Genomic DNA, 54,577 nt, shown 5'->3' with positions numbered 1-54,577 from the left:
ATAAAAATATATTGATGAATTGAGTTCTATTCAACTATAAAAAAAAATTATTTAACTTTTTAAATAAGTTGCTTTCGATATAAAAGAAAATTATTTATTTTCGAAAAAGTTGTAGTCATCGTGCAATCCAAACATAAATAAAATCTTTATTTCTAACGAAATTGCTATTTTTTTTCTTACTTATCCCATATTAAATAAATTTTTATTTTTAGCTTTAAAATATGTTAGAGAAATAAAATAATATATATCCGTCTTAATTTGCATTTTATTATAAAATTAGATAAAATTATCTTTTTCTTTCAATAACTCGAGATCTTACTAGCAAAATTTTTCTTTTTAATTTTATTTTTAAAAATATTTTATCTTAATATTTTTGTAAGATATTTATAAAGCATAATTATAAATTAGATCATGAACTTTACACTTTCTAATATTTTATCTAATTATTTAAAATTTTAAAATAAATATTTATTTTTTTAATTTATTTTTAAAAATATTTTTCAATGACAATTTTTAAAGCTTTACAGTAAAAAATAATATAAAAAGGTAATACTAAAAGAATAATAATTATGAATAGCAAAAATAATTTATTCTAAATGACCATTAATTGACTTGCCACGTCAATTTTCTTATTGTAATATTTCAAAAATTATTACTAAAATATATTTTTAAAAATAAATTGAAAATATAGATATTTATTCTAAAATTTTAAAACAATTGAATAGAATTATTAAAAATATAAAATTAAAATTTAATTAGTAATTAGACTTATTTATTATTGATTCATAAATAAAAATTTAAATATTATTCTATTTACACTCACAAAACTGACAATTTTTTTTTAAATTAAAGGATTAAAATCATTTTTTTTGTTTTGCAGAAGAGTTAAACAAGATGTTATTCCCTTTTACATTTCAACGTGAATTTTATTGAAGAAGGATAGTTCTTTTGTAAATGTTCTTTTATAAATCTTTTATCATAGTTATCTTTTTTATTTTCATAAGACTTTTTAAAAATGAAAAAAATAATTCTAATTTGTAAATTTCATAGCTTTTGTGAAAGTATATTAGTGTTTTAATTTTTTTATAAGATAATAATATTCTTTTAAGATCTTATTTTTGAAAAATATATATTTTTTCTCAAATTGAAGTGATAGTCTGATTTTTCTATTTGACGTATTGTTTTAGTTTTAAATTTTTATAGTCACTTTAACATCTATATTAATAAGGAAAAATACAATTTTACTCAAGATGTCAATTTAATTAATGAATATATAACCGATATAATTATTAGCGACTTATATAGAACTAATATAACTAGTGACTTTTTATTTTTTTATTTTTTTATTTTTATAAAATCATATATTTTATGTATATATATATAAAGAAATTTCATTTCATATCAATAAAAATAGCATAAATATTTTTGTAATTATAACTTGGAAATCTTTTAAAGTTAACTTAAATGTTAGTTACACATTAATGCTTAAAAAAGATTGGCTCAATTCAAATGGAAATAGAAGCGACCAATTTTTGAGAGATTTTGACCAACAAAAATTCCATCAATATAAAAGGAAAATTCCTTTTCCAATATATATTGTGATAGGTTGATACAATATATATATATATATATATATATATATATATATATATGCAAAAATATGTGTTTATTACTTCATTTTAGCTTTATTGTTCAATTTCATTAATTAATAGCCAAAAAGGTAAAATATGAGCTAAATATTCATTAATGAACTTAAATTGAGTTGTTGCTACCATAATTCAAAACTAAAAATGCGTGGACTGCTAATTTTACAAGTTTGTTGATTATATGAAGGTCCCATGAAAATTAATTAAGTCTTTTGTATAATTATGAATAATTATTATTTATTTACTTAAATTATAGTAGTTAATAACTGTAGGAGATAACTCTTAGAAGTTTTATACTTTGAAGGTGACACTATAAAAAAAATATCTATAAGTAGTAGAGATTAATTACACAACAAGACATTCAGTCTACATCTGTCAATTATTTATCTCTATGTAACTCTCTACATTATTATCTTTTTAAGATCCAATAAGTTTTTTAATAAGTAGAACTTTTATTTTTTATATTATTTTTATATATTTCTATGTAATTACAATGATCATTTGATTAAATATGCCAGTCTAGTATTTTTGCTATGAACCTTTGTATTTATTTTAGTCTTTTTGCTATGAACCTTTGTATTTATTTATTTGATAAATGATTTATTTACATGCATATCTTTATTAGTTTTAATTATTGTTGTTAGTTGACTATCATATCCATTTAAGTAATAATATTTGTTATAAAAATTTTAGATTGAATATATTATAGACACATATTTGTTTCAATCTATGTGGATATAAAATACTGTAGCTGCATCATTAATTTGAGTAGTTAAAGAAAAGAAACACATCATCATCTTATTATTAGATTTACACTTAAAAATTACTTAGTAAATAACTAAATTAAATAATACTTTATCATATAATTTTTATTTTATTTTATTTCTCTAAAATATTGAATTTGAGTATTTAATTTTATTTTAATATTTTGTATGATTTTTAGTCTTTATAATACATATATCTTACAGTTGCCTGTGAGATCAATTTCGTAGTGAATTCACATTTCCTATAATTTAGTTCGTATACTTGCAAATACTAAATTTGATACATCTTATTAGAATAATAAATAACGTATCCTTTTGTTTTTTATAATTGTGTAAAGTGATTTACAATTAACATTATTTATTTATTTATTTAAAGCCTATCGATTTGAAAAGTATATATAGATAGTTTATACATATAACAAAATTAAATTTAAAATTTCTCTAAATTTTATAGGTGAAAGATACCAATTAAACTACTCTTTATATCACCTTTAAAATTTTCAACTACTAAGCACATTCATCTCAACCTTCTAATAGAAAAATAATAAAATAAAAGAGGGAAAAAATTACAATTAATTTTTATAACAAACAATTGAAGAAGAGGACCAATTCAGCATAAAGAAACAATGAATTGAATAAGTAGAAATGGAAATTAATTAAGCGTTATAGACAAATAGGCAGCAACGGTCTCTTGCTTTCTTCTAAAGCGCCACGTCCTCTAAATATTTAGATTCTACAGCTGCCTATAAAATTAACTGATCTGAATCCGATGGCTATACTTTTCCTAAAACAAAGATGAATAAATAATATAAAAGGAAAATTAAAAAAAAAAATAATATCTTTAGTTATTATCAGACTGACGATCTCATAGAAAGACGTCACAATCTCTCAGGGAAAAGATAATTATTTGCTAAAACAGATATAAACTCACTTTATGATTACATAATAAAAGTAGAATAGAAATATTGATGCTAGTTGGTTTTTCTATATCTTAATTTGACTGAATTTTATAATTTAATATGCTTTTTAATAAAAAAGAATTCCTATTAGATGTGAAATATAATATAAAATTATTAACGTATAAATTGATAGAGTTAATTAGGATATAAATATATATATATATATATATATATATATATATTAATTTTTAAAATTTAATTTTTAAAATTTAATTTTTTTTTACTTATATATTTTATTTCCCGACACATAAGATTTTTATTTTGATATATTTATTTTTGACATATGAGATTCAAACTTTTGTATTAATTTATTAATTTATAAGTTACATTTCTAATTAAACACTGATTCTAAAAAGTAATATGTTAATTATATTTTAATATTATATTTACCTAATAAACTAATTTTTTATAAAAATAACATTAAATTATATTTTTAATTTTTATATTTGATAACAAATTAAGTTTTTAATCGTAAAAAACAGTCAATTATATTGATATGTCTATTTATATAATATTTAAATTAATTAATAAAATATTTTTATATTATCATATTAATAGAATTTTGATATTTTACAAAAATTAAAGATATAAAATAATTAATTTACTATTATTTTTTAAATTAGTATTAAATATTAATTTTTTTATTATATTATATCTGTCAATTTAATTATATAATTAAAATAAAAATAACCACATGAATAGTTTAATATTTCATGTTATGTTTAGTGTAGTTTTGGGATAAAAAGCATTTAATAGCATAACATCTTTTTATAATATTTTTCTTTGCATCCGTACACGAAGAGAGTTAGATCCTCTTCGAGATTATGGTAGGCCCACTGTATTTCAATATCTTAAGAAATTATTTTTGGAAATAAATATATGAACGAGTGTTTTTCAAATTATATATTGATAAAAATATTGTATAAGAGATTAATATATTGAATTAAATAAATCAAACATATTTCTCTTTTTTAATGTTAAACATCAATTCTGAGCTTTTATAAACTAGTTGTTTACCTAAATTTGAATCATTTATTTTTTCACTGAAACAATTATATTTCAAACGATAATGGCATATATATTAATATCTTTTATAAGTAATCATACTTAAAGAGAGGTAATACTGTAAATATACTTGCAAATTAGTGAAATAATAGTTATATTTTATATCATTCTAAATCTTAATAGGATTAGAAGTTCTAGAAAGATTAATTATCGTCAAGGAACAATAATATATATTATATATATATAATAGAGAAGAACAAGATTAGACTCCAAATAGCACAAGAATACTCCAATACTCTATATAAGAACTAAGACCCAAATTCTTTTAATTTCTCTTTTACAAAAATATCTGGAGCTCGAGTTGACCAGGACGATCTTTAATGGTAATTAATTTTATTATCATTCTCAAAAATAATTAAATATCTTTCATATCCCATAGGCAGCTTTACTTTTTTTATAAAAGAAACTCTGCTTTACTAATAACAACTATTAGATGATGGAAATGCTGAAAAGAAAGTTAGACAGATGCATAATTAGGCCTCTAAATTTTCTTCTTTCTTTTTTCTTTTATATTTGGATCTTAATTTATTTTACTTTAATTGGATCTTCAATTTCTGTATTTTACTGTACTGGTGCTCTCAACTGACAGAAGTAATAAAAGACCTATAATTTGACAAAATGGTGTGGAAGAAGGAATAAGAATATTTGACAATTAGGTTATTCGCGAGGAAAACAGTTAAATAAAAAGATCTCAAAAGGAAAAAGAACAAGAACAAGAACAAGACAAATAATAATCTTTTTCGAGTAGGATTTGTCCGGGTAGCGTAGAGTCCAACGAAGTCCAGAATAAAAAAAGGACAGAAACCAAATTAAAAAACAGATCGGACGGTGTAAGTTTCATAGGCATGTAATGACGTCGACTGCCTTGCAACAGAGTCCCAGGTGCGGACTTCTATTATAACTGTTTCATTAGTTTCGCGGTCTTTGTTTTTTCTTTGAAAGGATTAGGATATTGGCAGCTAAACACTCTTCGTGTGCTGTTGCGATTCCTCTCTCGAAACTAAACAAATTTTCTTATTTTGAGTATATCTCTTTGAAGTTCTATCTCTTTGCGTTTCTTATACTCCGTTTGTTTGTTTTTCTTTTATTTATCTCTTCCTCTGAAATATTAAGACACGCTTCATCGGAAATTCAAGGTGAAAAAAAAGAAAACCTTAACCCTCCGTCTCTGTCTCTTTTCTTCTTTTCTTTACTTAGTCCTTAAGTTTTCTCTTTATCTTCTTTGCTTTTATTTTAATTTCTTTTATTTTCCAAATAAAAAAAAAAAGTAAACTTTTCCTCCATGCTTACTGCTACGGAAAGGTAAACGAGGAAAAGCTAAGAAAACCGAATTTCAGAAGTTTTTATTTTTGTCTTTCTTTTTTTGAAAAGTTTTTGTTGAGAATAACCGTTGTCTGATTTATAGTCAGTTTAGGCTGCCACTTCGTTGAAAAGTTGAATACCCAATTGATTTATGGGTGATGTAGAACTTTTAGATGATAAATGCCTGTATTTCTCTTCAATGTAAATATCAAAGTTTAAATCTTTTTAAATTTTGGATTATTGGCTGTGACTGCAATTCTGTTTTTGTTTCAAACAGTTAGTTTTATTAGCGAATTCTGAAGATGGGGTTAAGTTTGGTATCAGTTATGAAATTGGGGCTGAGATCAGGACCTGATGAAGCTCATATAGATTCTATTACTTTATTTGTGGCTCTTCTTTGTGCTTGCATTTTGATTGGCCATCTTTTTGAGAAGAATCGATGGATGAACGAATCAATTACTGCCCTTGTCATTGTAAGTTTCTTCCTTAACTCTCTTTCACACAGTTCAATGCTTTTACACGCTACTCAATTTCAACTGATTTGCTATCCTTGAAGTTATAATAAGTCGAAACTATGATGCGGTTTTTTTTTTTTTCTTTCTCTTACAGGGTCTGTGTACTGGGGTTATAATCCTGCTAGCTACTGAAGGAAAAAGCTCACACCTTTTTCAATTTAGTGAAGAGCTTTTTTTTATATATGTTCTTCCACCTATCATTTTCAATGCTGGGTGAGTTGATCATACTTATTGCCTGTATCTCTCTTCATATGTTTATATGTTTATAAAATGATTTTGATGTCTTTATTCTTGTTTGTTACAGGTTCCAGGTAAAAAAGAAGCAGTTTTTTCGAAACTTTATCACAATCATGTTATTTGGTGTTGTTGGGACTCTGATATCCTTCATCATCATATCACTGGGTATGTTTCAAATTTCTGGGCACATTATATTTTAGAAACTCTTGATGGAACTTGTTAATTATATCTGTATCTGTTACTTCAAGAGTAATCTTTGAAGTGATGTGGCTGACTAAAACTTTGCTTAGCTTCTTTCAAATGTGCTTAAGCCTCCTGATTCTTTATTTATCAGTTGGATAGACCAGAAAAACTTTTTACGCCCTAGCTTTTGAAAATTTGTCTAGTCACTAATGTTTTTTTCTTAATGACTTGAAGAGTAATGAAAGGAAAAGTTTAAATAAATTTGGATATTGGATCGCAATAATCGAACCATGTGTAAGGCACATAGTTGATACTTAGTAGACTCTTGTTTTTGCCTCATGAGGAGCCCTATTGTTCCGGAGGCCACAGAAAGAAAGAGAAGCTTTCTCCCATTCTATAAATCTCAGATTCCAATTACTGTGAAATTTAAAATATTGGGATCTTTTAGTGGGATATTCACACGCTACTAGCTATTGGAGCATTCCCCTGGGAATTTCAAGATAATGCTGAATATTTTAACCAGAAAGTTTGATTTTCATTCAATTGGTTTTGATGGAAGAATGAGTCTTATGAAAAGCAGAAGAATATTTTTTATATTTATCATGACTCTATCCTCTCAACTGTCTTCAGGTGCAGTGCAGTTATTCAAGACATTAGGTATTGATTTCTTGGATACAATGGATTATCTAGGTACTCTCTCTCTCAATCTTATTCATTTATTTCTGTAAACTTATATATTTTCACTAGAATTAAAACTGGGAATCAGGCCTAGATACCAAACTGTCATGCACTCAATTTCACTTCTTTTACTTCCTTTAATCACTTTTTATGAGTGTGTATCAAGGTCATATATTGCTGCTTGGGTTTTGGACCTGTTATTATTAGAAGCAAAGTAATATCTTAATGAAGCATGGAAGATCTTTCAAATTTTGCTTAATTTAAATCTTCCTTTCATATACAATTATTAATTTTACTTCTCCTTTGCATTTTTGTAGCACTGGGAGCAATATTTTCTGCCACAGATTCTGTTTGCACCTTGCAGGTATGAATACCTCCAGGGCTCTCTGTCTAAAGATGAAAATTCAATAAAGAGAAACATAACATATTTTTCTGTTTTATATTTGGTATTGCAGGTGCTCAATCAGGAAGAAACACCTTTGCTGTACAGTCTAGTTTTTGGGGAGGGTGTGGTAAATGATGCCACATCTGTTGTACTTTTCAATGCAATCCAGGGATTTGACCTCTCTCACATCACCTCAAGCATTGCTTTGGAGCTGTTTGGTCAATTCATATATTTGTTTGCTACTAGTACATTCCTTGGGGTGGCGGTGAGTCCTCTCTTGCACTGACATCCTGTGATCTTATCTTTGGTGCTTGCAGTGTTATTTCATCTGCTTTTTCTTAATCTTGAGAAAAATCTGCCTTTTCTCAATGTTGTAATAGTAGTGTGTTTCTAGGACCTCTATCTCACCTCAAACTACTCGGGGTTATAAATAACAGCGACATCCATATTATCATATTTATCGTTATTCTGCATTAAGCTCTGGAATACATGCCAGATGCAATTAAGAACTGTTATATCTTATAACCCTTTCTTTCATATTTTCAGGTTGGATTAATATGTGCATTTATCATAAAGAAGTTGTACTTTGGCAGGTACTCTTAAGACAGTTCTTTTTGCCCTTGTTTTCTTGTTGGATATTGATATGAACACAATTTCTAGTTTAGATGAATGTTCAATGATCTAATTTCTGGGGCTTGGCTGCCTAGGTTTTTCTGCCCTATTTTTTTTTTTAATCTTAACTGTTTGCTGCAATGTTTGATTTGAAATTTACGCAATTTTAAATATTTCTGAAATAATGAAATATTATAAGCTATTGGCAATTTGAGCATATGAGCTGAGAATTGCATATCCTTACTGTATAATTTATGTTGGTTATTATTGGTCATGTTGTGAAATGTTTCTTTGATATGGTCATGAATACCTGAAATAGTTCTTCTTTTTGTTTTCTTTTCCTTTTAATTTTTATTTGGAAACAAAGAGCGCTAAACTTGCACTTTTTCAGGCACTCTACTGATCGTGAAGTTGCCCTGATGGTTCTCATGGCTTATCTTTCCTATATCATGGCTGAAGTAAGGTTTCTACCAACTGGCTAATAACCTCCATGTTCCCAATCAGCTTTTTTTTTTTTTTTTTTTTCTCTTTTAGTAATCATGTTCTCAAATCATATACTTTCTGTTCTAATGATGGTATTCTGCTACTTATTTGTTATTCAGCTGTTCAATTTAAGTGCCATTCTTACTGTGTTCTTCTGTGGGATTGCCATGTCGCACTACACCTGGCATAATGTGACTGAAAGTTCAAGAGTAACGACCAAGTAATTTAAATCCTTGAAACAGTTTCTCAGGACATTGAAGTTGATTTTGCTTTATGTTGTTTTTCTTCCTCGCTGTGGGTTATTGATGCAATGCTACTGAAATTCCTCTGCTCTTTTCTCCTTTCTTTATTGCAGGCATGCTTTTGCTACAATGTCATTTATTGCAGAAATCTTCATCTTCCTATATGTTGGCATGGATGCCTTGGACATGGAGAAATGGAAATTTGTGAGCAAGAGGTAATCCTAGAAGTCTGCATATTGGTAGTTCCTTCAAGTCCAAGTCTCTTTCTTATTCTGATATGTTGCCGAATTTTGTACCTCTCTTGGTTTTTTAACAGCTCTAATTTGATAAAGAGTTGTAATTTGCTCGATCCAAGTAGCATATATTGACTCTTTGCTTTATTTTCAGTCCTGGCACATCAGTAGGTGTGAGTTCAATACTTCTTGGGTTAATTCTGGTCGGAAGAGCTGCTTTTATATTTCCTTTGTCTTTTATATCCAATTTGAAAAGGAATTCTCAAAGTGACAGAATTGGACTAAAGCAGCAGGTTACGTATTTACTGTCTCATAATCTCAAGTTGTCATCCAAATAAATACCCAATGAGTCATTAGTTTCCTTTGAAACAGGTTGTGATATGGTGGGCAGGGCTCATGCGAGGAGCTGTATCAATGGCACTTGCTTATAATAAGGTAAAATTTGGGCAATGCTTCAGACATCTGGGGTGCCTAAAATTGCAGACAATGATAGGATGACCTGAGCAAAAGTTGACCAGGCCCATTTCTGTGCTTATTTAGTGAAAGGGGAATGCTGTAGTTTGATTATCTTACTAAAATTTGATTGTCAATTCTCTACCAGAATAATACCAGGAGTTGATCAAGTTATATAAAGTCTCTTTGCCTTTTTATCTTGGGGTTCTGCTTATAGATGTCACAATACTTTTCTCTGCCATATGTGAGAGTATTATTCTTATTTATTTTATCATATCTTAAAATATATTTAATTTTGTAATATGTTGTCCACGCAGTTTACCAAGTTGGGGCATACTCAACTGCCAGGAAATGCGATCCTGATAACCAGCACCATTACAGTTGTTCTTTTTAGCACTGTGGTAAGGATTTATGCCTGGTTAAAAAGTTTGGCTATCCCAACTTTCTTTTTCGTTGCAATGATGCTTTCTGCTTATTATTATGGACTGTAATTTACTCACTCTGCTAGCTAGTGTACAAGCATGTAGCCGTTTGGCTTGTTGCACATTGTTAGTTGGCTGGATTTATACTGGCGAATTTAGCTCAATTTTAGAATCAGACTTTTAATATGTGCATGTAGCCTACACGAAAGTGGATATCAAATTCTTAGCTTGTGCTGTGATGGTTTTGTGAGGAGAAGGAAAATCTCGATAGTCTTAAATTAACTGTTTACGTGCCTTGTGTTATCTCACGTTGCTTATTTGTCCTTCCAGGTATTCGGATTAGTGACCAAGCCTCTGATAAGGCTGTTGTTGCCAAGGAAATATTTGAGCAGCTTATTACCCTCTGATCTGGCAACTTCAACCGACTTCAAATCTCTTGCTTCACCTCTTCTATCCAATGGCAATGGAAAAGATCAAGAGTTTGATATTCCCCGGCCGACGAGTCTACGAATGCTCTTGACAACTCCGACGAATGCCGTCCATTACTATTGGCGAAAATTTGATGACACCATAATGCGTCCTGTGTTTGGTGGCAGAGGATTTATGCCATACGTCCCTGGCTCACCAACAGGGAATACTCTTCTTTGATATTTACAAATATACTGCATACAGCAAAGCATAGTTTCCAAGTAGGATTTTAAGGATCATGTGTAAATAGTTGAGAAGAGAAATATATATCTAATACTTAAAAATCGTTTTCATCCGCTCTGAAGGCTTTTTGTTTAATAATATTTTTTTGTTTATATATATATATATATATATATCGTCAATAGGTCATGAGTTATATAATAAAAATTAGTCGCCCAGGTCATAGGCTCTATTTAGATATTTTTGCAACTTGATTGGTGATAATTTTGTTGCATATTCTCCTATCTACTACTTAATGGAATTTCTTTTTTGAAAAGAAAATGGCTAAATATAACCAAAAAAAGGGTAAAATTAAATTGTCTGTGTTGTACTTGCATGCACTCACCTGTCAAAAGTGCAACTAATGTACATAACATGATAGGCATATTATCTGGGAAAAAACAATAATAATAACAATCAAATCTATAATAATTATGCTTTCGCGATTTAATTAGTTAATTACAGTGTTGTTGAAGTTGACCGTGTGTTATATATGGGCTGGATATCCAAACACATAATATTTATTCGGGCAACTAATTGATGTGGCTACTATATTTACATAAAAACTGAATTTAATTAAAATGGAATGTTCATGTGTATGATTGACCAACAATTCGACCGTTGCTCTACGTGATTCTCCTTCTGGCCCCACACTCACGCTCCACACGATTCGCCTTCTCATCATCTTATAACTACACCTACGCATCACGCACCATTGGCTTCAGTGCCGGATACACAATCCAACGATCGAGATTGGGGCAGCGTCAGTTCCACGACCGCTATTTACACGTGGCTATTTCTTATTGGTGGTAAACTCTTTTTTATTTTTTTTGGGTTTGGGGAAGGGAAGTTTACGAACTAGTCTCTCTCTCCCTATATTATATAATATATATATATATATATAAAAGAGAAGTAGAAAGAGACGAGGAAATCGGAACTCCAAAAATTCAATTTTAAATAAACAAACAAAAAAACTCTTCTAGTTTCTGTGCTTAAATGTACTGAATTGTTAAGCAAATTGAAGCAGAGATTTAGGGAGACTCCATTGTAGTCTCTCACAGCAAGAAACGAAGTCTTTTCAGGTGCCTTCTCGTCACTGTTTTCAGCTTCTTCTTTTTTTTTTTTTTCTCTTGATATAATGTCTTTACTTTTCCGTTGTTTTTTTTTTTGCGTTTCTTTCTTTTTTATCCCTAATTTGATGCGCATTTAGCGTTTCTTTACTTTCTTTATTTGTTTTGAATTCTGGGAAAGAATTTTTTTTTTTTTTGAACTTCAAGCAGGTGATTTAGCGTTTTGAAAATTTGAAGTTTCTGTTTCCCACTACGATTTCAGTGGCTAGAATGACTAAACTGACCTTGGTTGGTTCTCACTAGAAACTACTAAGATGTCTTTTTATTGAGTTCTTGTACTTGTCAATAAGACAATAACCTCAATCGGTAACGTTCGTTAGTTTCTGCGGATTTTTGGCTACTTTAATCGAATTGAGACAAACTTTTATTGTTTGGTGACGCTAATAAGAGTTGGCGAAGAAGAGAGGAGTGGAGAGGAGAAAGAGAGAAACCGGAAGATGGTGGAGATGACAAAGAAGGAAATGGAAACTTCACACTGGTGGTGGTTTGATTCTCACCATAGCTCACTGCGCTCTCCATGGCTACAATCCACTCTTGCCGGTGCATACCCTTTTTAACTCTTGTCTTTATTTGTTGTTTATTTGTATTATATTTGCACTTCTTGTGGGTTCTTTTCTCTTCATAGTTGATCCTGAATCTTGATCCTCGGATATATGTTTCTTGAAGTTTGAATTTTTTCTTTTCCATATTCTAGTTTTTACCCTTTCTCGTATCATCATTACAGTGAGGAATCAACTTACGAATTACAAGTGATTAGCTAGTGAAGAATAGTTATAACGTTGTTCTTGATTTTTAAGATTACTTCTATGGATTTATTTTCAAGAACTACCAAATATCAGATTTCAAGAAACGAAAATGACTTGGCTAAAAAGAAAACTTTAGAATTTTTCTGGGCCTTAGTAGACTGTTTTTGAGACTATTGATAAATGTTATTAACTTATTATCCTAGTGAGGGATAAATTCTAAGATGTCTTGTCTATTCTGCTCTTCGATACACATGTAAGGTTGGAGGAAGGTTCCACCAGGGAAGATCCATCCTGTAACACTACCTTGGCTGATTATTTTTCCCCCTCTTTTTGTTCTTTCCCTTGGTTCTTCTTGTTGGGAAACAATAGAAACACTGTTGCTTCATGTTTAGGCCTCACGATATCAAACTCATGAAAGAGGTATATGCTTAGAAGTTTACCTCCAGACTTACCACTTCACTAGTTGGCTGATAATCGGTGATGTTAAGACCATTGAACAGGCTGTTGAACAAAAAATAGCAGATATTTGTTGGGCCCACAGATATTGTGGACTTGTTCCATTGAGCTGTTGCTTTATGTTTAGTCCTCATGACATCAAGTTCATAAATGCGGAATATACTAGAAGTTTACCTTCAGATATTACCACTTCACTATTTGAGTGACAATCGGTGATTTAAGGCCATTGAACAAGTTGTTGTTGAACAAAAGATGCTAAAAAAAAAAAAAGGTTGTTGAACACCAAAGAGCAGATATTGCTGGGTCCACAGATTTTGTGGACTTGTTTAATTGAATGAGAAAAGATAGAATTGACAATTGTGAACACAGTTGTATTAGAGTGGAGAAACTCAAGGTACTTTGATATGGCTCACATCTTATCTCCATGGAACTAGTTTTGATAGACTACCATTGGTTTTTGATATGATAATCGTAGAGGACCTTGATTTTGTGAGTAGTACTTTGTGGTCCTTAATGTAGGGGAGCAGGAAATCACCAACTACTATCATTTATATTTTTTAGTTTACTTTTAAGATGTCCTCCGCTAATTTATTCATCATTTTAAAGCTTTTCCAGAAGCAATCTTTTTTTTTTTAATTTTCAAGCCCCTCATTATAGCCTAATAATATCACGGACCCATTAATATTTAGTTAAATCAAGTAAAGCAATCTTTTTCGGGCATAGAATGTAGACAATTTAAGTACTCTGGAAATTGGTAGGGACATGGACCCTTTGGACTTCCTTATTTCTTTTCCTTTCTTTTCTTTTCTTAACACTTTTGCTGGGTCAACCTGGGATGTTGACAGTTTCATAAATCTTGATAAGAATTTTGGCTTAGTATGATTCCTGAAGTAGTCATGAGTTATAAACAACGACACATTGGGATCAGTGATTGTTCAAAGAAGTTGAACAGTCCTGAACGTGCATAATTTTATAATGTAATTTTAATGTTACGTATTGGTTGCTCATGTGTTACACAATACAAACAGTTAATGCGATTAGAAGTGGACTTGTAGTTTTTGGTTATGCATTTTTCTATTGTCAAATTATCGATTTTTTGCAGCCCAACGTTTTCTGAACCTTATTAATTTTCTCAATCGTATTCAACTCTGTTTCTGATACATTTTCTGGTGTCAGAACTAGACAATAAGACAAAGGCAATGCTGAAAGTGATAGAGGAAGATGCAGATTCCTTTGCTCAACGTGCAGAGATGTACTATAAGAAACGACCAGAGTTGATTAGCATGGTTGAAGATTTTTACAGAACCCATCGTTCACTAGCAGAGCGATATGATCAACTTAAGTCTGACTCTGGAAATCGCCTCCTAACAACATTGGGTTCTCCCTTTTCAGCCAAATATCAATCCCAGAAGTTCATGGGTGGGATGGATCGAGCCGATGACAGCCATTCTGAAACTTATGAACTGCAGAAGTCCATTGGTGGGATGAATCGAGCCTATGACAGCCATTCTGAAACTTATGAACATCAGAAATTTGTCTGTGGGATGAATCAAACCTATGATAGCCATTCTGACATTTATGACCTAGAGGATTCTGCCGAATCTGAAGTTGATGATCCTGAACAAGCAGATGAAACTCAATCTGAAATAGAAATGGGAGAAGTTGAGGAACCTGAACAGAGATTAGAAACTAGAGAAGTTCAAGCTGAAGATTTAGGTACAGTATGCAATGATGAAGTGGCGAAGTTGCATGAAGAAATAGAAAGGCTCAAGGAAGAGAACAGGATTCAAAAGGATCAACTTTTGCAGAAAGATGAAGAGAAAAGAGAGGTAATAAGACAGCTCAGTTTAGCTGTGGAAGTAATTAAACTAGAGAATTTGAAGCTGAGGAAGTGTGTAGCCAGAGATTCCCCCAAGAAAGGGAGCTTTTTTGAGTTCAACAAGTTGAAGGAAGTATTTTCAGGGAAGCTTTTCAATGGATCTGCAAATTCTCGTCTGAGTGTAGTAGCTCTCTAGATATACAGCCATACAAGTAGTTTGTAGACGCAGTATACATGTAGATCAGGGTGTAAATCACAAGTTTCTATGTTCAGCTTTAGGAGGTCAATATATTGTCTTTGAAGTCTAGTTAGGAAATTAGTGTAGTTTTAAATCTTTTCTAGTTGTTACTGATAATACTATTTCAATATTTCTAAATTCTTGTTTATGCAATCTAATTATAAGTAACATCTCACTGTGTATCAGAAAAATATAATTTAATTTCTTTAAAGAAGACAGAAATTCAATTATTTTCTCTGGTGAAGCATACAGAGTCATCATTTTCCAGAAGACAGAACCAGTAGCCTATTTTGATTGGTGGCTCTAATATTTTGTAGAGTAAGAATAGTAGATATAAGAACTCATTATGAAGTGGTTGCTCAAACAGAAAAGTTTAAAGCATTAGCAGCTGGATTTTTGTTCTGTAAGCTTTAAAAGCGTCAGCTTATTATTTGTCTCCTCAGGGACATAGAAATGCAATAATTGCGATTACAAACAATGTCATACTTTCATTCTTGCCTAAAATCCAAAATATAGCACAATATACTACAGAAAAGCAACATGAATAAACAAAAAAATTAAATGAAGAAAGAAAAGAAAAGTAGAACCACTAGCAACAATAAGCAGCTGCCACCAACAGTACCTCATCAAGCAGAAAGCTGCTCTAAGCAAAACACCATCAGACCAAGAAAATGCAAAGCTAAACATAGAATTGCTGATGAAGTTAAAGAAGTTGCAGATGAAGCTGGCAAAGACCCAGATGGTGAAATTCCAAACACAGGACCAGGCGCTTCTGGATCAATAATATCTGGATTTGGAGGGCTAGGACTAGAAGGAATGGTGGGCAGCGAAGACTCGGCTGGAGAAGGAACAGCAGCTCCTGTAGTAGGGAAAACCGGTTCAATATCTGGTGATAAGCTTGAAGTTGGAGGAGGAGAAGTAGAGGAGAAGGGGGGTTCAGGCAAGAGAGCAGGTGCTGCTGATATAGTAGAGTACTGTACATGTAGTACTTCAGATGTTAAAGCTAGTGATGAAAAATATGCCATGAAAATCACGAACTTTGCCAAGAATGACGAAAAGGAAGCCATTAAATGATGATGAAATCTTTTCACTTATTATGAAACTTCAATAAATGTGCATAAAAAGATGGAGAGAGAGAGAGAGAGAGAGAGAGAGGGGGGGGGTGGTGGTGTTTTGTTAACTATTAAGGGAGTATTTGAGGAGAGTTGATGATTAAGGGTTAAAGGGGGTATAGTGGTGTGGTGGGGACTAAGTAGTGTCTGGCAAAAGGTTATTGGGAAATGATATGTGAATACAGCTCTGCAAATTGGGTAGAGGACAAGAGTTGTATGCAAATTATAAACAGGATCACATGATAGTTTTTTAATATCTGGTTTATCCTTTTCTGGTCCGTGAAATTCCATTGTTGAGATGAAAATGCTAAGCACATGTAGAATGGCTGCATATTATTATAATAGTTTGTTGCTTTTTCGCCTTCTGTTTTGTCGCACCATGCTAATCCGTGATTTCCTGTAACATTTATATGGGTTCTGTTCAATGTTGCTTGTTGACTTTGTGGCCATAAAAAATTAAGGGAATCTAACAAATTTATAGTGATAGAACTGTGTATTCTTTTTGGGTGCAGGATAGATTTTGATTTTTAAATAAAATACAGACATAAATTTTTACTAAAGTTGCTGAAGTGGGTGTCTATTGTACTGTTAAATGCTGATAGTTTATTGCTTGGCTAGTAAAAAAAAATATTAAAAGGGTAGTAATGGAGAATAAATGGAGCAGAATATCTAAAGTGAAAGCATTAGTTTTGCTCATGATTGAAGGACTAAGGATCCCACCGTCCAGCTGGCTATCCAATCATTGGTTTGATGATTGTCAAATGACAAAAAAAAAAAAAACCCGGTGGCAATTGGGTCAGGTGGGACGGGTTTGGAATTTGATCGAATCAGTTTGGGTGGTGCTCCTTTTTCTAGTTAGGTACGGTTTTTGAGTAAAAAATGTCTGTTTTCAGAATTTGAGTCAAAGTTTAGGCCGCTCAAATTAGGGTATTCATTTACTCAGTTTCTATACATAGATATACATTCAGGATTTCATTAACTTTTTCGAATCAGGTCAAAGATTAATTTATATTCTTTCAATATCCAATCTAATTCAATTATTCTAATATTCGATGGGTTATTTAAATCGAATCATTTCAAATATATTCAAATGATGAATGCGTTTGAAATTATGATTAAATTTGTGAATTGAGCTAGAAGTTGATCCCTCTATTAGCACTAAGTTGAATTTGCTCATGTTGCAGAACACAACAAAAAGAAAAGGAACATCGGTTAGAGAATTAGAGAAGGTGACATGATATTTTTGGAGGAGGCAACAAACTTATTATTTGTAGTTGAGGTGACGAATTTGATTGGTGGCTAAAGGAGAAGAATGGTGGATGAGAAGGTCACTGCAATGCAATTGAATCACTTATTATGTGAATCTGAAGGCCTCATCCGACTCTTGGTGGAACCCAATGCAATTGAACTGTTAGATGTCAGGGCTTCTCTCCATCTTATTGGGCCTGATAATTAAGCCTATTGGTAGAGACCCATGGCCCATCTCATTCTAATATATCTTCATCTTCCTAAAATTACATGACACCTTTCAATGTTCATTGCCCATTGCACATTCTAAAACACCAACAGGAAAAATTGGACACCACCTTATCATCAAACTAAAGAAGAAAAGTTCATGAAATTAAATTTTTGACTTAGATAGGAGACAGGATTTCAGCATCAGGCTGTTGGTTAAGACAGATAATTAAGATACTATGTTTGCCCATTTTTTCTTAAAGAGTGTTATTTATGATATTACCTCTTTGCAAATGTCAAGTTGGTTTGTCACTTTCATTTGCCAGGAGTAAATATAAATAAATAATCCAAGTGAGTATTAAAATTATATATTTAGAATCGATAATAATCATACAGTCGTATCCTAAATGAATGGTGAACTTTAGAGGCAGAAAGTCAAAAAGTGGGGCAGACGTGGATGAGTTTGAGGCATAGGAAGTAGGGTAAGGGTAATAATCAAATCCCATCATGAATTACATCAGAGACAAAATCTGAGGAAAACATCAAGGCAATGTCCCTTCACTTTTTGTTCCTCAAAATAACACAAAATTGGGGGTAAAAAGGTTGTCTAGTAAATTAATGATATCCAATTACTCAGATTTTAGTTTAATTTAGGTGCACCTTTTAGGATTCTCTAGAATGGTTATCCATTTATATATATATATATAGGATCTTGAAATATCTTGTATTGATTTCTCTAAGCAATTTTAAGAAGAAAAAAAAAATCACCATCTGAATCATGTTGATAAATTTTAAGATTTAGTCATTAAATATCTATTTAAAATCATCTAAAATATAAAAAATTATAATATAAAATAATAAAAAAATTTCTGATGCATATATCAAAGTGAGAATATCAAAGTTAATAATAATAATTTAAATATATATAAGAATCTAAAATTCAAATAAAGAATTTATAGTTTATTAGTAATAATTTAAAAAGGTACTAAAAAGTCATTCTATTAAAAAAAATGAAAAACTTACATTAAGTTAATTTTTGTTTTATTATTTTGAGTGATTTTTTTAATATAATTAAGACTTTTAAATTGAATAGATTTTATGTTATTAAACTATTTTAAAAATAATAAATATAAAAAAATTTAATGTTAAATGATAACTTAAATTATAATTATAAATTTATTATATTTTTCTATTTATAATAAAATTTCTCTATAATCATATTCTATTTAGAAATAATTACTAACATAATTATTATAAGTTGTAATCCTAATTTGACTCGGTTATAAATAAAATAAATTTTATATTTAATAATTATAAATATTATAAGTTCTTTTCTAATAAATTATTTTTTAAATAATAATATTTTTATATATTTTTAAAACTATATATTATTATTATATTTTTATCATATTAATTTTATTTATATAATATAAAAATTGTAAATATATTTTATTTTCTATTACAATTTTTTTACTATTAAAATAAAATTAAGTAAAAAAAATTATTTTTTAAATTTCTATTAAATTATAATTTTTTTATAGTTATAAGTTTTATTTAATTATAAATATATAATTATAAAAGAGATTTACACTATTATGTTGCGCATGTCCGGATGAAGTTGAGCCTAGCTTTCTCAAACAAATCTTGGCCATTCATCTTTCCTGAAATTATCGTGCGCGTGTACTTCCGAGCAACAACCAAACTTTTGTAAATCAAAGTACAAGTACACCAGAAAGCATTTAGTTTAATTTTTTTAAATATTAACTTGTATTTTAATTCATAACTTTCCCCTATAATTATCTGCCAAAATGTAATAATCTAATCAATTTTAATTGGGTAGAATAGACCCTTTACATGATTACAATAGTGTCTACTCTTGAATATAATATATTACATATATAAACTCAGCGAGGAACATATGAATCAATAATAATATCTTAAACATGTTTATGTTGCATGTGTATTAATTGTATGACAAGCAAGCAAGCAATTTTAGAAGGGTTAATTATATGTGTGTATTATAGAAAAAAAATGGATGTTTCTTTTAATAGTATATGACCATCAATTTCTTTTATTGTTATTGTTATTATTTTGATATCATCCCTAAAAAAATGGACATTTACGGATATTTCTTTGAAAAAAAATTTAAAGAGAGATTTTAACGAAATTTTTATATAGAATACAAGAAGCATGCAAGTGAAATTGGGTGTTGGTGTTAGAAGCCACGTGTTGACCCTGTTAGATTATATTAGTCAATAATCTACTCTAAGATTTTAATGATTTGTTTATATTCTTGACCCACAATTAGAGGAGCTGATTTTAGGTGATTGATTTAGTGATTATTTGTTTCTATTTCTAGCTCTTGTTTTCTGTATATATACAGACCTGTACTAAGGTATGTATTACATAAGTTAATACAATCTCATATTCTTCTCTTCGTATTATTCTTTATCATTTTACATGGTATCAGAGCATGGCTCTATATTTTAAAATTCTTTAATATCTTTTTGTTTGTTTGTATTTTTACTTTGGTTTTTTTCTTTTGGCTTCTCATGTGATATTATATACTTCTATCACTCAATCCATTTGAAATCATACTTTCCAGAAACCAAGATTATAATCATTAGAGACATTATTGGAAATTTCACTTTCTTTAAACAAAATAAATCCATTTGTTGTTGTTACTTCAACAATTTATATTTCCAGGTTTGTGATATTTTGACTCATTTATTTCATGGAGAAATCTGACGTCTCACATCCAATTACTATTATCCTTAATGGAAAAAATTATGTTCTTTGGTCCCAAGAAATGTTAAGCTTTCTTCGAGGAAGAAAGCTATGCAGCTATGTTAATGACGCTGCAATAAAACCAATCAAGGGTAAAGATGAGGAGCAATTCAAATATGTTCAGCAGTTTGAAGAATGGGACAGTAAGAATCATCAAATTCTTACTTGGTTTCGAAACACTTGTATCCTATCCATCAAGCTCCAGTTTGGATGCTTTGATACTGCAAAAAAGATGTGGAAATTATTGTCAAAGCACTATTCAACAACAAACGCCATTCACAGATTTCACCTTTATGATACTCTTACTCGAATGCATAAAAAATCAGGTCAGTCCATCAATGATTTTTTATTTGAAATGACTACTGCATGGGACCAATTATCATTGTCTGAATCAATTTGGCATGATTCTCATGATGTTGAACTCTATGCTAAACAAAGAAATGAATTTAGAGTTTATCAGTTCACTTTGGCTTTAAATGATGACTTTGAGTCAGTAAGGTCCTCTTTGTTACATAGGGATCCTTTTCCAGATCTTGACACTATAGTTACAGAGTTATTGAACGAAGAAGCTCGTTTAATAAATTTGAAACCTCATCAGTCAGTCCTCTCTATTGATACAGTCCTGGCTACTACTGCATATTCGCAAAATAAAGGGAAAAATTGTATGTACTGTCATAAAGACGGGCATCTTATTTCTGAATGTTTCAAGTTATAAGACAAGCCAGGAAAGTACACACAATCCCGATCCAAGTTTGTTAAGGCATTTACTCATACTTCTGCAGCTGCTACCATTGAGGAGGATTCTTCACCTGGTAATTCCTCACTTTGAATGAGCTACTAAGCCAGATAGACATTGACACACTGAAACAAGCTCTAGCTCAATCCTTTACGGGTAGCTCCACTTCCTCTGCCTTTTCTGCCACCAAAGGTACAACTTCCTATTGGTTCTTTGATTCTGGTTGTTGTAACCATATGACTGCAGATCCTCATTTATTCCAAACTAAAAATGTCATATCTTATGCTCCTGTTATACATACGACTGATAATTCTTGTTTATCTGTCAGCCATATGGGCCACATTGCTACTTCTAATTTGTCCTTACCATGCACTTTTCTTGTACCTAAGCTTTCATTAAACCTTATTTATGTTGGACAACTTTGTGAGAAAGGTTTTGACTTACATTTTTCTCGTCATGGTTGTTATGTGCAGGATCCACAAATGGGGCAGATCCTTGGTTACATTTTACATGTCCTTTCTTCTATATCTCAATGCGCTTACATCTCCTCGTCAACTTGGAACTCTCGCCTTGGTCATGTTTCTTCTTCTAGACTTAAATCTTTATGTTCTAGCGGTGCTTTAGGAAATATTAAATATCAAAATTTTGATTATGTTTCTTGTGAACTTGGAAAACAACATGCTTTACCTTTTAATAAAAGCATTTCCTTTTCTTCTGCTATTTTCGATCTTATGCATACTGACATTTGGGGACCATTCCCTATAGCCACAATGGGCGGTGCAATTTATTTTGTAATCTGTGTGGATGATTACTGTCGATTTACCTGGATATACTTTCTTAAAAATCATTCTCAATTATATGAAATCTATGCTAACTTTGCTTCTTTTGTCAAAACTCAATTTTCTTGTAGCATAAAAACTCTTCGAACTGATAATGCCATAGAATATAAAGACTCTAAACTTTTACAACTTTTGTCACAATATGGTACTGCCATCCAACGATCATGTCCACAAACATCTCAATAAAATGGTCGTGCAGAGCAAAAACACAGACATATCTTGGATACTATTTGCATTCTTTTGACTTCCGCCGCTTGTCCTGAGCGTTTTTAGGGTGAAGCTGCTCTCACAGCTATTTATACCATTAATCGTGTCCCCTATCTAATTATTGGTAATCAAACTCCTTATGAACGATTATATGGTACCCCTCCTGATTATACTCTACTTCGTATTTTTTGATATGCTTGCTTTTTTTTTCTTACAGCCACATGAACGCATAAAATATAAGTTGTTTGAACTCCTACTCCTAGACCGGAGAATAGCTTTCTTGTTCTTCAACCTGCGGCTGATAGTTAGAATCTCGTGCGCGTCTATGCTGCTTTTTGGGTTATGGAATCGAACATAAAGGTTATAGATGTTGGAACCCTATCTCTAAACGTCTGCGTATTTCTCGGCATGTTACCTTTTGGGAATATAAAATATTTTCTACAGTCTCTGAGTTTCAAATGTCTATAAATAGTCCACCTTACTTTTGTGATCCTTCCGCTAACTTATTTCCTAAAATACAAACTGTCCATAATGAAAATGAGGATTCTCCTCTTTCTCCTAACATTGTTATTGCAGGACAAATAAATGACCAACCTATTGCCTATCCTGCAGGATCTAACACGTCTCAGGATTCTACATTATTAGAAACTCACTCAAATGATCTTCCTCATAGAGTACGCTAACCACCATCTTATCTCTGTGATTATCATTATTATTCTACAATTATTACTTTACATGAACCTTCCTCTTATAAGGGAGCCAACATTAATCCTCTTTGGCAGCAAGCTATGAAAGAAGAATTGCAAGCTTTAACAAAGACACAAACTTGGGATTTGGTGGATCTTCCGGTTGATAAAGTTGTCGTGGGATGCAAATGGGTTTATAAGATCAAAACTCGTGCTGATGGATCAATAGAACGGTATAAAGCTCGTCTGATGGCCAAGGGCTTTACACAAGAATATGATATTGACTATGAAGAAACCTTTGCACCTGTAGCTCGTCTTACTTCTGTTCAAAGCCTTATTGATGTAGCTGTTGTACAAAAATGGCCATTGTTCCAAATGGACGTCAAAAATACTTTCCTTAATGGGGATCTCTCCGAAGAAGTCTACATGAAACTCCCGCCAGGTTATGATCATCCACCTGGTAAAGTTTGTTATTTTCGTAAAGCCTTATATGGTCTTAAATAGGCTCCTCGTGCATGGTTTTCCAAATTCAGTTCTACAATTCAAAAATTTAGGTTTACTTCTAGTTCGTATGATAACGCTTTGTTTCTTCGCAAAGCGGACAAGGGATACACCCTTTTACTATTATATGTGAATGACATGATTGTTACAGAAGATGATTTGCCGGGAATTACAGAGTTGAAATGATTTCTCAACAAGCAATTTGAGATGAAAGATCTTGGTCATTTAAGTTACTTTCTTGGGATTGAAGTTTCATCTTATAGTTCAGGTTATTCCTATGCAACTGATCTCTTAACTCATGCCAACCTGACAGATAATAAGACTTGCAATACTCTCCTTGAAGCTAATGTCAAGCTTTTACCGATAGATGGCACACTTTTGGATGATCCTACTCTTTATAGGCAATTGGTTGGAAGCCTTATTTATCTCACTGCCACTCGTCCAGACATAGCTCATGCAGTTCACATGGTTAGCCAGTTCATGGCTACCCCCTCGCAGTTCTCATTTCAGTGCAGTTCTTCGAATTCTTCGTTATATCAAGAGTACTTTGTTTCATGGCCTTCACTATTCTTCACAATCCTCACTAATATTGCATGCATTCTCATATGCTGATTGGGCAGGCGATCCTACTAATATAAGATCTACGACTGGCCACTGTTTCTTTTTGGGAGATTCTCTCATCTCTTGGCAGAGTAGAAAGCAAACAGTAGTTTCCCGCTTGAGTACGGAGGTGGAATATAGGGCTCTTGCTGACACAATTTCTGAGCTTTGTTGGTTGCGATGGTTGTTACAGGACATGGGAGCTTCATAATCTAATGCCATAAATATTTACTATGACAATCACAGTGCCATACAAATTGCTTGTAATGATGTTTTCCATAAGCACACCAAACATATTGAGATTGATTGTTACTTCATTCGGCACCATCTCATAAATGGCACTCTTCAACTCTCTCCTGTCTCTTCTATTGATCAGACAACTGATATTTTTACTAAAGCTCACCCACCTGGTTGCTTTCATGACTTATCTTGCAAACTCAATTTAGCAAATTTTTTGCCACCTTGAGTTTGAGGGGGGATGTTAGATCTACTCCAAGATTTCAGTAATTTGTTTATATTCTTGACCCACAATTAAAGGGGCTAATTTTAGGTGATTGATTTAGTGATTATTTGTTTCTATTTCTAACTCTTATTTTTTGTATACATACAGACTTGTACCAAGATATGTATTACACAAATTAATACAATCTCATATTTTTCTCTTCATATTATTCTTTATCATTGTACAGACATGATGCACCTTTCATTTCTTTCTTTCTTTCTCCTTTTTCTACACGAAAACGATGAAGTAAAGAATTTGGCAGAAAAAACCAAGAGAAAAAAGAGAGAGGGAAAGACCGGGTCTCCTTCTTTGTTTAGGAATTAAGAAATTCATGCGGGCCCCATTTCCGCTATATTATTATTTTCAGCATGATACAAGGTGTCATATATGATGCATTTGAATTTTTAGCTAAAATTAAGTGAAAAAAATAAAAAAATACAAAGGTTCAAGATTATTGTATATTTTCTTTTCTTATTCTTTGACCACCATCATATAATTATTCATGATCTTAAGAATTTATTAAAATCCACATATTTTGGATCATTAAATTTAAAGAGAAAATATTTTGGAACATTTTTAATATATATTGTCCTATTTAAGCATTTTTAAAACCTTGATTATTGTAAAAGAAAATTCTTTATATGTCAAGTTTTTTATTTTGAAAAGTAATTTTATAAAATAATGGGTGCAATAGTCTCATTATTTATTAGCAAAAACTAAAAAAATAAAAATAAAAATAAAAACTACTAGAATAACTATGGAGAAAGAAGAAAAACATAGAAAAGACCATTTGGATATTTGAATAGAATTTCTAATTTTTATAATATCCAAATATTAATTGAGCTGTTGATTATAATATAGTTAAAAATGCTTTGTAAGAGTTGCAACAACCGTTCTAGTAAAAAACCAAAGGCAACGAGTAGAGAGCCCTTTTTAAGTAGTATTTTAATCAAAGTTGGTATCTGCTATGTATATATATCATTCCACATTAAATCACAATCGTAATTTGTTATTATATTCATAGTTAATTATGCATACGTTGAACTTTTATTAACCGTCAGATCATAATTATGTGGCAAAAGTATAAATCTTTCTTTTCCTTGTGCAAAAACAGTAGTTCGAACATCCCAGAAAAAAACGTCAAAGAATATATAAATTATAAATATTGAATAGTTCAAAGAAATAAACAGGTTAGTTAGTTCTCCCAACCTCTAATAGAGGGTCAACTCTTCTATTTATATATATATATATAATAATAGCAAAAACTAGAATTTATAATGATAAGAAAATAAATGAAGGAATCTTATAGTTATTATTATTGGCTTCTTTTTTCTTTTCTTTTTTTCTTTTCTTCAATTAAGAAAGGAAAGAATCTTACTTTTTATTTTTAATATTTTCTTTTCTTTGTCCTGTTGTTTGAAAACATGGTGCTAATTAGACTAATCTTTACCTGGCTGTAACCATACCCCTCATAATTTGAATTTATGATATGCCACTTGGAGGACATATAATTATTTAAATTTTTTAACTAATTTAAAAATATCTGAATTATTTAATATTAAAATATAAAATATATATATATATATATATATATATATATATATATATATATATATATATATTATTAATGAATATGCAAAGTATATATAAGAATTAGCATATTAAAGTCAATCTATGGTTCTAATTTGACTTTTGTCTTGTATATAACACCCTTAACAACTTCATGTTAAGGTACCAGAAAACTAGGTATAGCCCTATAATCTCACATGTTTTTTTACACCAACACTTTTAAATAATAGCTTTATCTTTAAGAGAAAACATCTTATAAATCCAGATCTCCTCCTCTCTTCCACACCCATAACCTTTTGTCTGTTCTCTTATATTTCCAAAAGTTGAAGTGAACAAAAAAAAAAAAAAGAAAAAAAAAAAAGGAAACCCAAAATGCAAGAGCAAATTGCAATTATAGTAGGAGCTGGCCCTTCTGGTCTGGCAACTTCTGCATGCCTAAACCTGTATTCAATCCCTCATATCATTCTTGAAAGAGAAGATTGCTGTGCTTCTCTTTGGAAGAAATATTCATACGATCGTCTCCATCTCCACCTAAAGAAACAATTCAGCGAGTTACCTCACATGTCTTTCCCTTCTTCTTGCCCTACTTATATCTCAAAAGATCAGTTTATTCAATACTTGGATGGCTACGTTTCTCATTTCAAGATTTCTCCTTTGTACCAAAGATGTGTTGAGTTAGCAACATACGATCAAGAAACCAAGAAATGGATTCTTAAGGTCAGGAATGTGAATTCTGGTGATGTTGAAGATTACTCTGCTAGGTTTTTGATCGTGGCTAGCGGAGAAACTTGCGATCCTTTTATACCAGATGTTGAAGGACTGAATAGTTTCAGTGGCGATGCTCTTCACTCTACCCAGTTCAAAAACGGCAAGGCTTATAGAAACAAGAATGTTCTGGTTGTTGGTTCTGGTAATTCTGGTATGGAGATCGCATTAGACCTTGTAAATCATGGTTCCAAAACTTCCATCGTCGTTCGTAGCCCGGTAAAAATTTTACAATATTTGATTTTTTACTGAAACTATACAGCAGATTAACCGACATGAGCCTTAATCCTCTCACATATAAGTTAATGAATTCATCGTACACCATCTATCTAATTAACGGCCGTTTTTTTTGTTTTTGTTTTTCTGGTATCGGTGGATTTGTTGCAGGTTCACATTCTTTCTAGGGAGATGGTGTACTTGGCTTTGGCTATGTTGAAGTATTTTCCATTAGGTTTGGTGGACTCATTGCTGGTGTTGCTTAGCAAGGTTGTATTCGGAGACTTGACCAAGTATGGAATGAGTAGGGCAACAGAGGGACCCTTTTTTATGAAAGTGGCTTACGGCAAGTATCCTATTATCGACGTGGGTACTTTCAATAAGATCAAGTCCGGGGAAATTCAGGTAATTTACAAGTTCAGTGTAAAAGACACAAAAATGTAGTTAAGCTAGACCTTTCCGCTTTCTAAATGCTTTTATTTTATTTTTCTATCTCACTGACTTTTTTTTTATAATTTTGATTATGGTTTAACTCCAATAATAGCCAAATTTATGAAGTTTTCTGACGGGTCCTTCAATTTCTGAATTGAAGTAGTTGATAATTCTGATATCGACTTGTGAACATTTTATAAGAAAATTGATATTCAAGACAAGACTTTTCCTTTTAGCTTATGAAGTTTCATTCACATACTTGATCTTTAGATTTAAGAGGTAATTATTCATCGTATTCTTATATTGTAGAGATGACTTGACTTTGTACCATATATTTGAATTGAAATGAGTTGGCGTATAAGAAGAGTGCATGCACATTTTTTATTGGTGAGGTAGACCTGACCAGTAGTTCTCCGTCAATGTTGTATTGTCAGTTCACAGTTCATCTAGAGATTAAACCGGGAACTTAGTCTCTCATAAAAGGTCCAGCCTCATCATTTAAGATCCAACGTTTTTTAGTTGGTTTACGATTTTGAATCATTACTTTATCTTCGGTTAGATTTTGATTCAAATTATAATAGAATATAAAAATGTAAAATATTTTTTGAAAAAATATCTAAAATTCATTACATCTTTTTATTTATTTATTTATTTATTTTCTAATATATGTTATAATAATTGCATTAGTATATTGTACATGACATTAAAATTAAGAATGAAATATTTTTGTGTATAATCAATATTTTCTAATACAAGCGGATCAAATATAAAAATAAATTTAAGCTATATATTTCACTTTTAAGTTCAATAAGGAATTGAATCTTACTTGTCCCTTCCCTTCACGTTCCGCGCTGGTCTCAAGTTCGGCCAGTGTGATTCATAGTTAAACTAACCCTTTGGCCAAGTCTTGGGTGAGCTAATTGTTGAAAAGCTTTTAAAAAAGAGCGATAGAAACTTCTCAGTGATTAAATATAATTATTTTTGGGATCACCTCAACTCCATTGCTTTCACTTTCTTACAAAAGTATGTCACCAAGCCATATGAGAGTTTTTTAATTTTTTCTCCTTGTGTATGCAGGTCTTGCCTGCAGTTGAAAGTATAAGAGGCAATGAGGTAATATTTAAGAATGGCAAGTCACACGCATTTGACAAAGTCATTTTTTGTACTGGCTTCAAGAGATCGACAAATAAATGGCTGAAGGTAATTTTGTTTTTAAAAAAAAAAAATTGAACAAAAGGAAAAAAGGAAAAGTATTTTCAAGAACTGGAAGGCAAAATCCTAGATATGTTAATATATATGATCAATCTAGTTAATGTTTTGAGCAGGGGGATGATTACCTTTTGAATGAAGATGGAATGTCAAAGCCAAGTTACCCAAATCATTGGAAGGGAAAGAATGGCCTCTACTGCATTGGACTGGCAAGGAGAGGGATATATGGAGCTAGTGCAGATGCACAAAACACAGCCGACGACATCAAGTCACTTCTGTAGTTGCATAAAGAGTGTTCAATTTTAGCAAGATTTGCCTTAAATAAGTGTAGAGGCATGCGGTTTGTCCTTCTGATACTTGTGTGCATGTCTTTTTTCTTTTTTTCGATTTAATTCAGAGACTCGGGATGTGTGCATGATTTGAGTAAGCTTGCCTTCTGAACATATTACAACAATTTCTTTTAAGGTCTTGCACTGGAGTTTCATCGTTAACCCCTTGTCTAGCGCTCCGCAGCCAATGAGAAAGTTTTCAAGCAGACAAGTGAGATCCTTTTGAAGAGAAAGGTCGGAGTTTTTCAAGTCAATTCCAGTTCAGCTACTCTTCTTTAATAAATGCAATTGGTTTTCTTTACCTCGGAACCCCCAAAGAATTGCAAATGCAGGCAGTTAAAACATCAGCATCATAACAAGGAAAGAAATATCTCTTAAATGTGACACCAACCTACCACGGTCCTTTCCCTTTCTTAATACTCTTTTAACTCTAGGCCTATCTATAAGATATTGCTACTATAAAACATAACAGATTTTATCTAAAATTGCATGCTAGTTACTGCTCTTCCATTCGTATTAAATCAATGATAAAGATAATTTAACTGTCCATTATGGCAAGTTAGTACATCAAATAATTTGAAGGCTGATTGCAGCTCCAACTGTACACAATTATGCTCTCTCTAACCTTTTTTTTTAAAAGAAAAAAAAAAAAACTGTTTTGGAACCTAACCACCCAAACAAAATTTTTTTAAAGCAAAAAATGAAAATAAAAATGAAAGTGAAGAAATAAAAACTGTAAGAACTCATGCAAGGGGCCTAAAAAATGAGCAGAAACTATGGCGTGGCACCAATTCGCAGGCTGCCATGCTTCCCAATTATGACAGGCCCTTCTCTAAAAATGGAACACCAAGGTCTCAAGACTTGGTAATTACGCCCAGAGGATTCCGTCATTGCCAATTTCCAGATTTGAAACTGGACTGTCACCAAGTGCATCTTGTTCTGCTAATTGGTTGTCTACTTGTGAATCCACGTATGGCTTCAACAGATCAGGAGATCGTTCAGATGGTATCCCATAATCTGTGAGGATACAAGATGAAGCAGCGGTAGCTGGTTGCCTCTCCAACACGGCGAGATAATTGTCTTCAAACTCAAAAACCAAATATTTGTCCTTGCATGCTGTTCAAGAACATGGAAGCTTGAGAACAAAAAGTAGAAGCAAGGATTACAGGAAAGGGATGATAGGTCACTTACAATCGACAAGATAGGCAAGGTGATGGATATTTTTAATACGAGTACCATTGAACTTCAGTACCTGAAATTGAATGGTCCTTCAAGTATTGCATATACAAATTGGAAGAGTTGGACGACCAAAGTGAATAGGGAACTTGCCTGCTGATTGCTCATATCCTCATATCCAATGTTGACTTCATTTGCTAAGACCTATCAAAATATAAATTAAGGAGATAAAAGCAAGTAAATAAATAAAGCAAAGTTTTATGGAAGTCAAAAAATTAGCATGAAGAATTAAATATCAAGGAAAATAGTTAGTCCATGCAATAAGATATATATGCTCTATCTTTTAGATATAATCATCACCAGGAAACCTTTACCATTCCATTCAAAGTAGAAGAGATTCTAGTGTTTACTATTTTCCATAAGAGGAAATTAAATGCAAAAGAATTTCAAGCTATTGCTTGACGAGAATGCAAAAAGCTTACCTGTGATAGGATAACAATTTGTTCCCCTTTGAACCTTGCCAAAGAGTAGCGTGCTTTTGCTAGAAGCTTCAACTGAGCACAAGATGGAAAGAATTAATTTGAAAAGAAAAAAAGCATTTGAAAGTAACAGCATTGAAGTATATTTGATTACAGATGTCCTCTAGTTTTCACTACTTACCCCTATAGAGCCTTCACACTCCTCACTGTCACCAGGAAGGAAGTGACAAAAATAAAAGAAACAAAATTTATTATTAGCATATTACTTGTAACAAGAGTTTTCTCTGTGAAAAAAAATTTCATGCAAATTGCTGAAGCGCCAGGAAGCAGTACATACTCTATCAGCGGTTCTGAAAGAGGGGTAAACACCAAACCAGCAATTATTAAATAAGAAGGCTGACCTCCATCAACATGATAGGGAACCTTCAACCAAGCACATAGAAGTTAAATTTTAGCAAGCATTTAAATATAAGAATTAGAGCAAAAAACGAAGCAGCTAAGATCCTAATGGCATTACCAAGTGCACTCTGGGATTCAAAACTACTTTAACCTTCATGAATGAGCCTGCTCTAATGATACCAAGTTCTGCCACATCACCAGCAAATCTGTGTAAAACAGCCTTACACATATGAGGAACAATCTTAAGTCTAGATATCAAAGAACAGTTTGCAGTAGCAAATCCCTGAAGAACAGTTTCTACGTGTTGTGAAAGACAGGGAAAAGAACAATAAGAATGTGGGTTTCAATATATTATGCATACCTTGTCATATTACAATTTAATGAAACTCAGAAGCCTAAAATAAAAATGCAGTTATGGACTAATGATTGAAGTAAAGCCAGTTCCAGTCAAGTCCTTTTACAATGCCACAGTATAACTGTAGTATAGCTAGCTACGAAGCAGACATGCTTTCTTTTGCATTAATGTTGAAGTATTTTTGTCAGAATCTGATCATTAGTATCAAAATATATGTATCACACAATATATTCCAACAGGAGATGCCCCCTTACATGTGGCAAGAAGTTGGGATTGGCAAGCTACAACTGTGACCATATATCCCACACGAATTTGCAATTTTGTACTCAGGTTACGCTCAAGCATTAAGGCAACAACATTGACTAGATTTGACACTAATACAGGCAATAAAATGAGCGGACAAGAAAAAGAAAAAAAGAACAGGCAGCATCTTGAAACAACTTCGGCACAGAATAAGGCACTTTACTTTTGACTAATGAGATAACGGAATGCAATGCGCTCATTTGATCGAAAGGGCACTGTTCCTTCACACCCTACATTAACATCATCAAAGCTCACAATCACATCCCCCTGAAAAGAATGACAGCATCAAATTTCTGAATACAAGTCTAAAATGTTAAAAAAATAGTGACTCAATTGCAGAAAATCCATTGCCTAAACAGCAATTACACTGCAAGTAATGTTGGTGAATCTGACCAGGCTTTCAGTAACATCACATCAAATAATGATAATGTAGTAGCCTATGCAGAAGAAAAAAGAAAAATCAACAAATTATAAGCTCATGGCAACCATGGACCAAACTATGAATTACGCCGTTTGGAACTAATATGAAACTATGCTCAGCTTGACTCAAAGCCTTTTGTACATGCCAAATTGATATCAACTGTCCTTTAAGACATTATTTGACTCAGTGACCATATATCAAAGCAAGAACTTGAAGCTATAATGGCCAGATTACCTCCTTTAAGACATTATTTGCATCAGACGTTGGTTCAATTCGCCGTACCAGTACACCCTGCATAGGCCAAGTAAATCACTCAGCATACTTTACCAACTGACTATGAAGTAATTAGCAATGGGTATTATATGAAAGGAAATTGTAGAAAATGACTGCAACAAGTAAATTTGAAAATGATAGACATACCTCATTAGACTCTACTTTTAGGCATGCACGTAATGCCGGATTCTCCAACTTTTGCAACAATACACCAAGACATGGAAAGCCTGGAAGATGAACATTAAAAGTTCAATTAAAATTAGTTTAAGGAAATTTTGTTCCGTCCATTATTACGTAATAGAATGCATATTATCTGGGATTCAATTTTACAGTTTCCATAAAGAAGGGGGGAAGGCTTCTGGAATAATCGCATATCATTTGGCATTATAAAGCTCCAGCATAGGTTGCAATCAAAACCAGGTAATGCCACTAGGTAATCGAAAAATAGCAAGAATATCCAGAAAGCAATAGGATGTGGTAGAAGTTAGAAAGATTTTCAAAACCCATTCCTAACACTGTAAAATATCAATTATTGAAATTCAACACTTATTTGATAAATATAGACTCGTATAAATTCCTTATACACAAAGAGGGTAAGACATATCATCTTCCCAATAAGAAAAAATATGAACAAATCTAGCTATGCAGAGACCAGCCTGTATAGATGCAAAGGCCTTAAAAAATGATATTATGGATCATGTAAAACAGATAGCATACTAGATGGATCGTATAGAAAGCCAATTAAGTGAAAAGGATGAAAATACTGACTATTCGTTTAGGACAGGTTTGTAACAAACACTTAATATTTCTGAAGTTAGTCAAAATAAGATGAAGCTTTTGAAGGTGCTTGTTCCTTAAGATTGGAAAGCACCCTATTGCTTGTCAACATCCAATTCTTAGACAGTGAGAACAAAAATAAGAATATCCAGCACAGGAAACATGCAAAAAGTCACCATATGGATACAGACAAGATATGAGGTATCTCACCAGTGTATTTCCCATTCCTCTCATAATCATTTAGAAAATGAGATACAACAGTTGTTGGAATCACATATCCGATATTCTCAGCTTCTTCAGATCTGTAAACCTAAAGTGAAGTGTCTCATGAAAACATAATAGGGGACATTGCAGGTAAAAGATCAACAGATTTTGAATGTAACAGAAACAGGTAAGGAGAAGTAGCAGTTGATAGAATTATGAAGACTTCTACTAACAAGCATGATGCAATTCATACCGGGAACTATGAACTAGAGATGGTTTGGATCATGCTATATGTATAAAACAATATCAAACCAGATTAACAGAAACAGCATGCCAAAGAACGTACCTGAAATGCCACTCCAATGCACTCCCCTTGTTCGTTGAATGCAGGACCACCACTATTACCTAAAATCTAGTAGGTATAAGCAGTGGCTATCACAAAGATGAAACGATGCCTCAATAAACGAGAGAGAGAGAGAGAGTACACAATGAGGCAGACAAATGTAAGCAAACTCGAAAATCTTGTGACATTTTTAACACAAGGATCTGAAAATTGAAGATGGAATCCACTAACCAGGATTTATTGCTGCATCAATTTGAATACCCAGCAAGTCTGATGATCCATGAGCATATGATGTAACCTGCAGTGGTAAAAACATGGAACATGAATTTGTTCAAACATACTGCTCAAAGACATAGCTAGAGATCAAATGAACAACTAGTTACATGTTAGAGAAGTATTAACAATCATAGTTTTCACAGTGGACAAGTCAAACCTCTATACGTGATACAACTCCCTTTGTCACTGAAATGGTGTCTCCTCCAAGGGGATATCCCACAACAGTTACTGCATCCTGCTCATGCATAAAAAAAGTGTTAGAAGAAGTTTAAAAAGATAACCAGAAAGCTATTCATACTGCCAGAACTTGAATATCCAACTTCTAAAATAGAATGAAATCATACTACCTCAGATGAACATGTCAGCACTTTTCACAACTTGCAAAGCTACATAAGCTTGGTATAGGTGGTAAATTATAATATATTTTACCAATCAGAAAACCCATCATAAAGACACCCAAAAGAATTTCCTTTGCCTCCCAATATGTGGAAGGAAGGAGCGGATGGTAAACCTCAAAACCGATACAGGTGTAGACTAAGTATCAAATCAGTCTTCATCATCATGTCATATTTTGTATCAATTTTGTTTCAGTACATAGAAAAAGAAATAAAAGAATCAAAAAACTGATATAATTCATCTTTGCAACTTTGAAAGACTATGCAATATGTTAAATATCTATAATTCTTAACATTAATCATTTCAGAGAAAATTAATAACTTTTTACTGTTTCAAATGCACAGGAAAAACTAAATGCATAGAAATGAGAGTATAACATGCCATAGGAGCACAAAAATGATCCCATGACTCAATGTAAGAGATAACTTAAACCTGAAGACGTGGCAAGTGTCCCAATTGGAGTGGTTCAGCTCCTTCCCAAAATTCCTTATCCTTCACGGAAAGTAATGCTATATCACAATCTACACCTCTGGCTAATACCTGCACGTTTGATCACTGAGAGGAAATTAAATTTCAAAATCCTATCAATATCTCCTAGGGATAAATACCTGAAACAAGGCCAGCTTAGGTAAGCATTCATTACTCTGAACAGTGAAGTAAATTCAAACCTGATCTATCAGGGACTGAAAAACAAAACGCTTTTCTGCCTTCAAATACTATAGGGTGCAACCCAAATAATATATTTTAAATAAGAGGTTCAATCACAATTATGGATACTGAGCACATTTTATTACACCCTATTAAAAATCTCCCAACTTTAGGACAATAGAGAATAACCTTAGCGACATATTTAGTATCATCTCCCCTTCTCTTTACTTTGACCTGCGACATGTTAAAAAGGTGAATTAGCATGCTTTCAGCAACACATCATATTACAAACTGACCAAAAAACACAGATAGTCGACATGAGCCCTTGACTAAATTAGCGAACAGCCAAGAAAATGGAAGAATATTGATAAAACTGTGAAATTAAAAGTATTAGAGTAATTTACTTGTGTATAATGTTCAACACAATGCGCATTTGTCAAAAGCTTTCCATCCCCAATCATGAACGCACTGCACAATAAATTTAAGAACAAATGCATACATCAATTGAATATAATATTATATAGAAATTAACAGGTAAGATAAAAAGAAATAAATAGTTTTAAGAAAATGACTAAAATTTACCTTCCAGTGCTTGTATATTGCCTTTGCTTTTGCCAGGGAAGGGAATAATCAGGTGCGGTATGGGTGCAGTAAACCTAAAATAAATCAAAGAAGCAAGATGTTTTACTATCAAAGAAAAAACTATGGAAAAAGAATTATGAGAAATTAATTACTGACCTTAACAACAGCATTTAGAAAAGCCATATCCTGAAGTTTCCCTGATTCAATCTGAACATAGATTCAACAAAGAAATTGAAAAGAAAACTCGTTAAATATAAATAACCTTACTTTCATAATAACTAAAAGAAATGCCACTTAAAACTGAATTGTGATTATCATACCTGAAGCTCGTTCGAATCAAACTGAAACTCTTTCTTATCTTTTCTTTCCGTTCCAAATGACTTATAAGCCACTGATTGAGCTTTCCCTCTCTCTGCTTTACCACCATTTTCATCGCTATATAAATTACTCCTCTTACCTTTTAATTTCGCATTCTAAAATTGTATCAAAGAAACAGCAATAATCAGAAGATTTTTAAACTAAAACTATGGAGAAAGAGATAGAAATTAGGGTTTTTTGTTCACATTTCTGTTGTTGGATTTATCAATAGAAGACGAGGAACCTCGCTTTGAGTTACGTCCGCTGTGATTGATAGCTTTAGAAGAAGTGAGGGATCGATGATGTGACGTAGCGAAATGGCGCTGGGAAGTAACATAACAGCGGAATTTAACGGTGGAGGTCAGAGCTGAGAAGCAGCAGGTAGCTGCAGCTACAGCCATTACTGCAGCAAAGCTTGTAGAAGAAGAATAAGTGCTTGATAGCTTGCTGTGTTCACTTCACTCAGCTCAAAGTTTCACAGTTTTTTCCTTTTTCTTTTCTTATCCTCTGCTAACGAAATTGGATTGGATTAGGTTACAGATTTTGGCGCGTCGCTTGTTTTGACCAATAGGATTGTTTTCTTCAATGCTGAGAACTGAATAACGAACGATGACGTTTTCAGTGACCGACGGGTAGTGGTTTTGGGCTTAAATATAAGGCCCGCTTGGAAGTTAATGTAAGTGTAGCTTTGAGTTCTATTAGCGTACAAATGGCACGGAATAGGAATATCCCACCCATAATAATGATTTAAAACTGGAAAATTAAAGATCCAAATTTTTATAAGCTAGTTATGAGTATTTGAATTAGTTTATTAATTAATACTTAATTAGGAATTTTTAAAAGATTAGGATAAACATGTATAAAAGAGGGCAATAACCTAATTTAGAAATTGAAGAAACATCATTAATCATTTCATATCAAAGATAGATCTTAGTGCTTCCCTTTCTTCACCTATTGGGTTTTTTTTTTTATAAAGATTGTCTCTCAAAGAAAAAAGAAGAAATAATGATAGTCTCGTTAAATTCTTAGAAGTTTTGGCCATGATTAACGACCACATACTTACATTTTATTGACATTTTCTATTTTATATCCTCCAGTTTATTTAGCTATAATTTCAAGTTCCAACCTATGGGAACCAAAATTATAAACCAATGGTCACTCTAGAAATGGTAGTTTTAACTTACCCCTAACTAGTCGTTCCGAAAAAAATTACAATATTACTATTTTTTCTTCCGGTAATGGGCTTTACTCGTACTTTTATATATACACGTAATATATTTAGACAATAAATATTATAAAATTTATAAATTTAAATTAAATTAATTGTTTAATATATCACTGTCAAAATTCAAAATTATTTATTTTTTAATTAAAAATTTTCTAAATGTATCATTTTGAATGAGTAATGAATTATGATGTTTTCTTATTTTAAAATTATTCCTATATATATATTATATTTAATTCAAACGGCATAATTTATTAATAAATTAATTTTACTATTTATAAATTTTAATTAATTCAATTCAAAATTCTTTTAACTTAAAATGAAATTTTAAATTAACTTCTAAAAGATTTTTACAGATATTTAGAATATATTTTTCTACAATACCATATATTAACTAGAATCATAATAGATCGAACAGATTTAACATAAAATGATAAATAAGAATTTATTTTTAATATTTTTTTAATTCTAATTTTAAACAAGTTATTAAATAATATTATATTCTAACTCAAGCTATTTATACTCAAATTCACTTTAGGAAATCAAAATCGAATTATACCAATAACTTTAATTTTTTATTAAGTATCTATTTATTCGATTTAATCCTTTAAAATGCCATAATTAATTTGATTTTATTTCATTTTAAATTTATATTTATCAAAAAATTCAATGATGCCGTTCTTTTTAATTTATATTTATAAGATTCGTTATTTACTTAGCGCCTAATTCAGTTTGATTTTAAAATTGAATGCTCGTGAATCATGTCTAATCTAAATATCGATTTAATACTTATGCCTAATCCGACCTTTTCGTTTGCACTGAGAATCCATTTAGTAAAGTTTTGACCACTTCTTTTAAATGAATTTGACCACTAAATATACAAACCTCTAGTGAGATTATCCAATAACATATTGCCACTTAAATACGGGTGCAGTACAAATAGCCTTTGAATTTCACATTTAAAAAATTCATTATTAATATATGAAATTAAATGATTTGTGTTTTTAAAATCCCTATTTGTGCTCTATAATGCAACCAGTGACCCACGTGGTGGATAAAAGTTAACTTTGGGTTAACCATTTGCATCGTTATTGTTAACTTTGGGTGCAACGTTTTTGGTTTGTCGTTTCTTTGTCACACGCTAATATAACGCGAGGACAGTCCAATTACATGAACCAGGCGTTTCTTTTTCTTTCTTTTTTTCTTCTGAACTGCATTAGCCATGAACTATGATCCATTAATTAATAATTACAACTCATGTTTTCTTCAAAAGATAATTACAACTCGTGTAACAACTCAACACAGTAACGTAACGTCAAAAACTACAACAGAGCGCTACTATCCTTTCGTATCCCTTAACGGACACGTGTTCCTCCAAGGACCACGTGGCATCCCTCAGAACTCTTTGTTTTGTTGGGGCCTGCTTATTTTATTATTCCTGGAATGGTGCCACAACACAACTGTCGGACGGCAGCAAAACGCACAATCAAGGCTTTATTTAATAGTAACCCTTTTTAAATCCTTGTAATTACTAATTACTAAATTTATGACAATGAAATAAATCCAATTGTGTCTGATCAACAAAAATTCAAGAAATAGAAACGAATATAAAAAATGAAAAAATCTATAATTGAATTGTAAAGGATACTCCCTTGTAGAGGGTTTAAATGAAATCCAGTAAACAATTTATTTAAGTTAATAAATTAGTTCTAAAATAGAATTTTATTTATAAGTGAACTCTTTTTACTTAGTACATTATAGGTTTATATGATATATATAATTGTAGAAATATGTACCCTTACCTAGTTTAAATTTAATTATTTTCATGTAATGTTAATCTAGAAAGAAAATTATAAAAAGAAAAATAATTTAATTTAACATGTTAATATAAAGATTCAAAATAAAAACATGTGGACCTAATATTTGTTGTGCTAGTCAAATTATACAATGTCCAATAAGACATCTTAGTCATTTTATATTATTATTGTGATTTATATTAAAAGTGATTTTGAGATTATATTTTGTAGAGATAAAAATAGTTATAGTCTTATCTATTAAATAAATTTATATTTGATATATATATTTTTAGAGAGACTTATTTAAAAGATTAATATTCTCTATATGCTCTCTGTCCCATATGCATTTGCCAATCATTATTTTCTCTAAAATTCTTTATAGTTCATCTTTCAAAAAGTGGAGAGTGAATACTAATAATCTTTCTACTTATAAAAAATTATAGATCTAAAAGGAGATTTAATTTTCTGCTTAGAAAAAAATTATGAATCTAAATGGAGCTTTAATTTTCAATCTTGTTTTATATCTTTCTATTTAATAATATGATCATTGGGTTAAATATGTTAGGTTAGTTTTTATATTTAGTTTAACATTTTTATTTATGGATGAATCTTGTTATTTATTTATTTAATGAGCGGTTCTTTTACCTCTGTATGTTTATTAGTTTCAGTTATTATTGTTGATTGACTATCATATTAATTTAATAATAATAATTGTTATAAAAATATTTAAATTGAATATATTAGACACACAGTCTTTACATTTATGTTGGTAGAAGAAATTTCAGTTACATTATTAGTTTGAGTGCCTAAAGAAAAATGTACATCACTATTTCATTCATTAGATTTAGACTTAAAATAAAATAAAAATTATTAAGTAATTGACTAGGCTAGTTAATGTCTTTTAACATATAGTTTGCATACATTATATCATTGCATATGTACTTTATAGTTTAGTTTATTTTACCTTACTTTATGAATATTTTTCTCTCAAAATATTGATTTACAATGTATTGTTTTATGTTGATAATTGGTATTTATAATAAGTAATTTCATAGTTACTCGAGAGATCGATCTCGAAGTGTTTTATCATTTTTACTATAAAGACGGTTCGTGCAATTGTAAATACTAACTTATAAACATCAGTACATTAAAGAGTAATTTAATATTATTTAGATAAATAAATATTACATTTAAAAGAATTATTGAAAATAGAATAAAAAGGGATATGAGAAACAAAATATAATTTTATGATTCTTTAGAGATAATAGATTACTTTAGTATAGTGATAAAATTGAGTATAGTTTTTAAACAACTGGATCCATTTTAAAACACCTATGAAATTCATTATGATCATAATACTCATTAAGTATAATTTTATTTTTTACTTGTAATATGATTAATAATTATTTAAAAAAATTATTTAAAACTAAACGTTATATCTATTTCTCATTATCAAAATCCAACCTATATTTTATATCAACACGTTATAGATCAAATATATATACATCTATTTTTCAAAAGAGAAAGCTATTCAGATAAGTTCCGGTTAAAATATGTTAATATTATCTCAATTTATATCAAATATTTTTAATTAGCCTCTCAATATCTTCTTTTTAAAAAGTAACTCGTTGAACTTGAAAAAAGAATTTATGGTTATGAAAGAATAAAATCTGTAATGAACTGAAGAACAATTGGCAAAATTAATTTACCACTAGAACAAAGTTTCATAATTGTAGTCTTTATGTTAATTCAGTAGGCATTTTCTTTCTCTTGCTATATCCTATGAGCTTTATATGTATTTCCATTAATACCCCTAAAGCAAGTTATCAAGACAAGTCGTTCTCACTACAGTATTCTAGTTCGTCGTCTCTTTCTCCATTTTCCTATTTCAGTTTCAAAAATAACGAAGTGTCGGCCCGCCTACGGACAAGCACAGCCAAGCCAGTCAGTCTCATATGGAAAGATTTAATTTGCACGAAGAAGAGCAAGAGGAAGCCCGCGTGGATTTAGAACTCAGGATTCTTGGTTCTGGGCGTCACCGGGAATGCAAGAAACAAAAAATATGACAGAACAGCAAATTCGGATAGTTTAGAACAAGTGGCAGTCCCTGTTCTGTTAAAGCTCTCGATGTCATTAAATTTCTTGTGTACTATGATCTTATCTTCCAGCGACGCTTGGTATTCATGCAGGGTTGCAGGTGGACAGGCAGTTCATCTATCTTGGATTAATCCTTTTGTTGGAATTTATATAGACAGGGATCGAAAATATATTAGTGATGCGCTTATTGATTGGTTAAAATCAGAAGAAAATTAATTCATTTGTTAGCTCCCTGTTTGATTATAAAAATCAAACTCTTTTTATTAAGCTCTGTTGGCTGTTCAATGTCACTCGATCAAGATGAATTTAATATCTTGCAATAAGTTAAAAGAGTTAAATTGAATTTCTTTCATCATAATTTAATATGTATTCTGATATGGGGCTGTGTTTTTTTGTAGATATTCTTCTATAATTAGAATTAGATTTAAATAAATAAATAAATAAATAAATTGTGGCTGTGGTGAATAAAAGAATAACAGGTACAAAAAATTAATAGAAAATTGTTGATAATACAAAGGGTATAAGATTGCAAATGAATAAGAGTCAAGTTAAGGTGCTTTTCTGTGTTGAGATTTAGTTCGTTTGTTGAACAAGACTAAAATTTAGACTTAGAAAATCATTCATATATTAAATACGAGAAATACTTCACTATTCTTTTAATGTATATTAGCAAAGTCGACGTCCAATAATTTATATAAAAATCATCTATGCTAGTAATTAATAAATCTCTAGATTTAGCTAATTTAATATTAAATTCAAATCACTCATTTATAATAAAACAAACTTATAAATGGTTAAATCACTAAGGGGGGCGGAGAAATCTATAAAGAGAAACGTAGGAAATGAAAGGAAGACGAAAGGAGAAAATGAAAAAGAAAATTAAATAAAGAAAAAGGCGCATTGAAGAAAGCGATAAACAATATTGGCAAGGCAATCATCGCCAATGTGCCAACCCAACAAAGACATTGACCCGTACGTGTGTCTATTAGCATGAGGCGCAGCAACAGACGAGAGACTGTTCATTCCTTGAAGAAATGTAGAAATAGTACTGCTCCGCCCGTACTTCAATCCTCTACTTTTACTACTGGTCCCTGCGTCGTAAAGGAGGCAGCAGTAGCACAGTACCCCTCTTCACACCTACACACACAGAGCACGCTCTACAAGTGTACGTCTCCCCAAATGCAACTTCAATATATATCTGCTGCTGAACAAGCAGCAGCAGGTTATGTCCTTTCCTCCGGGTCACTTCAAGATCACTAAATAGTTAATGAAACGTTAGGGTTATGTTTATATATGGTTCTTGCTTGTTTTATTTGATCTGAGAGAAAAAGTGTCTGTTATATATATATATATATATATATATATAGAGAGAGAGAGAGAGAGAGAGAGAGAGGCACGGTGGCGGAGGAAGTGGTATAATATAGGCGAGCGTCACATTGCACGTTCTTTAGGTGGACCTCGGTACAACTTATTCACTGTCATGAACTGCCAACTCTTGAATTTATTTATTTCTTTTTCTTTGATTTTATGGCTTAGACTACTGTGCTACTCTTATTCTTTGATTCTTATTGCTTCTGACTCTTGATTTCTTTTCGCCATCTTTATTAAGTATAGAGAGAGAGAGAGAGAGAGAGAGAGAGAATGAGAAAGCAAGTTATGGGAAAGGATAAGGTTACTTGTGAAGTTGAAGGGTCGAGCAAGAGCAATGATATTCATGTTCAGAACGGAATCAACGACGTCGCCTTGCCTCCTAACGACTACCATGGTTGGTCATTATTGCCTCCTCTCCCTGTTTAGGCTTTTATTGTGTGTGCACTAGTTTGGTGGGTTTTTCTTTTTGATGGATGGGTAGTTCCTTCACTTTCCTGTGGGTTTTGAGCCGCTTAACATACGCTTTTTCTTTTGGGATGATTAGGAAACATGATTTTTCTTTTCTTTTAATTGTTTTAGATGATATTTCGAACTGTTTATTTTTTTTAATTACATGATTCTATATTGTGCTGTTATTTTTTTTATTTCTTTTTTCTTTTTACATATGTAGACTTTGGTGGTGTTTTTTTGTTTGAAATCACAATTGAAGATGTATAAAATTGTTAGTTATATATAGTTAATGTCCTAAACCCATTTGTCTTATTGATTTTTCTCCTAGTTGTTACACTCAAATTTCTCGAACCCATCTCTCACTCTGTCATCATTCACTGAAATGATTAATTTTTTAATCGCTTTACTCTCTATCTCTTCTGTTTGTTTCATTTGGATATTGAAATATGATCTCCTCATTAGTTTCTTGTTATGTGAAGATGACTTGTACAAGGAACTGTGGCGGGCATGTGCTGGTCCCCTTGTTTATGTTCCCCGAGCAGGGGAGAAGGTTGTCTACTACCCTCAAGGTCACATGGAACAGGTTCTATTCTCCCCTCTGTATTTTGCTCTGTTACATTCTCATTTCTTCTGGTTTTCTGTCAATTCTTTGTCTTGTCCACCACAAAAGGAAATTGAAACTACTTCATCTCTTTCTTTATGTAGTGGAGATAAAATTAAAATCGAAGTATCATTGCCTCACTTTCTCTTAATCACCATATATCAGTTCTAGTAGAAATAATTATCATACTATGTTTTGCTGAAAGCCCATTATTATTTTATTTATAAATAAACTCTATTTACAATTCATTTCAAAATATTAGTTTTTAGATAATAACTGTAGAATTTGTTTTCAATAAAATAGATATTGTATTTGAAATAAATTATCAATAACAAATTTAGAGAGAAAATGGTAAAATTAAAAAGGATATTCTGGTTCGTCTTTATAGCTAAATCACGGTTTGTGTGTGGTGTTTTGTATGGTATTTCTATGGTAGAGCCATTGTTATTTAGTTTGAGTGGTCAGTCTTTATGTAATAAAACAAAAACATTTTAATCTTATCAAATATTCTAACATATTAATATTAAATTTACTTAAGAATATTTTTAAAAATTAATTTAATTAAAACCAATTTAATAAATTTATCTATATAGAATCATATCAACTAAACACATAATTTTAAATTTGTAAATAAATTTAACAAGATTTTATGAAATTCATTCATTGCAATCAAAGACAATGCTATAATAAAATCATGTTTTGAAACCTTTAGTAGAATACTATTTATTGGGAATAAAAACTCATTTGTAGAATGGCGGTGTTGGATGCCAATAGAATGCGTACACTCATCTAATTCATTCATGGAAATAAAATTATTTGAATTCTATTAGTTAAAACACGTGAAATATTACGTACAAAATAAATTGCACTGGATTCTTTCTCATCATTTGGTAGTTCAACTAAAATTATTGTTCACATACAGACAATTCATGCAATAATAATCTAATCTGACGTGCTAATTATTGCTGTTCTTGGTCATATTATTTTAGCTTGTCTATTTGGTGTTTTGCTATATGCTAGGTAGAGGCATACATGAACCAAGACGGTAAAATGGAAATGCCTGTCTACAATTTACCTTCAAAGATTTTCTGTAAGGTTATCAACGTGCAACTAAAGGTATATGCAGTGTACTTGTCTCGCTGTATGTTTTATTCACTTTCAAGAATGTGTTTGGGCAGCTGAGGAACAGATGGATAAATTCTTATGGTCTAGCTTCTGTATATTAAGTTTAAGTTGTCAGTTTTACTATGTCAATATTTTGTCGTCATTTGTTATGTTAATATTTTGTAGGCTGAAGCTGGGACAGATGAGGTGTTTGCCCAGATAACTTTGCTGCCAGAGACAAAGGTTAGCTATATATAGAAATGCCGATTGAACTAATCCACTGTATCTTTTACAGTTTATACTCATGTTTCTCTTGTAATCGGAGACCTAACTATGTATATGAATAAACCTAGCAATGCATTACGAATTTTCTTCTTCTTCTTCCCTTTTTTTTTTTTTAATGGTGGCAACTGGCAATTTATAATGCATTCTTTTGTTGCAGCAAGACGTGCTAAGCTTAAAGGAGGATGGGAACTCTCTGCCTTTGCCTCGCAAAGCTGATTTACGATCCTTTAGCAAGAAACTCACATCATCAGACACGAGTACCCACGGTGGATTTTCTGTCCTGAAGAGACATGCTGAGGATTGCCTTCCGCCCATGGTTGGTAATCTTGTTGTGATTTTATTGATGTGAACGTAGCTGGTATACTATAAACATTGCTATCTTGATGAGTAAGGTTCGTTTCTCTTGTATTTGTTCAACCATATTGATGATACACACTTTTGGGAATCATCACATATGAAACATTTGGGTTTGGCAAATCCCTTGGATCTGTTGTCTCACTTTGGTTATCTGCAACATTTTAAACATTTACGTAACTACCTTGAGTAATGAGAGAGTTCGCAATTGGCAGTTCCAGTATTGTGGAATAAATTGTACTGTCAAGCATGTTAGAAGCAATCTACATAGGAACAATTTCAAATGTTGTATTTGTTGCTGCAGGATATGTCTGGAGAGCCCCCAGAACAGATGCTTGTTGCAAAGGACATGCATGGTACTGAATGGTCCTTTCGACATGTTTTTCGGGGTAACTTTCTCCTCTCTCCAACATTTAGTGTGGTAAAAAAAACAAAAATTGTTTATAGCGTTTCATATGTATAAAGATGCAGCACTATCATACCATATATATCAATTCGACTTTTTGAGTACTCTCCTAATTCCTTGTTGAAAAATAATTCATAATTCCAAGCTATTAATGGTAGGTAGCTATGGAATTATAACTAAACGCTTCTGGATTTTTCTTTCTTGACGCTCTGAATTCTGAATTGATTTACTTGCTTTTTCTTTTTTTCTTAATACAAAAATGTAGGTCAGCCAAAGAGGCACTTGCTTACTACTGGTTGGAGCACATTTGTGACTTCAAAAAAACTTCTTGCTGGGGATGCTTTTATCTTCCTTAGGTTGTCTCTCTCTTTTTTTCTCACATATATATTTTTTTTTTTTCCTGAATTGTTTTCTCTCGCATGTATGCCTGTGTATCAAGAACTTCAAATTTTACAATGACGTTTGCGATTACAAATTTATATTGGCACGATGTATAATGTTGTTTCATGTATGCCTCCTCTATACATCAACTTTATTGGTGACTTGCACTATGCATTACCAGGTTGAGTTTTAGAAATGTTATATTATACATTTGTTGTTTTATCAAGATCCCATGATCTGTTTGTCAGACGACTGATAATATTTGTTTTCCAGAGGAGAAAATGGAGAACTTCGCATAGGGCTCCGTCGTGCAATGAAACTACATAGCAATGCATCAACCAGTGTCATATCAGCCCACAGCATGCAACATGGTATATTGTCCATGGCTTTCCATGCCATCACCACTGGATCCATCTTTACAGTTTATTACCGTCCCTGGTAAGCTAATATTCATGTTAACTGAAATATTCAATAATCTGTAGAAGCAGTTTATAACTCATTCTAGGACAAATCCCACAGAATTTATTAATAGATTGGGACATATTTTGTTACTAAGTTCTAAGCGTGGAAAATTTATGTGCCTTATTCTAGGACAAATCCCACAGAATTTATTATTCCTTTTGATCAGTACGTGGAGTCAGCTGAATTAGAGTATTCTGTTGGGACAAGGTTCGGAATGCTGTTTGAAGTCGAAGAATGTGCAGAACAGAGGTGCAAAGCCTAATATTTTGCTCTCCTCACAACTGGGGTCATTCTCAGTTCCTGCATTTGCCAAAATTTGAATTGCATTTTAATGTAATCTGTACTACTAGCATGTAATTTATAGAAATTCTCCAGTATCACTGTGATTTTGCATGCAATAACTTTCATTGCAAGGATAGAATATGTAGTTATGGCATTTATTCGGTCATTTGAAGCGCACCATCTGCTTGATCGTTTGTTAACTTAATGTGGTCATTTTATGTGAAGGATTAAGAGATCTGAAGGCACCATTGTTGGCAATGAAGATGTTGATCATATTCGATGGCCCAATTCTGAATGGAGAAGTCTTAAGGTTAAAAGCTCTCTTTATAATATTTAAGACACTATCTGGCCTCTTTTGATAGAATCTGTTTGATTCATTTTGATTCTGTGATTTCTTTCAGGCGAAGTGGGATGCCACATCAGAAGGATTCGTGCATCCAGATAGAGTTTCTCCTTGGATGATTGTGCCAATAGAACCCATAAAGAAATACGATTCTCCTCTACACCCATCAAAGAAGGTCCGTGCATCAGATGCATCACTGACTGGGCTTCCTAGCACGGTCAGGGATGGTAAGTACTTATCTTACTTCACTTGATCCACATTCTTTGTTGAAGGTTTCTCTTTTCTCCTAGTTGGTTGAAAATTATAAGTTCATTTCATTTTAGTGTGTGCAATTTTTTCTTTTGGCTTGTAAAAGATCTTCTTCATACCAGGCTTATGGCATGGTCCAATCGAGTATGCAACCGCAAATCACTTGGGGGTCTTGCAAGGTCAAGAAAAGAGGGACATGGGTGTTAATGGATTAGGTGCACTTAAACCGCCAATACTACCATGGTTGATTCCTGAAAATCCCGAGTCAAACAACAAAATGTTTGGATTAGGGAATCAGCTGTGCTTTTCGGCGCATGGCCCGTTTCATCCGTGTCCTAGTGGTACAATATTATTTTCTGGTGGAAACATAACAAGGTTGAGTCTTCCTAATGGCTGTAGTCCTCCTCTTATCTCTAATGGAATCCCTGAGAATGCCATAGGAAGCAGAAACCTGACAGTTCTGAATGTCAAGTCCTGCAATTCCGGGTCTCAAGACTGGAGAACTTTGGAACTGAAGGATGCACATGCTCCACCAAATGGTGGTGGCAGGTACATGCTTTTTGGGGTCGATTTAGTTAAAAGTCTACCGGAGCTCCCTTCACCACAAGCTGCTACTTATAGTGATCATGAAAGTCTATATTCCGTTCTCCCAATATCTCAATCCAGCGTTGCAGAGCCATCCAAGTGTACGTCCGCCACTAATTCGGGAAGTCAATGCAAGAACTGTTGTTCTTTCACCAATCTGTCATGCACTAAGGTACATTATAACTTTTATGATGGAGAGTAGTCTCATAATAGCACTGATTTTAGGTTACATGATCAGATGCATTTTCTTGATTAATACGGAGAGAATTGTCAGGTGCTCAAACATGGATCTGCTGGAAGATCAGTTGATATCACAAAATTTGATGGGTATGATAAACTGATTCGTGAACTAGATCAAATGTTCGACTTCAAGGGAACCTTAATTGATGGGAGCAGTGGATGGGAAGTAACATATGATGACGAAGGGGACATAATGCTGGTTGGAGATTGTCCATGGAAGTTGAGTATCAAAACTAGTTAATAGTTTCAGTTTAGCGTTGGAAGTATACATTGGCTTAGTTTGTCCATTGATTTGGTGAAATTGTATTAAAATTGCAGGAAATTCCAGCAGGTGGTCCGAAAGATGTTTATCCGCCAAAAGGAATTGGCAAGCTAAATCCAAGTTCACCAAATTGAGTGCCTGTATTACGCTTGCTCAAGTCAATTTGTGTCGTCGGTATCTTGTTCGTGTTCAAGCACTTATATAAACAACTGTGTGTGTGAGAGAGAGAAAGACTAACGCTATTATATATGTCTGTGAAATTATTGTGGTGCAGCTAAATACGAATGCAGGAAATGCACTTCAAATAATGCTCAATCCACCTATGTATTTGTAACTTTGAACCATTGGATGAAAAATGTAATTAGAACTTAAAATTGCTACATATGGTTAGAGATGAGTGCACGTGTTCGTGTTAGTAATTTTCTGTGGTCAGGTATGATAGACCAATGCTGAGAAGGAAAATGGTCGGGGATGGTGGTAGAGGTGCAATTACACCTGCAGTTGAAGATTGCTGCCATATCCTTTTTGTTTTTCTGTTACCACCAGTAACATGAGCCTCACCTCTTTTCAGTGACGAACTGTGGGTTTTGCTAGCTGGATTGCAGATTACCATTTCTGTCTATTGAACTTAAAAAAGAAAAAGACAAATCTTTCATCTTACTTGAGTCAGCTTTTGGCTCAACGGTACAAAGCTTTGGCAGTGGGTTTGACTATCTTGATTCACCATTTCCATTTGGATTCGAAACGACAATTGTAGACTCTTCTTCGAACACAAAATAATCAAACACGACCACATTTGCTTCAAACAAAAATTAAAACAGCTGCTTTACTTTTAGTATTAATTTCCCCCCTCTCCCAAAACCCACTTCCACCTCTCTAAATATTCGAACTTTCGTTCTCTGTAGTAAATAAATAAAGAGTAGAAAAGGGCAAAAAGCTCATAACATCAATAAGAATTTAACTGAACTTTTGAAATAAAAGAGTAAAAAAACATTAAAAATAATAATTAGAAAAAACAACTTCAACTTCACTGTAAATAAAATCATCTAATTAGCAGAAGAATCATGATGAAACTATGAATTCCCAAGCAATTTCAACAATGTTTGAGCTTTTCTCCGTCTTCACTAGCGGAAATAACTTATTTCCACCAAAATCGACATCGTCTATGTCTTGTTTCTGCTTTTGGGAAAGTGAATAACTTTATAACTCCATCAACAATTTCATTAATGTTGCAGGTTTTGAGCTATGCAGCTAGTGAATGTTGCTTTAGTGGAAGCACTGGGCGGTCCAACTTGCGAAAGAAAAGATAGCCATACGATTATTTCTGAAGGAGACCCAAAAACCGTTATTGAGATGGTTAATGGTATGTATCCTGTGTCACAAGGAGTCTCCACTGTTATCGATGATATCCGAGATTGAAAGAAGCAATCTGTGAATTGTTCCTTGGTTTATGTACCTAGAAGTATTAATTGGGTGGCTGATTTTCTAGCGAAAAAGGCCCGTGAATGTAACCTGCCCCTCTTTTGCTACTGATAGCCTGTGTGCATGGCTTAAGGAACGTTGCAATTTGTGATTAATTGAATGATATCGCTATGCTATCGTTGTGGAAAAAGATAAAAAGAAATGGCGCGTTTCACTCATTTGATGAGTTAATGATTCCTTTGGTGAATATTTTTATTTTTAAAAAACTTTGAAAATTGCCACTTCAGCATCTCAAAGTGCTGGTTTGATTGAAAGTTGAAATTGAAACAAATTTGTTTATATATGATTAAACTTGATAATTTTAACACCACATGCTGTATTTGATAAAAATATGAAAATATAGGATTCTTTGGCAATTAAAATTTTAAAATGGTTATTTTCAATAATTTGTGATGCAAACGGCGTCGAAGAACTCTCGAACAAGCGCAAACGACGTCGTTTATTGTTATTATTGTTTTAAATCGGATAGCTGCAAATGCTCATCTTTATCCAGAACGACGCCTGAAAAAGTAACCAGAAATCCAAACTGAAATAATCCCTTCTTTCGTGAAAACTTTTTTTTTTTAATTTTCCCGCCACCACCAGCACTGAATTTAAAAAAAGAGATCGAAACAATGAACCATTTATCACTATCTATTCCAAACTGTCACAACAGCATCATCATCAGAATCGATAATGCTTCCTCAATTATCCATCGCAATTCCCCAATTAGCTTCACAATTCAATCCTCATCTAATCCACTACGGCCCCGTTTTACACGCACCGTTTCAAGATCTCATTCTCCTCCTTCAAATCCACAAAACAGCTCACAACAAGGTGATGAAAATGACCCCGAATCCCATGTTGAAACCCTGCGCGTTCCTGACCACTGGTTACTCCCTCCTAACGCACTACAGGTTACTCAATTTTCTTACTCTTTTTTTTAATTTTTTTTTAACTGCTTGCTTTATTTATTATTTATTTTATTTAATCGAATAGTTTTGGCGTCGTTTTGCAGGAATCGGAATGGCTTAGGGTTACGCTACACAAATGGCTTGATGACGAGTACTGTCCAGAGGAAACTAATATAGAAATAAGCAAGGTTGCTGCAAGGTCATATTAGGAGTGTTTGGTAGAGAAACGGAATGACCTAGGTGAGATTTTGTTGAGGATGGCTAGAGATTTGGAATCTATTTCTTATCAAGAAAGTTTTCATGGCGCATTCTCCTCAGCTAATGCTGCTGTTAATTTGATTGCCCAACGTATAGAGTTTCTTCAAGGTAATTATTAGTTAATCTGAGTTAGTTAATTTGATTTCCTTATGGCAGCTAATTCTTGTCATGCATTTGGAACACATCGTTCGACTTTGTCAATGAAGTTAGGAAGTGTTGATTAATCAGTGCAACACAATATGCTCATTTGATGATTTGGCTTTTTTTTAATTATTTGTTAATTCATGCAGAGTAAATTCACACAGCAACAGCATAATTTCTAAGGCGCCATAAATTCATATGGAAATTGTTTTGAAGCTTAAATATTATATTTCCAGAGTATCTAGTTGAATTAACAAAATGTCTTTAACAATAATTATTTTTAATCTTATAATAGGCATATTATTTCATTATTGTGATCGAATCTTATTTGAGCTGTAGTATCTTATTAATTTATAATTTTTCTGTTAGTTAATTTGCAGGTATTGATAGTTTTTGATGTTTCCTTTTTAAGGCATTTTAAACTCTATTTCTAAGCATGCTCTTATGAACAATCTGAAAGACTGTGCGTTCATGATTGTCATCCCAAAAAACAATCTGATGAGATTTGTAAATTTAAAAGGGCTCCTGCTTATGCTATCCCCATAGCTACTCCAGGTTTTCTCGAGTGCACCAATGAATGTTAAGTTAGCCTATTTTGCATGAGGGTAGTCCATTGGATCAGTTTAAGAATTTTGCAGTCAGGATACTGTGCAAAGTGCTCGACTAGCTTTTAACAAAAACAATATTTTTCAGAGGTGTTTCCACATCTATATTAAATAGTAATAGCATAAGCTTACAGTTGCAATTTGAAAGCACTCATGGTTGTTTCAATTATGCTATTTTGTGTGATTAGGGTAAGCATATCAGAGGTGCTGCTGATAGTTGGGTACCTTACTTGTACTGCAGGTAGGTGTGGCTAGAGGTGCAAAGTTCAAACTCATGGTTTCCTTCCTTAGCTCTTTAAGAGAAGAAGAAGTAAACAGATCAGAGCTGAGATTTTGCTGAACATTAGTTGCTGAGAAAACCATGATCTGGGTGGCTATTCTAATGGTCGATGTCACAGGCCAAACTTTAAGCATACGCATGTGACATTGAACACCATATATGATTTGGGGTGATTTGTAGAACGGGATGGTTTGACCTTAAGATTATTTTCAGTGTAACAAGGACACTGAGCTTTATTATCATATTAAATTCATTATACTAACCCATTATTGTCTCAAGTATCCAGTCCACTAACTAATTGCTTTTCATCTATTTGTGTTTCTGCGTTAAAGAGGAAGAGCATTTTGGAAAGGCTGAGTGCCCTTTTATGTTTACAAAATCGGGATTGATGTTAGGCTGTCATGGTGTTCTGATGGCTCTCTTGCTCTCTTTGTCTCTATCTCTAAGTCTCACAAACACCTCAAGGATCTATTGAATCTTTGACGGTAACCAGTCCTTGACATCTCAATTCAAGTAGGTACTCAATTTAATTGGGAAAAGTAACATCTGGTGCAAAACTTGTATGTAGATTTCACTACTACCAGAAAAAGTGAGCTAATATTATGAGGCTCACTGTTTCATGTCACATTCATCTTTATATTGTCATCTCACATCACATGTTCGGGATTTCAAAAATGATTTTTGTAAGCAACCTCATGTGCATCTGCAACTATCATGTTGATTCAGTGGCTGAAATACTCATGTCCATTGAATTATTTTCACCTTGATTTTTACATAGCAAGAGAAGGGGGCTTTTAACTCGAATAATTATTTCGAGTTGAAACAAACTGATGATATTTGGCATCAAAGTTGACTTCACACCTATTTGGATTAGAATGCATAACTTTCAGGTCCATATACTATTATGAATGTGAGGAAAAGAAACACAAGGTCATTTTGAGAGGGATTGGAGCCATGACATTTCACACTGAAAATTTGTTGTCATGGGACCGCTTGGGGTCCGGCTCCATAATTGCCAGGATTTAAATGCATATTTGTTTGTGTATAAGAGGAATCTGATAATGGCTCTTGAGCCTTATGATGTTCGCCTAGGATGGATTGTTGTGTATTCTAAAGAAAGCTAATTTGCAGTTACTAACGGATTTTTAACAGAGCTTGAATAATCTTCCAAGTGGCATGATATTATATATACTGCGTGAAGATTTTGTGGCTTTAGGATTGGATTAAGACATTTTTTATTTCCTGTCCCGCCATTGATTTTGATGACTGGAGCTGTAGTGGAGCTATCGGGAGACGAGTATTTAAGAATTGATTATTGAATTATTTACCAGTATGATGCCAAGATATGCTTAGCATAACAGTATTATTAGCATAGGCTTAGATTGACGGTCTTCATTATTGTTTTGTTATTCTTTATGGTCTTAGGCAATGCATAGTACTGTTTCATTTTATTTATTCATCTGCTACTGCATACCTAATGTTTCTTTGCAGATTGATGCAAGCTTAATACGTGCATAAGAAAATCAGTACAGTCAAGGTGCATTTCACAACAACAAACACCAAAGTTGAGAAGATTTGAAATCATTCGCTCTCTGCCTTGCAAGTAAGAGTAATTTTTGGATAAATATGTCGTATTGATTTTGATACAATGGAAAGAGTCCACTTGATCTGAAACTGAAATAACGTTTTCATGATATAGCAACTCCTGATAATGAAAATTTTCATTTCTAGACATGCTATGATGATTGATGAGGGTGCCCATACGGCAAGGCAGATGTATTAGTTTCACTTTCAGGTGCATGCCTGTGCTATTATTCGTTTGATGCCTCATAAATGATTAAACTACCTTGTACGTTTAATAGTTTAATGATTTGACATCTTATCTACACTGGAATTATTCAGGAGTTAAAAATCTCTCTTTCTTTTACTAAAAGGTGTTAGACTTTTCTTAAAGTTTTATTAATTTATATAGAAAGGGGGAAGGGACTCCGAGGTTTTTCCTACTCATTGTATGATATAGAAGTGGTATGAACATGTTGCATAGCTTTTACTAGTAGATGTGTGGTCACTGGAATTTAGCTCTTTAAATTAGAAGCTTATCATTGTGTAAAATAATCAATTACGAAAAATCTTTGTTCCACCAGTAGCATTTTGTTTACGTGCTTATGTGGGGGCATAGTTCACCCATTCGAGGGGCCAACTTCCTCCATGTGTATCGCACCCCATTTGATTACTC

The 54,577-nt window shown here is 32.2% G+C and overlaps 7 protein-coding genes across 12 annotated transcripts; 5 read left to right on the top strand and 2 right to left on the bottom strand.

Moving 5' to 3' along the window:
- Positions 1-5,088: 5,088 nt before the first annotated feature.
- LOC8287184 (sodium/hydrogen exchanger 2) lies at positions 5,089-10,943 on the top strand. Of its 2 annotated transcripts, none has more exons than XM_048373928.1 (15): positions 5,089-5,316; positions 6,014-6,209; positions 6,346-6,464; positions 6,556-6,653; positions 7,302-7,361; positions 7,667-7,713; positions 7,805-7,999; positions 8,281-8,327; positions 8,738-8,804; positions 8,949-9,049; positions 9,185-9,286; positions 9,459-9,597; positions 9,677-9,739; positions 10,075-10,158; positions 10,510-10,943. In XM_048373928.1, the coding sequence occupies exons 2-15, from the start codon at positions 6,039-6,041 to the stop codon at positions 10,825-10,827; spliced, it is 1,611 nt and encodes a 536-aa protein (XP_048229885.1). In that variant the 5' UTR covers positions 5,089-5,316; positions 6,014-6,038; the 3' UTR covers positions 10,828-10,943. The 2 variants fall into 2 exon arrangements, with proteins under 2 accessions (XP_048229885.1, XP_015575653.1); XM_015720167.3 differs by lacking the exon at positions 5,089-5,316 and adding an exon at positions 5,370-5,570.
- Positions 10,944-11,766: 823 nt separating this feature from the next.
- LOC8287185 (protein NETWORKED 3C) lies at positions 11,767-15,425 on the top strand. Of its 2 annotated transcripts, XM_015720168.3 has the most exons (3): positions 11,767-11,948; positions 12,385-12,536; positions 14,375-15,425. In XM_015720168.3, the coding sequence occupies exons 2-3, from the start codon at positions 12,434-12,436 to the stop codon at positions 15,211-15,213; spliced, it is 942 nt and encodes a 313-aa protein (XP_015575654.2). In that variant the 5' UTR covers positions 11,767-11,948; positions 12,385-12,433; the 3' UTR covers positions 15,214-15,425. The 2 variants fall into 2 exon arrangements, with proteins under 2 accessions (XP_015575654.2, XP_002520687.2); XM_002520641.4 differs by lacking the exon at positions 11,767-11,948 and having other exon boundaries at positions 12,033-12,536.
- Positions 15,426-15,648: 223 nt separating this feature from the next.
- On the bottom strand, positions 15,649-16,408 carry LOC107261390 (classical arabinogalactan protein 26). Its single transcript, XM_015720169.3, has one exon. The coding sequence runs from the start codon at positions 16,320-16,322 to the stop codon at positions 15,882-15,884; it is 441 nt and encodes a 146-aa protein (XP_015575655.2). The 5' UTR covers positions 16,323-16,408; the 3' UTR covers positions 15,649-15,881.
- Positions 16,409-26,406: 9,998 nt separating this feature from the next.
- Positions 26,407-29,586, top strand: LOC8287187 (probable indole-3-pyruvate monooxygenase YUCCA10). 2 transcript variants are annotated; one of them, XR_003079327.2, is made up of 5 exons: positions 26,407-27,233; positions 27,402-27,635; positions 28,740-28,862; positions 28,988-29,211; positions 29,337-29,586. XR_003079327.2 is itself a non-coding variant. In XM_002520643.4 (4 exons), the coding sequence occupies exons 1-4, from the start codon at positions 26,622-26,624 to the stop codon at positions 29,150-29,152; spliced, it is 1,134 nt and encodes a 377-aa protein (XP_002520689.2). In that variant the 5' UTR covers positions 26,407-26,621; the 3' UTR covers positions 29,153-29,340. The 2 variants fall into 2 exon arrangements, 1 of the variants encoding a protein (XP_002520689.2); XM_002520643.4 differs by having other exon boundaries at positions 28,988-29,340.
- Positions 29,587-29,728: 142 nt separating this feature from the next.
- On the bottom strand, positions 29,729-36,751 carry LOC8287188 (protease Do-like 2, chloroplastic). 3 transcript variants are annotated; one of them, XM_002520644.4, is made up of 21 exons: positions 36,396-36,749; positions 36,153-36,305; positions 35,989-36,039; positions 35,833-35,906; positions 35,655-35,718; positions 35,440-35,484; positions 35,035-35,142; positions 34,364-34,441; positions 34,162-34,228; positions 33,934-33,992; positions 33,594-33,693; positions 32,754-32,833; positions 32,568-32,624; positions 32,076-32,179; positions 31,373-31,460; positions 31,193-31,278; positions 31,037-31,061; positions 30,859-30,930; positions 30,530-30,580; positions 30,392-30,452; positions 29,729-30,316 (listed from the first exon to the last, which is right to left on the bottom strand). In XM_002520644.4, exons 1-21 carry the CDS (start codon positions 36,588-36,590, stop codon positions 30,069-30,071), a joined length of 1,866 nt encoding a protein of 621 aa, XP_002520690.1. In that variant the 5' UTR covers positions 36,591-36,749; the 3' UTR covers positions 29,729-30,068. The 3 variants fall into 3 exon arrangements, with proteins under 3 accessions (XP_002520690.1, XP_048232263.1, XP_015575673.1); XM_048376306.1 differs by lacking the exon at positions 30,392-30,452 and having other exon boundaries at positions 29,729-30,335; positions 30,453-30,580; positions 36,396-36,751; XM_015720187.2 differs by lacking the exon at positions 30,392-30,452 and having other exon boundaries at positions 30,140-30,316; positions 30,453-30,580; positions 36,396-36,751.
- A 5,396-nt stretch (positions 36,752-42,147) lies between these two features.
- On the top strand, positions 42,148-49,064 carry LOC8287189 (auxin response factor 4). The gene is given in 15 exon segments (XM_048370373.1): positions 42,148-43,072; positions 43,608-43,711; positions 44,750-44,845; positions 45,020-45,076; positions 45,276-45,434; positions 45,777-45,861; positions 46,144-46,234; positions 46,533-46,697; positions 46,851-46,970; positions 47,229-47,313; positions 47,405-47,573; positions 47,718-48,352; positions 48,455-48,639; positions 48,739-48,782; positions 48,785-49,064. Coding segments are annotated over 15 exon segments (2,151 nt in total). The 5' UTR covers positions 42,148-42,948; the 3' UTR covers positions 48,817-49,064.
- Positions 49,065-50,637: 1,573 nt separating this feature from the next.
- On the top strand, positions 50,638-54,344 carry LOC8287191. Its single transcript, XM_048370453.1, is given in 3 exon segments — positions 50,638-51,060; positions 51,162-51,423; positions 53,833-54,344. Coding segments are annotated over 3 exon segments (549 nt in total). The 5' UTR covers positions 50,638-50,778; the 3' UTR covers positions 53,838-54,344.
- Positions 54,345-54,577: the final 233 nt, after the last annotated feature.

Source organism: Ricinus communis, chromosome 1, assembly GCF_019578655.1.
Source record: "Ricinus communis isolate WT05 ecotype wild-type chromosome 1, ASM1957865v1, whole genome shotgun sequence".
Lineage (NCBI taxonomy): Eukaryota > Viridiplantae > Streptophyta > Magnoliopsida > Malpighiales > Euphorbiaceae > Ricinus > Ricinus communis.
This window is presented reverse-complemented; position numbering and strand designations above follow the sequence as displayed.

Excerpts from the sequence above, each read along its gene's own strand:
- LOC8287184 (XM_048373928.1), top strand. The coding sequence starts at position 6,039 with ATGGGGTTAAGTTTGGTATCAGTTATGAAATTGGGGCTGAGATCAGGA. Across the intron at positions 6,465-6,555 it reads CCTATCATTTTCAATGCTGG|GTTCCAGGTAAAAAAGAAGC; the intron begins GTGAGTTGATCA and ends TGTTTGTTACAG. Across the intron at positions 8,328-8,737 it reads AAGAAGTTGTACTTTGGCAG|GCACTCTACTGATCGTGAAG; the intron begins GTACTCTTAAGA and ends GCACTTTTTCAG.
- LOC8287185 (XM_015720168.3), top strand. The coding sequence starts at position 12,434 with ATGGTGGAGATGACAAAGAAGGAAATGGAAACTTCACACTGGTGGTGG. Across the intron at positions 12,537-14,374 it reads GCTACAATCCACTCTTGCCG|AACTAGACAATAAGACAAAG; the intron begins GTGCATACCCTT and ends TTCTGGTGTCAG.
- LOC107261390 (XM_015720169.3), bottom strand. The coding sequence starts at position 16,322 with ATGGCTTCCTTTTCGTCATTCTTGGCAAAGTTCGTGATTTTCATGGCA.
- LOC8287187 (XM_002520643.4), top strand. The coding sequence starts at position 26,622 with ATGCAAGAGCAAATTGCAATTATAGTAGGAGCTGGCCCTTCTGGTCTG. Across the intron at positions 27,636-28,739 it reads TCAAGTCCGGGGAAATTCAG|GTCTTGCCTGCAGTTGAAAG; the intron begins GTAATTTACAAG and ends TTGTGTATGCAG. Across the intron at positions 28,863-28,987 it reads CGACAAATAAATGGCTGAAG|GGGGATGATTACCTTTTGAA; the intron begins GTAATTTTGTTT and ends TGTTTTGAGCAG.
- LOC8287188 (XM_002520644.4), bottom strand. The coding sequence starts at position 36,590 with ATGGCTGTAGCTGCAGCTACCTGCTGCTTCTCAGCTCTGACCTCCACC. Across the intron at positions 33,993-34,161 it reads TGATGCAGCAATAAATCCTG|GTAATAGTGGTGGTCCTGCA; the intron begins GTTAGTGGATTC and ends ACTAGATTTTAG. Across the intron at positions 30,317-30,391 it reads CCTTGCCTATCTTGTCGATT|CATGCAAGGACAAATATTTG; the intron begins GTAAGTGACCTA and ends GTTCTTGAACAG.